Genomic DNA, 60,948 nt, shown 5'->3' with positions numbered 1-60,948 from the left:
TGTTCCCAAACACAAATATCTCAATTGATTTCTTCATCTTTTCTAATCTGAGTGAAGATTGAGATGTAGGGAGTGGATGGGCCCGGGGGACAGACAGAGGGACAGCGGGGTATTAGGGGTCTGGATTGGAGGACGTTGGGTGGGGGTATCATCTTACATCTCCCCCAGGGAAAGCCACATGACCCTGCAGAACGGGAAAGGGAGGAAAAAAGATATTGGGCTACGGTCTGAGCACTCAATAAGAACCACATGTAGCAGAGAGGAAGAGGAGGAGGAGAGAGGGAGAGAGGAGGAGGGTGAGGGGGGCAGTGACTAAAGTCTGTCTCTGTGAGAGGAAAGAGAGTGCTGCTCTGAGCTTTCCTCACATTTTCAACAGGCTACGTGGGGGCCAGCATCTAAGAGACGAGGGAGCCCTGGGAGTGTGTGTCTGTGTGGCTAGGTCAGAGAGTGTGTGTGCCTTCTCGTCTGAGGGACAAAAGAGGAGTACAGAGATCTGTCCTATAGAAACCTCATCACTGGCCGTTGGGCTCAGGACTGGAAGAGACAGAGAGGTTCTGTCATTCTGTTGGAGGAAGAGGAGCTACACTTGTGATATTTTGATTCTGATAAAGAGGGTCAGAAGAGGAGAAAGGAGACATGTCACATGCTATCCTGAGACGAAACTCCAGCAAGCAAGGTTTGCAGAACCTCCTGAAGTGAGTAAAAACATGAAAACAGTTTTAAGGAGTACATATAGTTTGAATAGAGAAAGATAGTTAAGTATGCTGTTTTTCAGGTATGCTCGAGAAAAAAAGGTGCTCAACTCTAGTAAATTGAGTCACAGCACTATGTTGGTAGCCTGCTAGAGTACAATGCACAAGGCAGCACTCAAGTTAATGTTTATTGTGACTGTGAGACACAAGTACTGTGACAACACAACACACATGAAAAAGGGGCAATTTGGCCCAAAATACTGTATCTAATCTATGAATGGTCATCAATCACAGCTCAGTTGGTGGTTCACGTCTGGACGTGAGTCGGAGCCTGTCCTCATTTAACTCAGAACAACCTTCCTTGGCTCAGGAAATCTGCTGCTTCAATTTCTCTAAAACCCATGTTTCATCAAGAAATACAACCGCTCAGAGTATGTTTTGCACTGATCTGTTATATCTAATGCATAACATTATCCCTACAGTGGTTCCTCAACTGAACGTTATTAAGTTATGCCGTGGCCCATTGAGGTCCATTGCGGTATAGTGCCGTACCATAGCACGGCATACCTTACACTATACCGTGGTATGATGCAACTTTTAATTGAGGAACCACTGTATGTTAAACCATGCTAAACCATGTATCCATATATCCCCAGTTCTGGCTAGCCAGCCTCTCTTTAGTGAACATGTTGGTCAGATCGAGCACCAGAGAGATGGATTAGTGTACTGTAGATGTCGGTCAGAGGTAGATCCCACAGTAGCTTCCACAAATCTTCTCAGAGTAGGAGTGCTGATCTAGGATCACAGTTTTGCCTTCTAAATCTTAATGACTAAGAGGGGGGACCTGATCCTAAATCAGCACTCCTACTCTTGAGTCGCTTCATGTATACAGACCCTGGGCTTTCTCCTGTTGCTATGATTACAGGAGGGGTAATTCAATGTCCACTGCCCTGGGTCTTATCATTGTTGACAACACAACTTGGACAGGGACTGGGACTGAAGTTAATCAAATACCACTACTGACTGTTTCCTTGTTGAGATTCAATGGCCACATGGGCATTCTGTGGTTGTATTTGATTAACGTTTATAGAAAAAGTATGGATATCAGCAAACAAAGAAAGGCAAGCAACTTCAGAGGACAAACATAGGTACAAGGCGGGCTTTTCCTAATAAAACATTTTTTGAAGTATTGACCTTGGGCAAATCGATGTAGTCAGAGCTAGATTTCACAAAGCCTAGTCTCATCTCCACACCGTTGGTGAAGTTCATCAGAAACTTCCTTCACCATGGAGTGGAGTTTAGTCAGCTAGGACTGAAGCGGTGCCTCTGTCACCACAGACAGACCTTTACATCAGATCTCCTTGGTTGTTTGTTTTTCCTCTCGAAGACTCTGGGGGACAGGGAGAGAGGGAGAAGGAGAGGGAGAGAGAGAGAGAGAGAGAGAGAGAGAGAGAGAGAGAGAGAGAGAGAGAGAAAGAGAGAGAGAGAGAGAGAGGGGGACAGAGATAGGGAATAAGAGAGAGAGAGAAAGAGAGAGAGCAAGAGAGAGAGAGAAGGAGAGAGAAAGAAAGAGAGAGAGAGAGAAAGAAAGAGAGAGAGATTATGAGATTGGTGCCCCAGGCTTTCGCTTCTGACTGAAACTGAGGCAAATTGGGGCTGTGAACTGTGTCAAAGGTGACAGGGGTGACATGGGCCACACCCTTGTGAAAAGGGGCCACTTACGGGTGGCGGCATGTTAGGTATTTCCCTTTATTTTACATTTCCTTTCCCCCAGTGTTGCTCTGAGGGAGAGAGCCAGTAGTGAAAGTAAAGTGTAGGTGGTCTGTAAACCGATAGCCTCCATTTAGTGCAGGTCCAGGAATCACTCAACATTCAGATTCAGAGTGTTTAATAGTCACATGTTCAAGGTTGCAGGTGTGATTGCAGGGCACAGTGAAAATCTTAGGCTTCCAGCTTCAACTCGCAGGACTAGTGAAATAAAATAATGAAAATGGTAATAAAACAATATAAATACAAATATCACTATAACATGAAGGGGGGGGGGGGCAATTACACAATTAAAATACGAGAGACATGAAATAACATAGAGTCAACATCTATCGAGAACCATTTCAGTCTAATTTCCAAACAGCTGATCAGTCGATTCAGAGCCTTCCCTGATTTATCAAACACAGAACACTGTTTGGGAAAGGGACCTTAAGACACTTCAACTGTCACGATTAACAAAAGAATAAGTGAAAGAGACTAAATGAATGCAGCATTCAGTCTTCACTGAGAATTCAAACTTTTGTTTTGATTGTGTATTCAAAGTGTTCCAGTTTTGTCAATGGGAGAAGAAAGACAGGCTTGAGGATTTCCGGTGGAGCAGAGCAGGTGTGGTTTATGAAACAGCTGAGAGTTGAGGCTTAGGCACTTAGGCTGCTCAGAGGGTGTGGAAAGTTAGGAGGTGGGTAGAAGGCCCTTTATCCAATGTTTTTAGGGAACAGTCATAAATACTATACAGCCAGGCCTGGGGGGGGGGGGGGGGGGGGGGTGCATCAGAACTGTGTGCCCACGAGACACTTGGGCAAATCCTCAGTGCAGATGGTCCCACTGGGAAAGTGGAGAGAGATGGATGACATCAGCTTCAGACAGACACTCCTCCATCCCAACCTTAGTGTCTGATAATGCCAAACCTCTCACACGCTTGTCTACATGTTCTGTTGCCTAAGAGTTCTTATAAAGTGAGTCCCATCCCATCATTAGAAAGTATATGACAATGCCAAACCCTTGGAAGTGTTTATTATTTGTTTACTGTAACAAAAATATGGTTTACAGTTTGTTCATGATCCTTCATCCTCTTGATTAAATGTTATGTTGCCTCAGATTTACTATTAAGTGAGTCAGAAATACTGATGCTAGAAGCCGAACAAACTCACATTTTAGTCTTATTATTGGTGAAAAGCACCCTTACACTAAGCAGTGAAACTGTCCCAAACTTCAGCTTCTACCAAGAGGAGGTATTTACAGTAAAACCACATTAAAACCTCCAAGAGCGCTGTGTCGATACCAATAAAAACAAACAGAACAAAAATGGAAACAATCTCAGAAAAATCCGGGGCCTCTAAACATGTTTTATCTGATGTTGTGCCATTCATTTGAATGGGTCAAGGAAAGAATGTGAGGTGGATCTGTTTTGAATGAAGTCAGAGAGAGACATATATAGAGACAGAGAGAGACAGAGAGAAACATGGAGAGAGAAAGAGAGTGAGAGAAAGATGGAGAGAGAAAGAGAGGGTGAGAGAGTGAGAGAGAGAAAGAGAAAGAGAGAGAGCTTTTCTCTTTTCTGTCTTCTTCATCTCTGATCCTCCATCACGCAGAGGTTTGTGATGATGTCATTCACAAGGCATCCAGGGAAGCGTCAAGCAGAGCAAGCCTGTCTGTTTTGTGCACCCTTCTGCTAGCCTGCATTAATGCACACACACTCATACACAGACCCACCCCACCTTGGCCTGTTCACCCCTATGCTAGCCTGCGTCTATATTGTCTATATGTAGACTATGTGTAAATGTATATTTTGTCTATTGCAGGCAGCACCATTTCGCAAAGATAAATTCTGGGTATATTAAAATTTCCTTGATGAATAAAGGCAATTCTGATTCTGATCAATACAGGCACATTAATACTACAGGCCCACCCACCTCAGCCTGTGACCTCGGTGGACCAGGTGTTCTCTGTTTACGATAGGGGGGAGAGATAAGAGACAGAGGAATGTGGTGGGCTTTGACAGTTGACTGAAGGGGCAATGAACTCTGACTATGTCCCAAATGGCACCCTGTTCCCTATATACAGTGAACTATGTTTGACCAGGGTTCTCCGTTGCCCTTGCCCTGGTGTGCCTTACCAAATGTTGTCGGCTTTTGGAGGGCAGCAGGGGAAAGCAAACACCCAGGTGTTTCCCTCTCCAGAGATCACTCTCTTTAGAGCAGGAAGGGAAAGAGGTGATCGACAGACTGGCTTTCTGACAGTTATCTCTCCTGCCTTGGTCAGTTAAGATCCTATAGGATAAGATAGACTTAGTGGTGGATGGATTTTATCTCTATCGGTCTCACCATGGACTTAAAACCATCAAATCCCACACAGTGAGATAAGATGAAGTGCAAATGGATTCACCAGACCTGCTCATTGAACAGCTTTATCAGGGTATTCCATGCTGTTGAGACCAACACCGCATTAACACGCTTTATGTTGGTGTTTGCTTTATTTTGGCAGTTACCTGTGTGTAATGAGCTTTGACTAAAGCCCGTAGGTAAACAAACCAAAAGGGCCCTGGGGTTCCCAGACTGTAGTAAATGAGCTGTGCTCCATTTGGGCTCTGCACGGGGGGCAGTCGAGAGCCATAACATGGCGATTAGTGATTACTGTCTACTCTACTGGCTTACAGGAGGAGCCCAGGCAGGCCTGTGTCCATGACAACCAGAGGAGGCTTGTGGGATGAGCGATAGGAGGACAGGCTCATTGTAATGGTTGGAATGGAATAGATGGAACAGTCAAACATGTGGTTTCCCTATTTGATGTGTTTGATACCGTTCCGTTTATTCCATTCCAGCCAATACAATGAGCCCGTCCTCCTATATCTCCTCTCACCAGCCTCCTCTGATGGCAATGCAGTCAGATTGCCTGGCAGTCACCTCCATGGTCATAGTTCATCCTCCCCAGGTGTGTAAACGTCTACCATAAACATGTTGCATTTCACTGAAAATGACCAGCCATTTTGGATGATGTGGCATTCATAGTAGACTTTCATTCGTTTGAGTAGAGACACATAAGGCTACAGCTGACTTGGTTTTAATCTGTAGTTCAAGTTAGGTCATGGCAGTGTGAATTGGCAAAAGCTCCTCTCAGTTAGTGACTTGTTCACCCGATTCTTGGAAAAGTAATCTCCTCAGTATCGTCAACAACATAGTATTGTGTCTGGCTGATGTAATGGCGTCCACATAGCAACTGTTCAAACTTGTTTCATGACAACCATGACATCATCCTGGACATTTTTCACAGCACCCTCTCTTCAGTGTCTGTCTGCTTGGCTTTTAATAGAGGAAGGAAACCATGTTATTATATAATCATTCAGCGAGTAGCGAAGAGCTAAACAAGTGTTCTAAACCTTTTTAACTTTAAGATAATAATGACTGTGGTTTCCTGTGAAATACTTACTTTCTTACCTAATGCATCTCTAGTCAAGTATTACGTACAACGGTCAAGCAAAGGGTGTGTGGTGTGTGTGTGTGTGTGTGTGTGTGTGTGTGTGTGTGTGTGTGTGTGTGTGTGTGTGTGTGTACATGTAAGTGCTACACAACAGAAGGAATATATGGCTCGGTCATAATTTGGGCTCAGATTTTCACAGTGTGGCAGGAAACCTGCTGTGTCACAGTGAGATGTTAGAGGTCACCTCTCTTCCTGTACTCCATTGATCTTTGTGATCTCCGGGTGGCCAGTCAATCATCTTTAACAGCCAGGTGTCAAACCTAACACGGGAGTCAGAGATGGGGAATGAACTACCAGAGGGGTTCACATTTTGTTCCATAATCATTCCAACCCTCAGTGCATTTGAAGGCTTTATTTCTGGGGTAGCTCATGTCATTAACTTCCAGAGCAAAATTCAGTCAGGCTGCCTGCAACCCACACTATGCTAACCAAATACAGTACATTATCATCAAACATGGTTATTGCTTGTGATCCCCTGACTGCTGTTTAGACCGTCAAACTTCTCCAAATATCTGAACCTCCAGTCTGAAACCCAGGAGTGGCCTTTTTCTGGTAAGTTTGTTGATGGCCTATGCTCTAGGAGGAATAAAATCCCTAAGTAAGTAAGATTTGTTATGGTCCCTCATATCCTCAAGAAGTTCTACAGCTGCACCATCGAGAGCATCTTGACTGGCTGCATCACTGCCTGGTATGGCAACTGCACCGCCCTTGACTACAGAGGGTGGTGGGGATGGCCCAGTACAGAGCCTTCAGAAAGTATTCACACCCTTTGACTTTTTCCACATTATGTTGTGTTACAGCCTGAATTTCAAATGGATTCAATTGAGATTTTGTGTCACTGGCCTACACACAATACCTCCATAATGTCAAAGTGGAATTATGTTTTTAGAAATGTTTACAAATTAATTTAAAAAAAGAATGAAAATGAATGAAAAGCTGAAATGTCTTGAGTCAATAAGTATACAACCCTTTTGTAATGGCAAGCCTAAATAAATGAATACAATTATCTGTAAGGTCCCTCAGTCGAGCAGTGCATTTCAAACTCAGATTCAATCACAAAGACCAGGGAGGTTTTCCAATGCCTCGCAAAGAAGGGGTAAAAGTGAAAAATAAACAGATATTGAATATCCCTTTGAGCATGGCAAAGTGATTAATTACACTTTGGATGGTGTATCAATACACCAAGTCATTACAAAGATACAGGCGCCCTACCTAACTCAGTTGCCGGAGACGAAGGAACTCAGGGATTTCATCATGGTGACTTTAAAACAGTTACAGAGTTTAATGGCTGTGATAGGAGAAAATTGAAGATGGATCAACAATATTGTAGTTACTCCACAATACTAACCTAATTGAAAAGAAGGAAGCTTGTACAGTATATATATTCCAAAATAATAAAGCCCTAAAGTAAAACTGCAAAAAATGTGGCAAAGAAATTAACTTTATGTCCTGATAGAAAGCATTATGTTTATGGCAAATCCAAAACAACACACAACTGAGTACTCCTCTTCATATTTTCAAGCATGGTGGTGGCTGCATCATGCTGTGGTTATGCTTGTCATAAGTTTATTTAGGCGGATAAAAATAAAGCACAGGTAAAATCCTAGAGGAAATTCTGGTTCAGTCTGCTTTCCACCAGACACCGGGAGACAAATTAATCTTTCAGCAGGACAATAACCTAAAACACAAGGCCAAATCTACACTGGAGTGGAGTTGCTTACAAGATGACCTGAATGTTCCTGGCTGACCTTGTTACAGTTTTGACTTAAATTTGCTTGAAAATCTATGGCAAGACTTGAAAATGGCTGTCTAGCAATGATCAACAACCAATTTGACAGAGCTTGAAGAATTTTTGCAAATATTGTACAATTCAGGTGTGCAAAGCTCTCAGAAACTTTCCCAGAAAAACTCACAGCTGTAATCACTGCCAAATGTGACTGTAATCTATTGCTTACTTATCTAATGAATATATATTCATGTTTATTTTTCATGAATTTTATACAAATGTTAGAATTTTTCTTCCACTTTGACAATACATAGTATTTTGTGTAGATCAGTGACAAAAAAATTGCAATCAATTTTAATCCCACTTTGTTAAAACAATTTTGGGGGGTTGGGGGGTATGAATACTTCTTGAAGGCACTGTACATATCTACCTCAAATACCTCATACCCCTGCACATTGATATGGTATTGGTACTCCTTGTATATAGCTTCATTCTTGTGTGGTATATTTCCTCATGTGTTTTTCATTTTCTTATTTAACTCTGCATTATTGGGAAAGAGCTTGTAAGTAAACATTTCACTGTATTCGGTGCATGTGATATATAAAATGTGATTTCATAAGTAAATAAGTCGGTCAGAAAGGTGAAGCCTCTGGCAGTTCCCACTCCAAGAACTCTGCTAATCACACTCCCCTGTGACACACAACACCGACCCATCTGGTCTGGAGAGGCAGTTGTCTGTTTGTTTTCAGTTTTGTGTGGAGACAACAGTGGCATGCTCAGGCTTGCTCTAGTGTGAATTTACAAAGGGGCAAAACAACCCCAAATAAATCCTCTTAACAGTCTAACTGTCGGAATCTGGCTCTTTGGCCCTGCGGCTTTTGAACATTATTTAGAGGAAGTCGAGATTAGATGTTGTTACAATTGTCAGGAAAGGCAACATAAGCCCCAATGTAAACCAGATTCTTTGGCGTGTCTTTCCTCACGGCTATTCCCCCCCCACCTCCCACGGTTGCAGATCCACGGGGTGAGAAAATGGGTCTCTTAGATTAGGTTTAAACAAGGACAGATTTAGACTGAGTGAAAGAGGATGACAAAGAAAGAAAGGCCATCTATAATCCAGTCACCAACAGATTAATGACATCATCATCTGAGTCAGACGTTTGACTGGTGCCAAGAATGAGATAATCCCATAATGCAAATTAAAGGAAAAAGAATGATTGGGTAAGAAGATATTAAGTCCAACTGCCACGTCCTCTAATACCATACCAACTGGGATGGTGTGCCTGCGTTCTTGTCTCCACAATGGTTGTGTTGTGTCAACATTTCTGAGGAGACAAAGTCAAAAATTGTCCTTCGTGTCACAATTGACATATCAAATGTGTTATACATCAGTTTTTCAACCCGTTCGTGAAGTCGCCTTTGTGAAACCATGACAATACTTCCTGGTTCATCCATCACTCAGTGGTGTTGGGCACTTGGTTATCAGCTCATTTTCCCCTGGCCACCAGTTCTGATTGTGAAGGAAACCAACATTGAAAATAGTGGAACGTATCTGGGTAACCTAGATCCAGCTGTGCTCTGACCCTTTCACCCCCCCCCCCCTCCCTTTCACACCACCCCATATAAAGGTCCATGTAAGTGGGATGGTCTGTAAAACCCTGTGATTAGCGGTGGGGGTGTGGGGGGTGATTTTACGGACCATCCCACCTACATGGACCTTTATATGGGGTGTTGTGAAAGGGAGAGTCACTGAAGCAGATGGCCTCAGATGGTGGTAACACACACGGCCCGGGGCCTGGGACACATTAGCCCTAATTAGTGACCTGAGACTGCCTTAATTGACCCAGAAGCCAAATGGATGTGAGTGTTGTCATTTGACACCCTGACACACAGATGGAACCTATTGACCAGGCAGTTCTCCTGCATTCACCCTTATAGGCTCATACCATGGCCCTCGCTAGCTACACAGCAGAGACGTACAGCAGACAAGTCAGTAAGTGCTGTAAACTATCTGCTCATTACATTGAAAAATAGATGTCTTGAACTTCCTACATTTAGGCTGAGGCTACAAAACAGAGAAACAGTACAGCTGACAAGGCCATAAGTGCTGGGGAATCTGCTCTTCATAAATACAGAAAAATAGATGTCATGCACTTCCAGGAAACATTTAAATGTCTATATTAGTGAGGATGCACTTTGAACCCTTTTTGAATCCCAAGGGGAGTTTGGTTTAGTCTGCCGCGGAGGAAGTGGTTTACACAGTTGTGATAAATGTGTTGTTGCAGTAAAATGCAAACATGAGTAGAACCACATGCGTGTGTATGTTTACTAGTGAGATAAACACAGGGGGATGCCGTAGACTTTCCGATGTTCTGTTGGGATGTCATCGCTTATCCGTGACGAGCTGAATGTTAGGAGGTCTGAGGCAGATGTTCTCCTGGCATTCTCTCCCAGAACTCTCCCTTCTCCAGGAATTAACAGGCCATTGTTTTTGAAACATCTTCTTGGGAGAGCCCAGGACGATGACTCATGGGATCCAACCATGTCGGGCACAAAAAACTCAAAGACACATGGGGGTGAAAACCATTTCTCATTAAGGTTCTAAAGCTATCGCCTGGGATTTTGAAAGCTGTTCAATGGTCATTACAATTCTTAGTATATTTCTTCCTTAGCCTCATCTCTCAAGTGGAGGCGACCCATTTTGTTATTTTACAAATCACAGACTGTAGCTTTAAACAATATATCTTCACTCCGTCTCTCTCCCCACAGAATAACCGCCCAGAGGAGCGTCGAGGATGCAGAGGAGGTGGAGCGAGAGCGTCGGCGGAGGGCCCGGGAGTCCTTCCGCAGTATGGGCAGCAGCAGTACCTTGGGCCCTGGAGGCCCCTCACTGGACAATGGGGCCTTGGCGGAGGACGGCCTGTAAGTACCCAAGTACTATACTATGACTCATCAAGCATGATAATGGGGTTATTCAACCTTGTAGATCAGGCATGACTCATTTCCTATCATCCCTGTCCCACAACCAAACATTACTCACTGAGCCACCAGGGTTGGGCTCAATTCGAATTGAAGACAGTCAATTCAGGAAACAAACTAAAATTACAATTCAATTATCAAAGAAATTGCATTTATTTTCAATGTCTTCTCAATAAACTGAAAATTAGAAACTATTTATTTCAAAAGTATTTACATTTCTGAATGTTAAATTCAAATCACTTCCTAAATTGACTGCCTTCAATTTGAATGGAGCCCAACCTTGTGACCCACTCATTCAGGTCACATCTCCCACATCCAAACTACAGTTTCTCTATTATGTTTTGTCTTGCGCTGAAGCAGCTGATATAATGATTTATATGAAGGGCTGTTTGTCAGATTTCCTGGCTGTGGAGCCAGGTAGCGTAGTGGTTAAGAGTGTTGGGCCAGTAATTGAAAGGTCAGTGGTTCAAATCCTGAGCTGACTAGGTGAAGAATCTGTCAATGTTCCCCTTGAGCAAGGCTCTTAACCCTAAATGCTTATGTAAGTTGCTCTGGATAAGAGTATCTGCTAAATTACTAAAATGCAATAATACCATGGGTGTTCTACTGGGATAGTTACTTCCCCTTGTTTGCTATACATTCAGTTGTTTATGGGTTGGCTCCACTATCCTGAGGATGTGTGGTTACAAAAACGAAATATTTCCTTAAGGAAAAGCCACTAATCTCCACATGCCTCCCTTTCTCTCTCTCTTTCTCTCCCTCACACATTCATTCTCTCACTCTATTCTCTCTCTCTACCTTACTGGTTGATTCACTCTCCATGCGAAGAAGAACACACAGCTGCATTTCTCATTACAGCACCTCAGAAGAATGTTTACAACAGAGCATCTTGGGAAACTACTACTATCATGGCCCTTAGCATAACTGCCACACTTTCTCCAAGGGGGAGCAGAAAGAACAAAAACAGCCCTAGATCATGACAATGCCTCCACGTTTTTAAACCGTAATGAGTGACTTGACATGAGATATAGTCACAACACTCAGTGTAGTCTGTAATTTTGGATTGATCATAAAACAGGCATAGTAACATTTCCAAACTGTTTCAAGGACTCACTGTTTCCTCTTTATCCCTAAGGGGGATAAATTATAGATGATACAGTGGAATAATAGTTCAGAAGACCAAACGTCAAAACAATTTTGAACACTGGTTTGGGGTTTGCTGTTATTTGATCTCTCTGTCGTTGACTGCGTACTGCTCTCTCAACAATGTAATTGCCAGCCGAGATTCAGACCAGGTTCCTTCCTCTTCGTTTTCAAAGTCATTACAGTAACATGACATATCAGAGCCATTACACAAATATTCCTTTCCAACAGGTGCCTGTGGTTTGTTACCAGAGCGCTTTTGGTGTCAGAACTAACCACTTCATAACAACATCTGCATGACTAAACACCTGAAGAATCCAACCACCACAATTACTGCTCAGTATTCCTAATTGTCCAATATATATATATATATATATATATATATATATATATATATATATATATATATATATATATATATATATATATATATATATTGGACAATTAGGAATAATGAGCAGTAATTGTGGTGGTTGTTATGAAGTATATATATAAACTACCATCTGGAAACACCAATTTACTTTAGTAGCTAACCTACTTAATCAGAATTGGAATGCCTGGAGGGAGCATTCCGTTCAGCCAGCTCCTGCGAAGATGAAACAGACTTTCATTTCAGGACTGTTTTAATGAATGGGGGGGTAGAGAAAATAGAGGTGTAGAGAGAGAGAAAATAGAGGTGTAGAGAGAGAGAGAGAGAGAGAGAGAGAGAGAGAGAGGAGAGAGAGAGAGAGAGAGAGAGAGAGAGAGAGAGAGAGAGAGAGAGAGAAAGAGAGAGAAAGGGAGAGAGCGAGAGAGAGAGAAAGATAGAGAAAGGGAGAGAGAGAGAGAGAAAGAGATAAAGGGAGAGAGAGAGAGAAAGAGAGAGAAAGGGAGAGAGAGAGAGAGGTGCGCTGCTAATCTGTTCATCGTTAAAGATAGAATTCTTTACTCTACCTGGTAATTGATAGAAGGTTCATGGATTTGTTCAGCCAGGTGCAGATGTTCGGACTAACCTGTGAAGTTTAAACAGTGAAATACTCTGTGGTAAGCAAGTAAATGTCCTGTGATCGTGTTGTATGAAAGCATGTTTTATGCGGTGTTGTATGCGACACTGGGTAAGTCTAGAGGCAGGTGTTGTGCGATGACTACGGTTATGTTGTATGAAAGCACGACACTGTGTAAGTCTAGAGGCAGGTGTTGTGCGATGACTACGGTCATGTGTTTGAAAGCACAACACTGTGTAAGTCTAGAGGCAGGTGTTGTGGTGAGGACAGAAAGGCTGTGTGGTGATGAATGGGCACTTGACATGTCTTCTGTTCTGTATAGACCACAGCCATGTCAATATTGACCAACTTGAGGGAACGGGAGGACAGTGGTCGCTGCTGCACTTTCAATAATGTGGTCATCAAAATGTAGGTAGAACAAGAGACTTTTTCAGCTATTTCCACTAGCAAATTACTTCAAAACGTGGTAATGGCATAGTAATCCTTGCCCTGTAAGGGTAGAAAACCAAAGTGTCCTATGGTAGGGTAAGAAAATAATTTCTGTGAATGTTGACTTGATGCCAGGTGATAAAATGTGTGTTAGTCACTGCACACATAAACTAGACTGGTTTGAAATGGCCAACAAATCTAAAAAAAATGAAAAAATGAAGACAGTAAGTACTGAACACAATCCCAGAATTAGGTTGTTTGAAATGGCTTGTTTTCCCAGTGGAGTAGACGTAGATTTGGAGGGAATGTTTGCATTGTTACTTGTCACATACATACTGTATACTTACATATATGTCACCCTTTTGTCAACTTGTCCGCTAAAAACATTCCAACTAGAAAATATAAACACAGGAGAGGAGAGCTGTTAGTGGACACATTGTTTACTCAGCATAGGGCTTTACCACTCAGTAATGTGACTGAGTCTGTAATACAGTACCTACATGTTTCAAGCAGACCGCCATAATCCCTGTGCCCAAGAACGCCAAAGTAACCTGCCTAAATGACTACCGCCCCGTAGCACTCACATCTGTAGCCATGAAGTGCTTTGAAAGGCTGGTGATGGCTCACATCAACACCATCATCCCAGAAACCCTAGACCCACTAGACTTTGCATACCGCATCAACAGATGACGCAATCTCTATTGCACTCCACACTGCCCTTTCCCACCTGGACAAAAGGAACACCTACGTGAGAATGCTGTTAGTTGACTACAGCTCAGCATTCAACACCATAGTGCCCTCAAAGCTCATCACTAAGCAAAGGACTATACACCTCCCTCTGCAAATGGATCCTGGACTTCCTGACGGGCTGCCCCCAGGTGGTAAGGGTAGGCAACACCACATCTGCCACGCTGATCCTCAACATGGGGCCCCTCAGGGGAGCCTGCTTAACCCTCTCCTGTACTCCCTTTTCACCCATGACTGCGTGGCTACACATGACTCCAACACCATCATTAAGTTTCCTGACGACACAATGGTGGTAGGCCTGATCACTGACAATGATGAGACAGCCTACAGGGAGGAGGTCAGAGACCTGGCAGAGTGGTGCCAGGACAACAACCTCTACCTCAATGTGAGCAAGACAAAGGAGCTGATCATGGACAACAGGAAAAGGAGAGCTGAGCACGCCCCCATTCACATCGACGGGGCTGTAGTGGAGCGGGTCGAGAGCTTCAAGTTCCTTTGTGTCCATATCGCCAAACAAACTGTGATGGTCCAAACACCCCAAGAAAGTTGTGAAAAGGGCATGACAACACCTATTCCCCCTCAGGAGACTGAAAACATCTGGCATGGGTCCTCAAATCTTCCAAATGATCAATAGCTGCACCATCAAGAGCATCCTAACCTGTTGCATCACTGCTTTGTATGGCAACTGCTCGGCATCCGACCACAACGCGCTACAGAGGGTAATGCGTATGGCCCAGTACATCACTGGCGCCAAGCTTCCTGCCATCCAGGACCTCTATACCAGGCGGTGTCAGAGGAAGGCCCTAAAAAGACTCCATCTAAGTCATAGACTGTTCCCTTTGCTACTGCACGGCAAGCAGTACTGGAGTACCAAATCTGGGACCAAAAGGCTCCTTAACAGGTTCTACCTCCAAGCCATAAGACTGCTGAACAGTTTATCAAATGGCTACCTGGACTATTTGCATTGATCTCCTTGCATAGTCACTTTACACTTACCTACATGTATATGTAATACCCTTGTTAGAACCAAGTATTGAGTTTATTTGCTATAATTAATTGGTATTAGATTTAAAAGGTGATTGAATTGCTCCCGTACTGTAATGTTGTTAATGCATTTCTTCTGAAGAAATATTTCTTTAATGTATAAGTGAATAGGTTGGTTTACGTTTAAGTTTAAGTTTTGACCAATAAGGTCGCTTGTAAAGCTGTGGCCAATTGGAGAGTTGACCTGGTTAACTGGAGGCCTGGGAAAAAAAGAGAGGGAGAGAGACGTTGAGAAAAGGATGGACGTTACATTATGACCGTTGGTGAAGAAGAATTATAAAAGAAGATGATAAAAATAGAACAAAACCCATACCTACCGAGTTTTGAAGGGAAATACAGATTGTATTTTATAAGAGAGTTGTTATAATTTTGTTAAGAATGACTTAGTAAAGACTGAAGCTACCGTCTCGTCGTGGAGGTATTGGACAGCCTTGAGGGTAGCCTAGCATCGTGTGAAACCGAGAGAATTGCTTGGGAAAGATTAACGAGTTCATGTTCCCATGGGATATCGGTTACTGCTAAAGAGTACTGTCTGCATTGATAGCTGTGCTTGCTGTGGATCTTGTGAGGAAACCTGCAGAGAACTGCCATACTTCACTGAGGGAATATTCACGAGTAGTGAGTAACCACAACGGTGGGGTGCTTCTGGACTATATGTGTGTTTGTTTTTTTTAGCTCCAATGCGCGCCTACAGATTAAGCAAGCTTGAAATCATTTGGACATGGGTTGTGCACGACTCATTGGGGTTTATTATTTTTATTTCTTTTGATGTGGTGCTTTGAAAATGTAATAATACACATCTTGAACCTTATGTATGTTGCCTTGGTGGAGTCATTTACTGTTTCAATTTAATTTAATGCATGGGAAAGCATATCCTTATACAATAACAAAAATCTATCATAATTCCATCTGAAGTTAATACCCTATTTGTCATCACCTTAGATAGTTTACAATAGGGATTCTTATTGGAGATGTCCTTCTCACCTAACATCCCATGCTGTTGAGATACTCTACGTAAGTTAATATCGTGAGAGTCAAATTCGAGCCTGGTGAGAGGGTTACATACATATTACCTCAATTACCTCGATTAACCTGTACCCCCACACGTTGACTCGGTACCGGTACCCCCTGTATATTGCCTCGTTATTGTTATTTTATTGTGTTACTTTGTATTTTATATATTATATTGTATTTGTTTTATTTAAATTTGTTTTGTATATATTTTCTTACTTACAAAAAAAAATGCATTGTTGGTTAATTAAGGGCTTGTCAGTAAACATTTCACAGTAAGGTCTTTACCTTCACAATAACATTTGATTTGATTTGAATTTGGTACACTGTCCAAAAATGGCACCCTATCCCCTATAAAGTGTACTACTTTGACCACAGCGCTACGAGTGCACATTGTAGGGACAAGGTTCAATTTAAGACGCAGCCTTGGTCTCACAGCATTTCTCTACATGCCTCAGATGTTGAGTTATAGAATTAGGGAGAGGAGATGACTGTATCCACAGTTATCCACTTATTTTAACCAAATAGGATTCCTACAATGGTCCTCACATTACTGTCTACCATGGTCCCCAGATTACTGTCTACCATGTTCCTCACAATACTGTCTACCATGGTCCCCAGATTACTGTCTACCATGGTCCCCAGATTACTGTCTACCATGGTCCCCAGATTACTGTCTACCATGTTCCTCACAATACTGTCTACCGTGGACCCCAGATTACTGTCTACCATGGTCCCCAGATTACTTTCTACCATGGTCCCCAGATTACTTTCTACCATGGTCCCCACATTACTGCCTAGCATGGTCCCCAGATTACTTTCTACCATGGTCCCCACATTACTGCCTAGCATGGTCCCCAGATTACTTTCTACCATGGTCCCCACATTACTGCCTAGCATGGTCCCCAGATTACTGTCTACCATGGTCCCCACATTACTGTGTAACATGTTCCTCACATTACTGTCTACCATGGTCCCCACATTACTGTCTACCATGGTCCCCACATTACTGTCTACCATGGTCTCCACATTACTGTCTACCATGGTCCCCACATTACTGTCTACCATGTTCCTCGCAATACTGTCTACCATGGTCCCCACATTACTGTCTACCATGGTCCCCACATTACTGTCTACCATGTTCCTCACAATACTGTCTACCATGGTCCCCACATTACTGTCTACCATGTTCCTCACAATACTGTCTACCATGGTCCCCACATTACTGTCTACCATGGTCCCCACATTACTGTGTAACATGTTCCTCACATTACTGTCTACCATGGTCCCCACATTACTGTCTACCATGGTCCCCACATTACTGTCTACCATGGTCCCCACATTACTGTGTAACATGTTCCTCACATTACTGTCTACCATGGTCCCCACATTACTGTCTACCATGGTCCCCACATTACTGTCTACCATGGTCCCCACATTACTCTCTACCATGGTCCCCGCATTACTGTCTACCATGTTCCTAGCAATACTGTCTACCATGTTCCTCACATTACTGTCTACCATGGTCCCCACATTACTGTCTACCATGGTCCCCACATTACTGTCTACCATGGTCCCCACATTACTGTATACCATGGTCCCCACATTACTGTCTACCATGTTCCTCGCAATACTGTCTACCATGGTCCCCACATTACTGTCTACCATGGTCCCCACATTACTGTCTACCATGGTCCCCACATTACTGTCTACCATGTTCCTCACAATACTGTCTACCATGGTCCCCACATTACAGTCTACCATGGTCCCCACATTACTGTCTACCATGTTCCTCACAATACCGTCTACCATGGTCCCCACATTACTGTCTACCATGTTCCTCACAATACTGTCTACCATGGTCCCCACATTACTGTCTACCATGGTCCCCACAATACTGTCTACCATGGTCCCCACATTACTGTCTACCATGGTCCCCACATTACTGTCTACCATGGTCCCCACATTACTGTCTACCATGGTCCCCACATTACTGTCTACCATGGTCCCCACATTACTGTCTACCATGTTCCTCACAATACTGTCTACCATGGTCCCCACATTAGGCTCCACCTCCTTCCCTGCAGTTAGTCACCGGCTCTTAAGCATTCGTTACAGAAATCACTTAATGCCGGTTGACGGAAGCTAGTTGCTCTCGACTCCCAGGTGCCAGTTAATTTGTCTGTGTTGTCTCTGGTTATCTGGGTCTCTGTAAGCCCTGTTGTCCTCGTAAGCCCCCTGTCTGTCTGTCTCTCTCTCCCCTGGTATCACTGTGTATCTTTTATGCTAAAAGAACCCAGGGCTGATTCTGTGTTCCTGCCAGCTCTAATCTCAGTTAATGTTGTTCTTACTTCAGCCCACAGTTCCTCACCACTCCTCTCCCAACCCAAGTGTTTATTTGTTGAAATCAGGTGTCAACCGCCTACCATCTCACCGCGCGCACGCGCACACACACACACACACACACACACTTGCAGCAGTGGCTGTAGAGGAGAAACAACAACACCAGAGCCAGTCTACAAGCTGTTCCAGCTGTTTCCCTGTGTTGTGTGCTTTGATCTGTGCCTGATGATGTTCATAGACAGGCTCAGCAGCAGCTCCTGTCCTCATCTACACCTCTCCTTCTGTTACCCACCTCCCCTCCACTTGCTGGGCTGCTGGGAGATGGCTTTGTTAGCTGTGTGTGGGCCACGTCCGTTCTCACCGACACTGTAGTTGACATATACTGTAGCCTTTACTATAGAACCCATGTTTTACACATGTAATAAAACCCATGTTAGCATTTAGTTGGACAGTGTACATGTAACCGATGTGAAATGGCTAGTTAGTTAGCGGTGGTGCGCGCTAATAGCGTTTCAATCAGTGACGTCACTCGCTCTGAGACTTGAAGTAGGGTTTCCCCTTGCGTTGCAAGGGCCGCGCCTTTTGTGGCGCGATGGGTAACGATGCTTCGTGGGGTGTCAGTTGTTGATGTGTGCAAGGGTCCCTGGTTCGAGCCCAGGTTGGGGCGAAGAGAGGGACGGAACCTACACTGTTACATATACCATGTGTATCCTGTACATAATAATACAACTAATAAAACTAATGTTTGACACATACTATAGAACCAACATTGACCCATACTATAGAACCCATAATGACCCATACTATAGAACCAACATTGACCCATACTGTAGAACCAACATTGACCCATACTATAGAACCGATGTTGACCCATACTTTAGAACCCATAATGACCCATACTATAGAACCCATGTTGACCCATTCTATAGAACCCATGTTGACCCATACTATAGAACCCATGTTGACCCATACTATAGAACCAACGTTGACCCATACTATAGAACCCATGTTGACCCATACTAAAGAACCCATGTTGACCCATACTAAAGAAACCATGTTGACCCATACTATAGAGCCCATGTTGACCCATACTATAGAACCAACATTGACCCATACCATAGAACCCATGTTGACCCATACTATGGAACCCATGTTGACCTGTACTATAGAACCCATGTTGACCTGTACTATAGAACCCATGTTGTCCCATACCATAGAACCAACATTGACCCATACTATAGAACCCATGTTGACCCATACTATAGAACCCATGTTGACCCATACTATAGAACCCATAATGACCCATACTATAGAACCCATGTTGACCCATACTATAGAACCCATGTTGACCCATACTATAGAACCCATGTTGACCCATGCTGTAGAACCATTGTTTGGCACTTTGGGATGTTTCACACCAACCAAAACACCTCTTTGGTGGTCATATTAGGAAACTGTAGTCCTCTCTCTACCATCTGACTCAGTTTAGCTTTAAAAGATTGTAGACCTCCACAAGTCTGGTTCATCCTGGGGAGCAATTTCCAAATGCCTGAAGGTACCACGTTCATCTGTACAAACAATAGTACGCAAGTATAAACACCATGGGACCAGGCAGCCGTCATACCGCTCAGGAAGGAGATGCGTTCTGTCTCCTAGAGATGAACGTACTTTGGTGCGAAAATCATTCCCAGAACAACATCAAAGGACCTTGTGAAGATGCTGGAGGAAACAGGTAGAAAGGTATCCATATCCACAGCAAAACAAGTCCTACATCGACATAACCTGAAAGACCACTCAGCAAGGAAGAAGCCACTGCTCCAAAACCGCCATAAAAAAGCCAGACTACGGTTTGCAACTGCACATGGGGACAAAGATCGTACTTTTTGGAGAAATGTCCTCTGGTCTGATGAAACAAAAATGTAACCGTTTGGCCATAATGACCATCGTTGTGTTTGGAGGAAAAAGGGGGATGCTTGCAAGCTGAAGAACACCCTCCCAACTGTGAAGCACGGGGGTGGCAGCATCATGTTGTGGGGGTGCTTTGCTGCAGGAGGGACTGGTGCACTTCACAAAATAGATGGCATCATGAGGCAGGAAAGGTCAAGGTATTGGAGTGGCCATCACAAAGCCCTGACCTCAATCCCATAGAACATTTGTGGGCAGAACTGAAAAAGCATGTGTGAGCAAGGAGGGCTACAAACCTGATTCAGTTACACCAGCTCTGTCAGTAGGAATGGGCCAAAATTCACCCAACTTATTGTGGGAAGCTTGTGGAAGGCTACCCGAAACGTTTGACCCAAGTTAAACAATTTCAAGGCAATGCTACCAAATACTAATTGAGTGTATGTAAACTTCTGACCCACTGGGAATGTGATGAAAGAAATAAAAGCTGAAATAAATCATTCTCTCTGCTATTATTCTGACATTTCACATTCTTAAAATAAAGTGGGGATCCTAACTGACCTAAGACAGGGAATTCTTCCTAGGATTAAATGTCAGGATTTGTGAAAAACTGAGTCTAAATGTATTTGGCTAAGGTGTATTTAAACTTCCGACTTCAACCGTATCTTATTGAGCTATTTATAACTTGTCAGAAATGTCCAGATCTACTAGCTTATGTCAGCTAACGTTTTTTATTAAGGTTTTTAGCCCATATTGTTGTAATTTTTTTGTCACTTAAATATCACATGAATACACATTAGACATGGCAAAATGGATAGAATTGCAAGAAAATTAGCTTCAAATGGGAAAATATTCTTTGCACCCCATGACAAAATGTATAGAATTGTAGGAAATAAACTTTAAACCTGGAACATATTCTCTCCACCAACAAGAGGGGTGTGAAAAGTTTGTTTCATTAACAGTGCTTGTGCCCATAGAAATAGACGTGGCGCGTGCACACGCAGAGGGGTGGCGCGGGATGTTTCCCAATGCTGGAAGGGGGTCCCCGAGTGAAAGTTTGGGAACCCCTTGGTTAAGCAATCCTTGCATTCACATACCCCTATAGTTCTTTCATGTTATAAACTGAAGCTAGCAAAGTCTACTTCCCTCTCAGACTAGCGGTGAGTTTCCAAAACATTGGTAGTACTAAGATCCCATTTCATCCATTGCCTAACAATGGACTTAAGATGGTCTTAGTGCTACAAAGGTTTTGGAAACTCAACCAAGATTAGCTCATGATGCTCATCTGAATGGTGACCTAACCTGTTCTATCTCTCCATGCTCCTCTTTGTGTCCCAGGTATGATAGGGATTTGAAGCCCAGCAGCAGCTCTCCCTCTATGGAGGAGGATGAGGGCTTCAGTGACTGGACCCAGCGGCTGGAGAGACGCAGGCAGCAGGCCCAGCGCATGGAGGAGCTCAGTCAGGCCACAGAGGAGCAGGACCAGAGGCCCCTGAACGGTGCCGCAAAGCCCTCCACACCACATACCCTCTTTGGCTCAGCCACCCCCACCACATCCACCTCTCGCCAGCAGAGTCACAAGGCAGAAGTGGAGGATGAAGAGGAGAAGAAGTGGGGAAGAAAGGAAAGTGAGAGGAAAGGGAGGGAGCGAGAGGAGGAGGTGGTTAGAGAAGAGAGGGAGAGAGAAGAGGAGGCAGAGAAACAGAGGCAGGAGCAGATGAGAGTGCTGAAGAAGAGAGAGGAGGACCAAAGACTTGATGCTGGGGAGAAGGTACTCTTTAGCATTACTGATTTAAAAATATATATATATTATAGGCAAATATGTGATTAACTAAGAAAATTAAAATTATGAATATGATTATTCAAAAATGTATGTCGTTGAAATAGTCAACTTTGGAGATGTTAAATGTTCTTTGCAACTCCAGGTGAAAGAGAAGAGCAAAGAGGTGAAGGTCTCGTACACATCCAAAGTCATCCTGCATACAGAGGCAAAGCATGGCAACGGAGACACAGCTGGGGAGAAAGTGACATCATACATGGTCAAAACCAAACTAAGGGCTCCCAGGTAAATAATGGCGTATTATGGTATATGGATATGTCTCACCAGACCTGCTTCCAAATTCAGTTACATGGCAAGCAAATCACATCGCAATTCACATTGTAACTCCCTAGATGTTTCACATTCTAAACCATCAGGATGGTGAAAACTCTCTTCACATCCTCCTCCTCTATATATCCACCTTTGTTCCTCCATGCAGTCATCCTCCATCTCTCCCTCCATCTCTCCCAGGGCTGTGGTACGAATGGCAGCGGCAGAGGTTGAGGAGGAGGCCATCTTGGAGACAGAGGCCAAGCTGGAGAAGATCCGACGGAGCCATGCGGAGAAGGAAAACCAGGAGCTTGAGCAGCTCAAACACAAGCAGGCTGAGGCCGAGCAGGAGCTAGAGGAGCTGAAGAGGAGGAGGGAGGAGAGACGCCAGGTCAGGAAGGAGGAGGAGCGCAGGAGCAGAGAGGAGGAGCAACAGCGTCTAGCCAAGGAGGAGGTGATGGTCAAATACTTTGTAGACATATTATGATGCCCACGACCTTAAGATACACACACAGAAATAGATTAAATGGTGATGGGCATTCCGAGTCTTTTCATTGAGCCGGATCATTTGGCTCAGTTCACCTAAAAGAGCCCTTCATTTAGCTCCCAAATGGCTCTTTGTTCAGTAGTGCTTAAAAATGTACTTAGAAGCATGAAAAAGTAGTCCAACTCGAAATTCCTCTGCTCCTTCCTCTGCTGCTTGGTCCTGGAATGGTGGGTGATTCTGTCACACACTTCTTTGTCTTCTGACGATATTGCGAAATCGTCGTCGGAAAAGGTAGACCAATACGCAGCAGGTATGCGGTTGTTCATTTTGAACATTTAATTAAATCAAAAACAACAAACAAGAAAACGAACGATCTACTGACAGTCTGCAAGGCACAAGGCTAACACAGAACAATCACCCACAAATAACAAACACAAACACACCCTAATATATGGGACTCTCAATCAAAGGCAGATAGACAACACCTGCCTTCAACTGAGAGTCCCAACCCCAATTAACCAAACATAGAAACAGACATACTAGACTAAACATAGAATACCTGAAAACCAAACAGTGCCCAAAAACCCCGGAATACTTAAACCAAATGCCCCTTCAACAAAACACACCACCCCGAACTACATAAAACGAATTCCCTCTGCCACGTCCTGACCAAACTACAATACCAATTAACCTTATACTGGCCAGGACGTGACAGTACCCCCCCTTAAAGGTGCTAACCCCGGAAGCACCTTAACAAAAATAACCCAGAGCAACACCAAAAAGAAAAATTCCCCCTTACTAAAGGGAGGGAAGAGAGGGTGGCTGCCGTCAACGACGGCACTGTGCTACACCCCCCCTCCCCAACCCACCTATTTCTGGAGGTGGCTCCGGCTCAGGCCGTTCCAGGCTGTCGGGGCAGTCTGGGCAGTCTGGCAACTCGGGACAGTCTGGGCAGTCTGGCAACTCGGAACAGTCTGGGCAGTCTGGCAACTCGGGATAGTCTGGGCAGTCTGGCAACTCGGGACAGTCTGGGCAGTCTGGCAACCTGGGACAGTCTGGGCAGTCTGGCAACTCGGGACAGTCTGGGCAGTCTGGCAACTCGGGACAGTCTGGGCAGTCTGGGCAGTCTGGCCACTCCGGCAGTTCAGCGCAGTCTGGCCACTCCGGCAGTTCAGCGCAGTCTGGCCACTCCGGCAGTTCAGCGCAGTCTGGCCACTCCGGCAGTTCAGCGCAGTCTGGCCACTCCGGCAGTTCAGCGCAGTCTGGCCACTCCGGCAGTTCAGCGCAGTCTGGCCACTCCGACGACTGTTGACTGGCGGGCAGCTCTGATGACGACTGTTGACTGGCGGGCAGCTCTGATGACGACTGTTGACTGGCGGGCAGCTCTGATGACGACTGTTGACTGGCGGGCAGCTCTGATGACGACTGTTGACTGGCGGGCAGCTCCGGTGACTGTTGACTGGCGTGGCTGGGTTTACGCACTTGAAGGCTAGTGCGGGGAGCGGGAACAGGACGAGTCGGACTGGGTTGACGCACTTCCGGGTCCGCACGAGAGACAGGAGCTGGAAATCCAGGGCTATGGAGGCGCACAGTCGGTCTTGATCTTACCTCCTGCACAACCCGTCTTGGCTGGATGGAACTAGTAGCCCTGTACGAGCGGGGTGCTGGTACAGGGCAGACTGGGCTGTGCAGGGGCCTGATGGTAGCCGTGCGTAGAGCGGGAGTTGGGTAGCCTGGTCCTCGGAGGCGTACCGGCGACCAGATGCGCTGCGCGGGCATCCTCCTACCAGGCTGGATGCCCGCTCTAGCACGGCACCTGCGAGGGGCTGGAACAACGCGCACCGGACTGTGCGTGCGTATGGGTGAGATGTTTCGCTGAGGAGCGCACTATGGCGCTCTCCACCCCATACGCTCCTCCATATAACCACGGGTAGCTGGCTTCCGGCTCTTCCTATGCCTAGCCAAACTACCCGTGTGCCCCCCCAAAAAAAATTCTTGGGGGTGCCTCTCGTGCTTCACCCTCAGCGCGTCCATGGCCTCGTACCTCCGCCTCTCTGCCTTGGCTGCCTCAATTTCCCACTGCGGGCGGCGATAATCCCCAGCCTGGTGCCAAGGTCCGGCCCCGTCCAGCACTTCCTCCCAGGTACACTTCTACCGCCAGTCCAACTCGAAATTCCTCTGCTCCTTCCTCTGCTGCTTGGTCCTGGAATGGTGGGTGATTCTGTCACACACTTCTTTGTCTTCTGACGATATTGCGAAATCGTCGTCGGAAAAGGTAGACCAATACGCAGCAGGTATGCGGTTGTTCATTTTGAACATTTAATTAAATCAAAAACAACAAACAAGAAAACGAACGATCTACTGACAGTCTGCAAGGCACAAGGCTAACACAGAACAATCACCCACAAATAACAAACACAAACACACCCTAATATATGGGACTCTCAATCAAAGGCAGATAGACAACACCTGCCTTCAACTGAGAGTCCCAACCCCAATTAACCAAACATAGAAACAGACATACTAGACTAAACATAGAATACCTGAAAACCAAACAGTGCCCAAAAACCCCGGAATACTTAAACCAAATGCCCCTTCAACAAAACACACCACCCCGAACCACATAAAACGAATACCCTCTGCCACGTCCTGACCAAACTACAATACCAATTAACCTTATACTGGCCAGGACGTGACAGAAATTGTGAATGTAAACCGTAAAATCTGCCTTCTATTATGTCCGATCGTGAAATGTGAGTTCATATACATTTTTACCTGACCAAATTATTAGATCGCCTGCCAATAAAATGACAATAATTTTTTTAAGCACTGCAAAAATGTGCATGGACCTGAATGAGGTGCTCTCCCACTATCTATTGTTCCTGTAGTGAGAATGTCCTTCAGGGAATATTTTTTACAAGTTATCTGCAGATAATCATTGTCTGGCTCTTTCACCGATTTAATTTCCACCAAAAAGATCTGTTTAAAAAGAGTTGTTCATTCACAAATGACCCATCACTATGTTAAACACATACATCACACATGCAAAAGGAGCTTTAAATCAGCTAAGCAGCTATTATTATCTTATGTGTTATTTTTTATTGAACCTTTAATTAACTAGGCAAGTCAGTTAAGAACAAATTCTTATTTACAATGGCCTACCAAAAGGCAAAAGGCCTCCTGCGGGGATGGGGGCTGGGATTTAAAATTTAAATAAATTGTAAAGCCTAAGGCCATAAGATATACAACAGCTGAATGTAGCACTCACTAAATGAGCCACCCCTTTGCCTTATAAGCTCTCCAACAGGAGCCTATTATACATTATAATGTAGCTATTATCACATGTGGTACACTCTTAGAAAAAAATGTGCTATCTAGAACCTAAAAGGGTTTTCAGGCTGTCCCCGTAGGAGAACCCTTTGAATAACCCTGATTGGTTCCTTGTAGAACCCTTTTAGTTCCAGGTAAAACCCTTTCAGGTTCTATTGGGAAACCTTTCCACAGAAGGTTCTACACTGAACACAAAAGGGGTACCTGAAACCATAAAGGGTTCTACCTGGAACCAAACAATCTTCTCCTATGTGGACAGCCAAAGAAACCCTTTTGGAACCCTTTTAACTAAGTGCAGACAATTGTCTTCTCATCTTGGGCAATACTGAACCATTGTGTCTTCATGTACAGGAGGAGAAGAGGAGGATGAAGGAGGACATAGAGAGGAGGAGGATGGAGGCAGCAGAGCGGATGAAGAGCCTCAGTACCTCCAGCGTGGACGGAGAGGAGATGTTTAGCCCGCTCAGTCCCAAAGGCTCCATCTACAAGGTAGCTAACGTGTCTGTTTCCTCTGTCTATGTAGCCATGGTTTGTCGTCATTGACCATGGTCATATACGACAAGTACTGTTCTTATGATATGATAATGATACCTTTGTTTTCAGTATTTTTCCCCCAAAATAAATTGCTCAAAAAGACTAAAATGTGATTTTATACCATCTTTACAGCCATTGTGTTCAGTTTTAAGCCTGTAAGTTGCATGTGTGTGTTTTAAATGTCAGAATTTGCCACAGTCTCCACCACAATGCTTGTAGTGTGATCAGGTCACACACATTTACAAATGGGTTTGCGATCTGTGTTGGCGTTTGTGTGTGTGTGTGTGTGTGTGAGACGTGCAGCTTTGAAGTCGATCAGTATTCACTGTTTTGTGTCAATTACCACCAGGTCTATGTCTGTGTGATGTTAATTTGCTCTGACAGCATGTCTCTACATACATACTGTACCTCCATTCCAATGAATGACAAAGGCAGAGACCATACTATGTCATAGTTTTTCAGCCCATGGACAAACGGTCGCTCTGACAGCCTGTGTTTACACTGTTCTGTGTTACTGTCCTTAACTCCTTCCACCTCGCTCTGTAAAAAGTAGGGTAGTAAGTCATTCACTTAGTTAATATACAGATATTCTGTATACAGATACAGATATACTGGCGGCAGGTAGCCTAGTGGTTAGATTGAATCCCCGAGCTGACAAGGTAAAAATCTGTTGTTCTGTCCCTGAATAAGGCAGTTAACCCACTGTTCCCCGGTAGGCTGTCATTGTAAATAAGAATTTGTTCTCAACTGACTTGCCTAGTTAAATAAAAGCTCAATTTTTAAAAATTATAATAATAAAAAATGTGTTTCCATGGGTTGATTTGTGTGGATTTTAGCATTTACACTGCATGGCATGTTGTGAAGTGTTGAGTAGTGTACTGTACTCCTGCTTCTTGTATCATTTCATTAGACTTGTTGCCTGTCAGATACATTCAACAGGATTCATAATCCACTCAGATCCCATTAGGATATGTAGCCTAATCACAGTTACTGGCTTTGTGTTCTGCCAGGAGACTCCAGTAAGGGCCCTAGATAACCTTTTAGAGCTGGATGTCATTTCTAACACCCCAACCCTATGAGCTTGCTTTATGAGCCTGGCTCAACTCTGACTTTAATATATCAGTCAGATCATTGAGATAGCTAATTACATTTTTACAACCAGATGCATATATAATGTAGCTCTCATCTGTCATAAATGCACTCGCTGCATGAAGCATTCAGTCGCCTAATCGTCTCCTTGACAGGCAACAAGTTCAGCTACTAATAATATTATGTTTCCATCCACTATCTCTTTAATATTACGTTTCCATCCACTATCTCTTTAATATTACGTTTCCATCCACTATCTCTTTAATATTAAGTTTCCATCCACTATCTCTTATTTTCACTTTCTAACCCGACTGTACAGGGCTATGTGGTGATGGGGTTGCTGTGGTGGTGTCCTTGGGCCTTCGTCCTTAGTGCTGTCATGAGATTCCCTCTGATTATGTGTGTAATTTTAGAGAGAGAATGAATAGATTTTGACAGGAGAAAATACATGCTCTGTGAGTTGGGGTCAACATGCTGTGCTATTTGATTCAGGTTCAGGGCTGAACAGTGAACAGTAACATAAGGGATCCTTCTGTGTGGGAGGAACCAGAGCTTGGTGCTGGATCCTTTGAACTATGACCTCTTTGGCAAGCAAGGGTAAAGGACAGGACATTATGACCCTGCCTCAAACTAGAACCCCTCTCATACAAATATTAGTGTTTTGATTAATGATTAACCTAAGACTTGTAATCCCAAACACATTTTCTTTACTATGATTCAGTCTGTAATGCAGTAAATACACAGATTCAAGGTAAGGAATGGGTTTTGGGAGCCTTCCCACACCCTGATTTCATTATAACTATGCCTGCAGTAAACCTTGGATTAAGGCAGAGTTAGCTTGAATCTCTCTCTGGTAATATAAACGGACAGATACAGGCAGATGGAGACGGTTGATAAAGACCAGTAGAACATTGCTCTGTTTGACTTGGAAGAGATCTCTACTGCATCAGGCTAAATCCAGGGCTGTGATTAGCATCACATTGATCATGAGAATCCAGTCTGACAATTCTAGAAGTCATGGAACACTTCACTGTTCTATTCTAATTCCAAAACAATCCCCTTCAACATCCTCCTCATCTTTTTCAGATCACAGAGAGAACGGAATCCTTGAACCGATCCCTAAAGAAAAGGTGAGGCATTTTCACAATGACACAAAGCAAACAAACAATTCCACACCCTAAGTTGTTTAAATTGTACTCTCACAGTTTCTTTCTAAATCTTGGTTGCAACTTGAAGTTGACCAAAGTCCCACTGGGTCCCCCTGAGGAAGCCTGGATGGAGAGGTGCTATCTATGGCAGAACAGCAGTTATGCCGGCTAAATGGCTGGTGTGTAAAAGTAAACATAGAAAAAGAGGGCCAGTGGTGACCTCTAAACCTCTCTCAGTGCATCACCTTTGTCAACCTGGGTGATTTATGGCTTGGTTAACTCTGACCAGATGTGGGGGCTGGTGCCTGGGCTGGCTGGGTTCTCTCTGGTGGCTGGTGAGCTATAGCTCTGGACTGTGGGACTGCGGTGTGGCTCCATGCAGTCTGACCACAGTAGTCAGTTATCAGTGGTAAAAAGCTCTGAACAGTTGGAGTAGTAGAGGCCAGGTCCGGGTTAAATGAATATGGAGAGTGTGAATGAAAACAGGGCGTAATAACGACTTTATCATCCAGGTGCAGGTTTGAGATCTGAAGAATTGAGTGTGACATCATGTTTTAATCTAGGACGGGGAAGAGTTTAGTGACAGTCCTTTGATGTGGGTGTTACGCACCCGTGTTGATGTGTGTAAAAACACTATTAGACCAAATCAAAGCATTCTGGAGAAGAAGTTATGGGTGACAGACAGACGCTTCCTTCGCCCTTTTACTTATAACATCCTTCTCTCATGCAGTTAGAAAGCATGACATCATTTAGCCAAGCCAATTTGAACGTCTTTGCAGAGCAAAAGACCCTCCAAATAAAGATTTGTGGGCCGTTTATCATGTTAAAACAATCCTGCCATGCCTAAAGAAGCTATTTAATTTTCAAACTAGCCAGCCCTATCAGGCTAATGGCTCATGCCTTACATGGGAGTTCTCTTACTAATATAAGTAGCTTTGGGGTCCATTTTGAAATGCAGGGAATAAGCTCACCATTTTCAGATGTACCCACCTGATTTGTTTTTGTTATTATTGTATATGTCTGACTTTAGCTCTGTGTAGTGGGTTTTAGGCAGCTGGTGGTGTGTGTGTGTGTGTGTGTGTGTGTGTGTGTGTGTGTGTGTGTGTGTGTGTGTGTGTGTGTGTGTGTGTGTGTGTGTGTGTGTGTGTAGGGGTCCTTCACACAGGTTCCCACTGTGGTCAGCGAACAAGCCTCATATTGGGCCTGATAGACAGTGTTGACAGAAGTCCCTGCAAGAGGCCATGCAATCCCATCCCCTGTCTAATTGCAGTGCAGATTCAAATGGCTCATTTTACCAAGGGGGTGTATCCCCACACTGGGCAAAAACTAGTTGAATCAACTTTGTTTCTACATCATTTCAGCCCAAAGATTATATGTGATGACGTTGAATCAACGTTGAAAACTGACAATTTGAAAAAAGTCATCGACGTAAGAGAATTTTGTCTGTTTTTCACCCAACTTTTATCTTAAATTTAAAAACATGGTGGAATTTTTTGTTGATTTCACATTGAATTCACAGAAGTTGACAACTTAAACAAATGTAAATCAAAACTAGACATTGAACTGACGTCTGTCCCCAGTAGGATATTTCAATAGGGGAGTGAAAGGATGATCCGTGCTCACTTGCAGGCCTGTTGCCAGTCAGATGAGATAGTAAAACGTTATTGTTTTTCTTCCCCCAACCATTTGTCTTCCTGTGTTGTATTTCACGCTCCTCTGACTGAGTGTCTTTATTTTGGATACAGCAACAGCTTCAAGAAGACACAGCCCCCTGTTCTCCTCGCCAAGATCGATGACAGGCTGGAGCAATACACCACCGCCATTGAGGTTAGCTCCCACCTTGTTTCTGCCCCTCCCTCCGTCCCGACAGACAGAGGCCCCATTGGTGGGGGCTGTGATGAAGGATTTCATATGGTGACTATTCAGCCAGACTTCTCTGCCTCTCCATAGGTGACACACTGTGTCAGTCTCACACATACATAGTTATACTATACCTCAGCCTCAGACTCATATCAACCTTAGTAACCATGTTTCCATCCAACCTTTTTATGTGAGTAAAGTACATGTCGGATAAAACATATCATGACAGGCCTGACGGACACAGCAAATTTGTCTGCAAACTTTCCAAATGTCAACCAAACAAAATACGCTAGATAAGGTGGGATCTTTTTGTGTATGTAAAATTAATTATACGAGAAATGGCTATGGAAACGCCTTTATGCGCAAATATTGATATAATAACCATCATATCGAAGTAAACTTGGAGTCACGCGATGATATGTTTTGTGGTTGTCCCACTCTGACTCGTTGGGAAAGCATGCAGTTTTTTGGGGCTGCTGTAGAGTCAGATGAACTTCACAGAGTCATGAAAGTGCACATTGATGAGCTTGATGCTCCTTTCCAATAAATATCGAGAGTCTTATTCTGGGGACATGATGATCAATGATTGACTGTAGGCTATACTCGCACTGTAGACCAGAGCGGGCACATTTGCTACATAATTCAATATTTTCTACCGACAAAACAATTAGTAGAGTTGAACATGCGATGGAAACCCATTTAACTTGTATGTTTTATTCGGTACACGGGAATTAAACTGCTAAAAATATTTGTATGTGCACTATGTCATCACGCTCAGCCTTTTATCTGCAACGTCAGTTTGATAGATACACCCCTCTGGTGGGATTTTAGAATATTTGCGTGAAAATTGGTCAACAACTGTATGGAAACCTGTCAGTGTCAGTGTTCACACATCAAAGTCAGTCACATGGCCTTAGTCAGGCCCAGTCCGTCAAACCATCTGTCTACTCTATAATTTGGGAGAGGATTGATGGGCACTTGAGGCTAGGCTGAGCTTGCTTTCTCATCTCCTGAGTGGTGCCTGAGTCATACTATAAGTACATGGGAGTAGTTGTGTGTGTGAGGCCCTCCTACTGCTCTCCCATGAAGTCCCTATTGCATCATCAGATCACTAGCATGCCATGCTTACTTTGTTTCTAGACTTTGTTACTCATTGTGTCTAGCTATGTTATGCTGTTCTTTATGCAATAGGGTGGGTCTAATCCTGAATACTGATTGGTTAAAACTGCGTTCCAGCCGGTGTCTATTCCACAAGTTACCACCGGCTAACTCCATGACGTTAAAATGCCTATTTACTCTGTTTCATCTGACTGTGCAATCCACTGTCTCATCAGCCCAGCCAAGCAATTTATAAACTTGATCTCCACTATAAAAAGCATCTAGACATTATCTCACATTTCTTTTAGACTTTTTAAGTGAGCAAGCTTAATAAATATGCTTTTTGATCTGGAATTCTGTTATATGCAAATTCCATGCAAATGGACAATAAAGTATATTGTATCGTTCTGTTGTGTAGTACTCCCAGGAGGTCAAGGCAACCAAACAGGGCCTGACGGACATCCCCATGTCGCCTGAGCCAGTGTCCTCCAAGAAGAACTTGTTTGAGGCTGGAGAGGCCTGGAACCAGAGCCCGGCCAAAGGCACACCACCCAAGGCAAGGAAACACACCCATAACGTTACATACACATGAATGAAAAAGTCAAAGAAGTCTAAGTCATTTTGCACCATCGCCAACGACTGAACATTACACCCAACAACATAAATAGAACTTTACGGATACAAAACGTGAATGCTCTTTACATTCAGTAGCTGCCTGGAGTTATACTGTAGACTAGAGACACAGAAATCTACCTAGCTCTCGTTCAAAAGACATTTACACATTATGCAGATGTCTAATTATACCTGTCCCAATGCTACTCTCCATGCTCTTCATGCTTCTTTCCATGATCTCACACCTTTGTCACAGCCCCCTCTCTCCTCTATGTTTTTAATTACTGTATCCCATTCATCGTGTGCAGGCCAGGGTCCTTTGAAATAACCAGAAAGGAATGGCAGCTTGACCCCGGGGTGAGAGGAATAACAAACAGCATGCAAGCCACGGCGGTATAGATCTGAGACCCTTAGGCTGTTGTTTATTTTAACTCTCTACCACAAATGTGTGGTTTCCCCCCATCCCGGGTATTCCATAGCATGTACAGATGTAGGATCCTAATTTGAGCCAGGTTGCTACTGCAGGAAAAAAAATTGCAGCAACAGGAAATGTGAATTATTATGTGGATTAAAACTAATGTACATTATTGTAGGGGCTAATACATTTTTTTCATAAGGGAAAATCATGTCTGAAATTTCAAAGTAGAAATTACAAACTTCAGAAGCCTTTTTAAACCTCAAATATACTACAAGTTTTACATTTCCTGCATTGCTGGAAAGTTATCCTGCAACAGGGCGATCAAATTAAGATCCGACATCTGTAGCAGTAGCTGCTTACCTGCCCCCAGAGATACAGTATGTCTTCCTCTTTCTAGCACCATGCTAACGGCTTTCACCGCAGGAGTAGCCCTAAAGAAAACAAACCTAAAGGCCGATGGACAGAAGTTAGTTTGAAAGAAGTTGAGTGAGAGGACAATGGAGAGTAAATTACAGGGGAGAAGTTTCATGGCAGTCTGGAGGATGCAGCCACAGAGTAGCAGCCTTGAACTACAGATGTAGGATCTTAATTTAAGCCAGTTTGCTACAGCAGGAAAATAATCCTTTAGCGACAGGAAATGTGAATTATTATGTGGATTATAATTAATGGGCATTATTGTAGGGGCTGATTCGTTTTTCGAAATTACAAACTTCAAAAGCCTTTCTAAACCTCAAATACACTGCAAGTTAAACATTTCCTGCATTACAAGAAAGTTCCCCTGCAACAGGGTGATCAAATTAAGATCCTACATCTGTAGCCTAATGGTGTATAACCTGGGAGTCACGCTTATGGATGAAAATAGAGCTGCCTAATCTCTGTACCCAAATCTTGTGTGTGTGTGCTGGACAGCTACATTTATCTGTAACAGTCTGCCACAAGAAAATAAGGAATGCCTAAGGAATGGAACGGTCTTGTTGAGCGCCTGAGTGGAAATATGTGTGCGTGTGTTTGCCAGCAGGATGCTGAGAGTCTGAAGGTGGGCGTGGCAGACATGATCACCCAGTGGGTGAAGGGGAACCCAGATGGCACCAGCAGGAGCTCCCCCTCAAGACCAGCTGTAAGTCTCGCTCAGAACAGTCGTGTACAGTATATAGTGTATATGGGTATACATTTACTGTATGTGGCTCTGCATTTCACCAGTTTCATACATTACCGCCAACCTCACTATTCTCTAGCACTGGCATCGCCTTCACAGAAGTGGCTTCTGGTTCAACAATGTAGTAAGAAGTCACACGGGGTGTCTCATCCCCTTTAGAGAGACTGAATCATCTTCATCAAAATACAGCATCTGTGTATCTACTTCCTTTACTTTCATTCCTCATTCGTGTTATTTCAACTGTCTTCACGTCTTCCCTTCTCAAAGTAACTGCTCTTTTCGCTCTTTCCCTTTCCTCCCATTTTCCTTCTGAACTGTTCTACATGTAAGTGTTTGTAGTACAGCTGTGCACCAGGTATGCAGACTCAGTGATGTGTGCGTGCAGTCAGCCTTATCCAAGGCTGCCATCTAGTGGGACGTAGAGTTCTATTGTGGAGGTTCAGAACAGTGGAGGCTGCTGACGGCTCATAACAATGGCTGGAACGGAGCGAATGGAGTGGCAATTAACCATGTGTTTGACGTATGCTCCAGCCATTACCATGAGCCCGTTCTCCCCAATTAAGGAACCACCAACCTCCTGTGGTTCAGAACCAAAGCCACGAAGGTTGCTTATCTTGCATGGCTCCAAAAAGCATTTTATATAAAACTCCAGAAAGCATTCGAATAGTTGCTGTTTGGTGCTGTTCATTCCCCAGGATGTAAAAGCTGGTGACGTGATGCAGAAAAAGAACATGTGGGAGATCATTGGAGAAACATCCCCTGGGATTTCAGGAGCAGTGGCAAAGGTGAGCGTGCTCACACACACACACACACACGCTCACACACACACACGCTCACACACACACACACACACACACATGCTCACACACACACACATGCATGCACACACACACACACACACGCTCACACACACACACACACACACACACACACACACACACACACACACACACACACACATGCTCACACACACACACACATGCATGCACACACACACACACACACATCAATACAAACGTACAGTATTTGAATATTCTGTTTCAAACTTTGTGTATAATATACTGTGGCAAATTCTCACTGTTCCTAATCAGTCTATGCTTTTCAGGGCAATGCATCTGGAAAAAAGTACAAATTTGTGATGACTGCTCATGGCAAATATGAGAAGATTCCTGTTGATGATGATGAAAATATGGATGAATACACCAATGGAAAAGCAGGTGAGATGACTGGGTTTAGACAACAATTATACATTTTAAAACATTAGTGTAAATACCATAATAGTCCAATAATAACTCGTATTTTCTTAGGCAAAAAAACACCTTTTTATTCTGCTGGTCCTGCGGATAAAAATAAAACATTTAAATCTACAAAATACCAGCTACAATTAAATAGCATGACTTGTATCAAACACCAAAGGGCAATAGCCCTTGATCTGCCCATTATCTTCACTACAGAATGAATTCTCTATTTAATTCTGTAGCTCAAGATGAACTTTCTATGTCAAACATTAACCAACATAAAAAATGTTCTATTCAAACTTTTTATTTTCTGTTTTATCAAAAATATATAGAAAATAACATTTACTGTAAACTTATGCAGCAAAATCTCAGATTCCAAAGCAGTTGAACATCACTCTGTCAATAACATACAATGTTCTTCATCTTTTTAATATAGACATGCATGAAAGAAAAACGTAAAGCACCAACAACAAGCTGAGGAACCTACAGAAACTCAAGGTCAAATGTCACTCTCAGCTCTTGACCCTTCCAGGGCCCTCATTTGAAAGCTGTGTATTTGAAAACTGTGTGTGTGAAACATGATATTTCAGTCTATTTTACTTTCACGTTAATCCTGCATTGATGTCGATGGGAGATTCGTGGATCTCCAGTTAGGATTCGGCCTTAGGGACTTCCTGTATACATTTGTCTTAGCGTCTGTCGTCACTGCCTTCCATATCCCACAACCCCTTCCCCTGACCTCTTATCCACCCACACCAACAGTCAAACACATCCTTCATAGAGCTGACTTGTCCCCCACAGGAGTTAGCAACCCTATTTCTCAAATAACACTCTCACTGACCTGTAGTCCAAAAAAGGGAAGGAGACAAAGCTGGTATAAGCATCTGCAGGCTACTCAAACATTCTAAGAAAAAGTATCACCTGAATATCTAAAGTCTATTTGAAAGACTTATGTAAATAGCACCATTTTGGGAAATATACACTCCTACTTCACTACTACTTTCATCCTCTCCTCTTTTTTTCATCCGTCTTTGGAAACATTTCTCTAAATGCCCTGGAGTCAAGTTTCTTCAGATACCCAAAACCTGCATCAGTACAGTCTATAGGCTCAACACGCATCTGCGATTTCAAGACACGTACTATAACTGAGAGTTTATCGTTTTTAGTAATTGGTGTACCTAAGTAAGTACATTACACTACAGTCTCAGGACCCCTTCTGAAAAAGAAACTCATTATCCTATCAGGGTTCAACAGTGGACAAAAAAATTAACTCAGAGATTTACTTAATCTTTGTACATTTTAATCTCACGAGATGTCCAAATTATTTTAAAACAACAATACATTTTCCCTTATCCTCTGATTGTCAAGGTAATATTTTCATATTATCAGAGAAAGAGACATTCAGACAAATGTGTAACGTAGTCAGACGACAAAACAATCAGTGCTCAAAATGCAACATAGTGCATGTATAAAGTTAAGACCACATTCTCTATGAGACTGTCTTAAATATAGTATCCTGTGTTAAGCCGAGAGACTATTACATGGGACCTGTACATTATGACTACCATTTCTACACCAGTGCACATAAAACATTTAACAATAACATTTTTCAAAACGTTCTTATCGGTTTCATCTTTACCAGTCCAAAGAGACATGGTTTAAGGACAAGTGAACCCTCTAGCTGTTCTGTTAAAGTCTTTTGGTTCCTCGTCTTTATTTTTACGCCCTATGAGACCCATCTCAAACACTGTCGAAATTTTTGTTAGTGGCCTTGACGCAGCCTCTCTTAGCCTTTTGGCATCAAACTTTGGGCTGAAAAGGAGAACAGGCAGACGATGGGCGAAGGATGGGATTTCTTTCCCTGCATCCTTTGGCTGCTCTTTTCTCTCCTCCTCACTTTTGCTGGCTTCAATCACCTGCATAATCTTCTCTTTAGTGGAGAACATATCAAAGAGAAGAGAATCCCACTTCTTTGCTGCCTTGGGAGGATCGTCAGCCGTTACGGCTGCCACCATGTCTTTAAATGACACCTTTTCATCCTTTTTCGCTTCACCTCCTTCCTGCTCAATCACCTTGGTGGTTTCTTTCTTAGGATCTGATTCTGCGAATATAGGTGGTTCTTCTTCCACTACCATATGCTTCTTGAGCCGTGACCAACCACTGAGTTTAGACTTCATCATGCCCTTTGGCTTTTGGATCACTTTAAGAAGAGGTTCAGCTGCTGGGAAAGAGTCTTTACTCTCTTCCTTCTTCTCTGTCAATGGTGTGGTTGGAGCTGATACCGCCTTTTCAGGTTTGGCTTCCTGGTTATTCTTTGGTTTAGCCGGCAACAAAAGCTTCTCAGGAGATGCAGTCTTTGCAAGTGGAGAAGAATTGGTCGGCTTTGCCCATACTGGTTTAGCCTCAGAGGTTGCTTTGGTTGGCGTTTTAGGCTCTGTTGATTCCTTCAACTCTTTCTGTTGCACCACACTGGCTTTAGCCACAAGAGATTCTGTTTTTGAGAAAGGAGGTATCGTCTTGCGTTGGGTTTCTGGGGTGGGTGTCTTGGGTTTTGGGTAAACTCCATAAATTGGTGTCTTCACTTGTGTTTTAACCTCTGGTGTTGGAGATTTAGCCCATGGTCTTGTGTTTGCCACAGTTTTAACCTTTGACATTTCAGCAACAGGAGTTGATATTTTGCTGGTCACAGCTGTGGATACTCTCGTTTCTGAGACCTCTTCAGCTTGTGTAACAACAATGGTTGGAAGCGGAAGCTTAACTACTGTTGTGGATACTATGGCCTCACTTGAAATAGTTTTTTCCAGTTCTTTGGAGGATGCTTCCTGGTTTGACACCTCAGGCAAAAGATGTGATTTTACAAGTAACTCTTGGGTAGGTGTTATAGATGCTTCTAGCTCTTGTGTTGGGGTTTTAGATTCCTCTTGAGTCGGAGTCTTAGACCTGGATATTCCAAATAAAGGTGAAAAACTTTGGATTCCACCATGGGCAACATATGCAGCAGGAGTCAACCCATAATATGTATGGGTTGGTTTAGGATCCACATATGTTGGTGTCTTGGGCCTTTGAAATCCTATAGATGATACCCCAGCTGTGGGAGTCTTTGGTCTTTGATACCCTGCTGGTGGTTGTGGTCTTTGATACTCAATTGTTGGAGTCATAGGTTTATGCCCTTCATTTGTGGGAGTCTTGGGCCTTGGATACCCATCTGAGGGTGCTGTAGGTTTTGATGTTTCTTTTGTTGGCGTCTTGGGTCTTTGGTACCCATATGAGGGTGCAGCAGATTTCAGTGTGACATCTGTTGGAGTCTTAGGCATTTGGTACCCAAATGTGGGTGCAACAATTGTTGGAGTCTTGGGTCTTTGATAGCCTAATAGATCTGTAGGGGTCTTTGGTCTGGCAGACTCAACTACAGGATTTTCGTGTCGAGGAGCCTCTGGTTTTGAAGTGTTCTGAGGAGGTGATTTAGCTGTGGGAGTCTCTTTCGACGTCACTTCCCCATTCAGAGTTCTTGCACCTTGAATAGCTGAAGGTGATTTTGAAGGGTCAGACATAAACTGACTGGCAGCATTAGTACCAGGTGTTGGTGTGTCAGATGTCTGTGCCTCTGTAGTAATGGGTGAGACAGCGAATAAAAGTGGGTTGGTTCTTGATATTTCAAAAACGGGTGTTTTGGCACGGGACACATGAAATGAGGGTGTCTTAGGGCGACCTAAAGGAGTTCTTGGTGTTAAAAAATCATGAGTTGGTGTTTTAGCTCTTTTCACTTCAGATGTAGGCGTTGCACTCCTTTGGAGTCCAGGTGACGGTGTTAAACCTCTTTTTACCCCGGATGTAGGTGTTGCACTTCTTTTGATTTCAGCTGTTGGTGTTGTAGCTCTTCTGATTTCTGATGTGGGTGTTATACTCCGAGATAATGCGTCTGCAGTAGATGTCTTGGATCCAGTATAATCATGGAGGGGGGACATAGATGCAGTATAGACCCTAATTTGAGGGACATCAAACATCGGTTTGGGTGCTTTTAGTGTAGCTTCGGTAGCTTTAAAACGTGGGCTTGGACTTTTGCGGTGTATTACTACTGGGGCTATTCGCAGAGTAGGTTGTGTGGCAGCAGGAGTGACTGTGACAGGAGCAACTGGAGCACTGAGTGGATGAGGTACTGAAGCAGTGACTGGAGGAGCAATTTGAGCAGCAGCTGTCGTTGTCACGTCAGGCACAGAGGACGTTTGCACAGGCGTTTTGGGTGGAAATGCATGCAAGGCTGGCCCTGGAACGGCTGACGGTGGTGTTGGAGTAAATGTGTAGAGTGGGGCCACATACTGGGGGAAGGTGGGGGCTGGAGCAGCATACAGCTGTGGGGCGAACCTTGCTGTTCCACCTAAAGTGGCTCCTCGTTGCTGCGGGTAAGGGGATGCCACATGCCGATAGACTGGCCTGACAGCGAATCTGGGGTGCTGTGTGTAGAAGGATGCCTCTGGAGTTTTGGGAGGGGTTGAGTGGTCACTGTGCTCCAAGTCAGGGCTTGCTTCATTCACAGGAGAGAGGCTTGAGCGGAAAGGGACAGGTGTCTTTGCGGTCTCAGGGGCGGCTTTTTTCTTGATTTTTTTCTCTGTTTTCTTGAGTAGTTTCTGGAGTCTAGCATTTTCCTTGCCAGGCTTGGGCAGTAGAGCTGGAGGGTACTGCTGGAAAAGCAGGCCTGGTTCATTGACATTGCTATAACTGGCAGCCATGAGCAGTTTAACCCCCTGAAAAAAATACAGGACAGTGTGAGGCATATTTATTTGTTTATCAATGATACAGTAGCCTATTGTTTTAAAGGAAGAGGGGCAGTGTTCAATCAATTGAACTTCTCCTTACAGCTGCTCTCCACCCCCACCTCGGCCCATGGTATAGATCAGTGGCTGAACTATTCATTGACCATCAAGAAGATCATCAACACATAATTGGTAAACAAACACATCTGACTACTTTTTTCTTTCTTTTTCAGACCTATACCATGGTGAATATTGAAATACAAATGTTGGTGGCAAAGACTTTCTATTCAAGATGGTATGGACTTCAACAACTCCAGCCACCTTGTCAGCAAACCCTGTGAGGATATCCTGCAGTAGCACTTGTTATGAAAACAATATAATTCACAGTTTATACCTTTCCTTCTGCATTCAGTAGGTAACTTTTGAGAACTTCTTAAATGGTTAGTTGTTGCTTTGTTCTGTGTACTCACTTTGAACAAAGCAATGAGAACTCGCCAGTTCAATTTAATCTTCAGACTTGTATTGGCTTACATGTCAAAAGTATCTTTCACATATGTTTATGTATATATGAATATGTTTTTTTACTTACTTTTACTTTATCTTTTTTTCCTTCATTTTATGCCATTGACAAACATTAGGTGATTGCATTTACCTATACCGCACATGTATGTTGGAAATTATGCAGAAAGTGACATAAAACCAAAACCTAAGCTTTGAATTTGAAATGGTAACTCTTGTAAAATGTTCTGGTTTGGTAAGTTTGATCACTGAGCCCGTTAATTGTAATATCATGTTTATATTTTATTTTTCTTCAGGCTGTTGTTTGAGCCCAGAGATTATCCAAACATCTTCTGAATATGGTGTTAAAGGCACAATGCGGCTATTTTTACATCAATATAAAATCATTTCTGGGTAACAATTAAGTACCTTACTGTGATTGTTGTCAATTAAAATGGTCAAAAATAAATAAATAGCTTCTTAGCAAAGAGCAATATCTCAAGCAAGAATTTACCTAGGACTGTCTGGGAGGGGACTGAGTGGGAGGGAAAAACTGAAAATGAGCTGTTAATTTCAGAGAGGTTTGGAACTCTTTCTTATTGGTATATTAACTCATTTACCACCTAGACAGACCAAAACTCCATCCCACCAAAACAGGCTAAAATTTCAGACTGCCTTTTCAAACCGCTCTTACACTAAAAGGGCATTATCATAATTTTCACAGTATTACTCAAACCTCATAGTGTGGAAATATATACAGTATAAAACACAGGAAAATGTCAAATGTCTTTAAATGCTAGGCTGCACTGGGTGCTGCATATTCTCTAAGCTTTTAAGCGAGTCATCTCTTTTTTTGTGCATTCATAAAATACTGCATTGAAATGCCAAATGATTTTGCGGTAACTGAATCATCTGGTTACAGAACATTGATTGTGTCTGTTGTATTAATAACACTTTATCTCACACATAGTAACATTTCATCCTGCTATTTAACCATGATTCTGTTTTCAGTTCTGCACACTGGAGTTTTCCACCACCCTATTTATGTTACCAATGTAACATTTTATTCTTAAAAGACCCATCATTGTCATTTCTGCTTTTCTTGTTATTAAACTTTCATTTTTTTCTCTTACATTAAATAAAGTATTGTATACAATGATGTTTGTTTTTTTATTAGCGTTTTTATCTGTCAATTTTAAGCAGCCCGACAAACGCTATCTGCAGTGGACAAAGGGGAAAACTTGGAGACGAAGTGAAGTGGAAAGCGAAGGAGGGCAGTCAAATTTAACCCTCCCTGCAATGAAGGCCTCCCAGCTGATACTGGAAGGTTCCTTGGCCTAATTTTAGGCTGAGAGCAGAGAGGAGGGCAGCCAATCACCTGCTCCCTTCTATAAGGCTTGGTTCTGTCCTGTACAGGCAGGGTGCATCACGGTGACAGTAAATCACTGATGAGAAGGTACCTAAGGTGCAGCATATGCATATCATCTAGAATCTGAGCGCATATATGGGTCCAATCACTGTACTGCACATAACAATCTGACACTTGTGCCTGTGGGTATACTGAACATGAGCAGGAATTAAGTGACCTATACAAATCCACCTTTTCAAACTTTTAAACTACAGTGCAGTTAGATACTTTTGCTTTGACACTGTGAGGTCTGACTGGCAGACACACTTGGCCTGCAACCTATAGGTTCAAGCATTAACTAAGAGTGAAAGTGAACATTGAGCATTTGACCCCAGTGATGTCATTGTGATGTGAGGTTTTTTTTATGCACAGTAAACACATTCTATAATTGGAAGATTTTGACTCATATCTATTTAAACCTTGATGGCTGTAAACCTTTAAAAGTTTAAACCTTGATAGTTGTATTTAGATTTTAAAGGAATGTGATAGGCCTACAAATCAGGATATTATAGTTCTCTCACAGCATTCCGTCTTTCACTTAAATGTTTTTTCACTTAATCCCTTTCCACTTATATGGTTTTTCCATGTAGGTTTGTATGTTTTTGGCCTCTACTAGTCAAACTCAAATGCAGTCCACCACTGATCATGTTTTAAAGGGCCCACTGCAACAGTAAGACAGACTGGACCTGCAACATGAGAGGAGGTCATCCTTTTAAGGCTCTTGTAGGTTAGGCATTTGGAGCACCTCCAAGATGCAAGTTCAAAAGAGGAAAGGGTAATAATAGCCTAGCAAAAAAACCATGCATCACACAATGGCTTCTTGGTGTCCACCATCTCCCAACCCCTAAAAAACATGCACATATGAGTTAATCACATAATCAGTAAAAATCTAAAAATATTACATAATTGAGCTTACCAGGTTATGCTTCTTACCGTTGACCAACGCACTCCCGACAGGGGAGTCCCCTTACAATGAGAAAAACAAAAAACATTAAACTTAAAACACTTTGCACAAGCTTGTATTTCAACAGTTAACATGCTAACACCCTGTGTTTTCATAAGTTCATAGGTTAACATATACTTGCAGGAGTATCAGAACATAAACCATTATTGTTTTAAGCATTATGATATCTCGATCCAGTTTTGATACCTGGAACGCAACACCCTAAATATATTAAAAACACATGCAACAGTGTGCATGCCCGTCTCTAAACCCCACTTCCCAATTTGGACGCTTTGACATTACATTGAAAATCCCTTTGGTCAGATAGCTTTAGCCACAATGGCTACAGTATAGAGTACAACCTTCTGGGGGCTGGCTGTAAAAGCTCTAACACACGTCTCAAGACCCCCCCCCCCCCCCCCCCCCCCCCCTTGTCAATAGCATAAATACGTTACTACGAGCTGTCTCGAAAAAAAAAAAATCGTAATTGCAGTATGTTTACCTGTGTGACTGCTACTTGGGGGTCGGCCGGCAGCTGCCTGCTTGTCCCGGCCCAAATTGTCAGAGCGGGAGGCTCATGTTGAGCACAACTATACACCCTTCCTACATATGGAAGGGCCAGTCTCCATGGCAGTCCAAAAATATAACCTGAGCCTTTTGCTCAGAATGTGCTCCGTCGTGACAGTGCGCTAGCTGCGACCGTCAGCCAGGCAGGGGGTGGCCACAGCACTTTAGATATCGCCACCCCTCGCTACCGCGACCAGATGCTTCTCTCTGAAAAATACTATTTCAGAATGGCGCCCCCTGCGGGAGAGCCCGAGCCATCTCAACCAGTACAGGAAGTTTAGCTCTACCAATTCTGATCAAATTGTTTGCCAATTTAAGCTGCTGGGTATAAAAAAAAGGTCCACCTACTTTTTTATTTTATTTAACCTTTATTTAACTAGGCAAGTACTAAACCAGTCCAATCAAGCACCCATTACACAGGAGATGAGGAAAATTCATATTTCTGCAATTCTGTAAGGTGCTGGTGAAGCTAGAAAATTAGAAACATTCTCAGCATGACAGGTAGTTCTTGCCCTGGTGTGAATCTAATTGACCGACAGGTCAGTCAAAAGACTATTTTAAAACTGCTGAAGACCTTGATAGTTGATTCAGCAAATAATGTCAATGTACAGTAACAGTTACACAGACTGTCCACAGATCCTGTCCTCCTTTGATCGGGCCATTGACATACATTATGTTTATGCATCTATCTAAGCTCCCTGTCCCGTGGAAAAGGAACAAGTCCACCATCTGACTGCCTCACTGACGTTCCTGTCTTGTTTAACTTTTAAGTTATTTTTTCTTGCCTAACATGATGGCAAATATAGCAACAGGGTTATCTTAGCTGTCCCTCTCCCAACTTAAGGCCTCCCTCCCTACCCCACAATCCATCCATCTCCTTATTGAGTGCCGGGTCTAAGACGTCGAGACATCCCCCCGCGGCCTCGCCTCTTACGGCTCCTTGGCCAATAGGGACCCCCCGTGGATCAAGTGTCACTATAACAGAAGGACATAATCAGGGTGGTAATTCTGCAGAACCTTACAGCCAGTCTCGGCCACCAGGGAGCTCATTTCTTCTTTACGCTTTTCTGAGGTAAGAGAGAGAGAGAGAGAGTGAGAGTGAGAGGGGTTGGAAGGAAGAGAGAGAGAGAGTGAGTGAGTGAGTGAGTGAATAGAACAAGAGAAGGAGAGAGTGAGAGAGAGATAGAAAGATTAAGATCAAGTGCAATGTTAAGAGCTCAGGGCCCCCCTAGCTGTCTCCTTTCAAGAACAGCTAAATTGACACGTGCAAAACCACTGCCACTGTGTTAAAACACTCAGGCTTTAAAACAGTCGGCTGCTCCGTGTTGTTGAGGTCAAGGGTGAGAAGGACCCATCCAGGGGGATAGGGACAGGTGAAGGGAACATACAGGTTTCTATAAAAGCTTCTATCTTGACTTGATCAGTAGAGGGTGGGTGTCTCTTTTTGCTTTGACATTTGGAGTTACGGTAGGCTACATTGAATAGGTGGGATTTTCTTAGAACATCATTCTTGAAAGCCACTGGACATGTCGAATGACTTGAGACAAGTGTCAATGTTTTGTGTGATGAAATGCTAGTGTAGGTGTGAAAGTATGTTGTTGTTGTTCTGGTTGTAGTATCTGCTATGTGCTGGTAGCTGTTGATGAATTAAGCGGTAAAAGTGACTTAAGCGGTGAAAGGATCTTGGGTGCTACAAAGTCCCTGGGGTGAGGCCTGGCTCCAACTGGCTATTGTAAGCCTGGGATTTACAAATGGCCCTCTAAGACTTGTAGCTATGTTGTGGAGCTGATCCAACGGTTTCAGTATAGGTAAGGCTAAGATGAGGGAATCTAAAGATATGCTCAAAGCTACCTCAATGTTAGGGTTGGGAACAGAATTGCTAGCACTATACTTGTCTTTTGTGAGATGGTAAACAGATAGCTGGACAGATATCTGGTGAATAGATATGTTTGCTTGAGTGTATGTCGCAGCAAAGTTGGAGACAGTCTCATAGAGAGAAAGGTGTGACATTTGATAGTTTATGTTATCCAGGATCTCCGTGAACTAGGATAACATGGTGGTACATTAAGCCTTCCATACTTAGGATAAACACATAGACACTACTACCATTACAGTGCCCATTAAACTATAGCCTGATTTGTGAAATCAAACCAGAAATGTATAGGTATCAGAATAGGATTGGGATTTCAAGAAACAACCTTTGACTTTCCATCTTTTACATTGTCAAACAGTTTGATGTACTTTCATTATTCCACTTTACCCCATTTTTGTTTTTCATCTATAACAAGTTAATATGTCACCATGGAATCAGAGAAAAGTGGCTGAAATGCCAATGTGAGGGAGGAGCCCGCATAAGGAAATTAAATTAGAATTACTGATACTATTCCAAGAGAAAGAACCTGATCTGTGCTTTGGAAATCGGATCCTGGACATGTTTCTCAGAGACATTTGCAGCTGTCTGTTTGGGAACAGTCATGATGTGCGAGGAGGCCTCCAGGGTGGCCTTAACAGTTATAGGAGGATGGTTTACAAATGCAAAGGCTAATGCAATGTAAACATCCTGGTAATGTATGCTAATCAATTCAAAAAGCATACTTTGGGGATTTTTCATCAGATTATGATACATTGTCTGACGAGATAACTGTAAGTTGCAAAACAAAAACTAAATCAGAAGCAAAAGGCCACTGTATACAGACGTCAATTCAACGTCGATTCCACATTGGTTCAACGTAATTTCATTGAAATTGTGTGCCCAGTAGTAGCCAATGGCCTACTAAAATTGGCCTAGAACTGACAGCATGCCTTTAAAATGTTGATAAAGAGCTAGGGCATCATGTTTCTAAAGATAGGCGTTTCCTAGCACCTATGTTGAGGCATGGAATTTGACCAAGAGATTAAGTTAACTTGAGGGCCAGGGGAGAGGGAGGGGAGGAAGGAGGCATAAATATGTGTATGGGGGTCCCATTTATCGTCTGAGAAGCAGAATTGTGAGTGTGTTGAATTTCAGTCTTTTCCCATTTCCTAACACTAATTATAAAACAGTTATAAAAAGGTTGTGATTCAAAAGCATTCCCTTTATAAATCCTGCACATTTTTCCTGTAACACAATTATTTTTTTTAAATGTTGGTGAAATGTTATTCCATTAGGGTTGGGTTCTGGTAAGGGGAGAATACATTTTAGAGCCTGGGACCATAACCCCATGCTGTAAATACTGCTAGTGACTTGAGCGTGGCCTCCTTGGCGTCTTAGTGAAAGTGTCTCTCTTTCTTCCCTTGTACCTCAGGTGCAAAGTCCACTGTCAACATGTCTGACACAGAGGAAGTGTAAGTATTGGTAACATTTGTTTTCATCCTCAAGATTACCTCATCCAGATTTCCCATGCATCATGTTGTTTTGACTGCCTGAATAAAAGTGCAATATCTTTTTCTATCCTTTCACAGCGAAGGTAAGTAACATTATTACTTTATTATTGCTAGGTATCATTATTGTCTCTTGTCATTATCATAGTCATTTTAAATCAGTAATTGTTCAATCGTATGCTGAATCATTCTGTATGTTTTTGAAACAATGCCTTACTGATTTCAGTCCTCTATGCAGAATAGTTCAACGCAATGGACAAACTTGGCTTCCCTCCTTGGAGTTCAAGTTGTGTCCAATACTGCCCTCTACAGCACAACAGCATATATTGGCTTTGTTTATGATACTGTGAATGTGGAGAAAGCCATGACTTAGGGATCTTTTCAATCTGTAAAGCTGAACTTCCAGTTTCAGGATGGTTTCAGAAGCCAGTGTTGATAACAGGCCATGCGGTAAATTAATAATATACATCAAAAATTAGAATGAATTAAAGCATACCTTTAAATTATTTTCGAAATGTCAGACCACATACATCTATTAGTCTGTTAGCAACGGGTCCCTGCAACTCTGTAGACCTTTCCCAGTAATACTGTCCTCCTAGTCTGTCCATATTCTGTCTGAATACAAATACATAATGTGTCTCCTCATTATGGAGGTAGATGAATCAAGCCTATTATACTACCAGGCCATGAAATGTTTTGTCTGCTCAAAAGTCTGTGAACTTGGTACCATTTGATTAGCTATGGAGGACAGTATTGTGTACGCATACAACGGATCCCTACTGTACCCATATTTACAGTATATTATATATACTAAATATTATAAACTGATATATTGGGTACAGCCGGGTTCTTTTGGTAACACTATTGTTTTACTGCTTTCTTTCTCCGAAAAAACCAAAACTCTCCATGGAGGCGAGGGAGAAGGTAAAAAAACAATGATGCTCAGACTACGAAGACGGTCATGTCATCTATACTAATTTGTCATTGTTTCGCTCTTGATCTTCAGTGTGTTTGAGAATGTGCGTTCAACTCATTGGATCTTCATGTAGCTCGTAGCATGTTGGATAACGCTAATGCTACCTCACTTCATCAGAATAATGCTACCTCCTCATTCAAACGCCTCACTTAATCAGACTAATGCTATCTCCTCATTCAAACGTCTCACTTCATCAGACTAATGCTACCTCACTTCATCAGAATAATGCAACCTCCTCATTCAAACGTCTCACTTCATCAGAATAATTTTACCTCCTCATTCAAACGCCTCACTTCATCAGACTAATGCTACCTCACTTCATCAGACTAATGCTACCTCACTTCATCAGAATAATGCTACCTCCTCATTCATGCGTCTCACTTCATCAGACTAATGCTACCTCAAATCATCAGAATAATGCTACCTCCTCATTCAAACGTCTCACTTCATCAGACTAATGCTACCTCACTTCATCAGAATAATGCAACCTCCTCATTCAAACGCCTCACTTCATCAGAATAATGCTTCCTCCTCATTCAAACGCCTCACTTCATCAGAATAATGCTACCTCACTTCATCAGAATAATGCTACCTCATTTAAATGCCTCACTTCATCAGACTAATGCTACCTCACTTCATCAGACTAATGCTACCTCCTCATTCAAATGCCTCACTTCATCAGACTAATGCTACCTCACTTCATCAGACTAATGCTTCCTCCTCATTCAAACGCCTCACTTCATCAGAATAATGCTACCTCACTTCATCAGACTAATTCTACCTCCTCATTCAAATGACTCACTTCATCAGACTAATGCTACCTCACTTGCTCAGACTAATGTTACCTCATTCAAACGCCTCACCTCATCAGGTCCCTGTTCATAAGATTATGTTTTTATTGTCACATACACCAGATGGGTGCAGTGAAATGTGTTGTTTTACAGGGTCAGCCATAGTAGTACGGCGCCACTGGAGCAAATTAGTGTTAAGTGCCTTGCTCAAGGGCACATCGGGAGATTTTTCACCTTGTCAGCGCGGGTATTCGAACCAGCGACCTTTCGGTTACTGGCCCAATGCTATGCTACCTGCCACCCTAAGAAGAGGGATACGAGGCTATGATATGTCTAGTATTGCCTCTGCAGATCTAGTCATTGACAACTTAACTCTTTCTCCTGCTTGCTTTTGTCTCTGCCTCATGCAGCGCCACCTGGTGGTCACGACCATGAACTACTTTCCTCTTTCTCTAAAGAACACACCCTCTTTCTCATGCTTCCATTTATTAACCTATCCACCCCCCTTCCTCTCCCTGGTTACTCAAGGCATGTTGTGTAGCCGTAGCAGAGGACGTAGTTGAAGAGGTAGTTGAAAAGGTAGTTGAAGATGTAGTTGAAGAGGTAGTTGAAGAGGTAGTTGAAGAGGTATTTGAAGAAGAAGTGATAGAGGAAGAGGTAGAAGTGGCGCCAGAGCCAGAGGAAGCCTCAGAGCCAGAGGCAGAGGAAGGTATGTTGGCATGGGGTATTCTATCATCCTTTTAGATGCAGCAGTGCGCTCCACCTGTTACAGACAGACAGACAGACAGACAGACAGACAGACAGACAGACAGACAGACAGACAGACAGACAGACAGACAGACAGACAGACAGACAGACAGACAGACAGACAGACAGACAGACAGACAGACAGACAGACAGCGGGCTGTGTTTCTAGTGCAAACTGCTTCCTCATGGCTATAGCAATAATGTTTTTTTATTTTTATAAATAGATGCTTTAGACTTCTAACCCTATCATATGATCCTTAATGTTACAAATATAAAAAAATAGTAATAATACATGTTATACATTCAAAGAGGCAGTCACACCATTGCTGATTAATTAAATATATGGCAATTGGTTGGATGTGAAAAATGTCACTTGGGCTAACTTTTGAAACTTTTGATACCTGATGTAAGTCATTATCAGTATTTATGCCCATTTCTCTAAGATGAGAAAACTTACCCCTGTGCTTCTACTATGACCCTGAAAGGCATAATCTCTATTATATATGCACATGTGTTTGTTGTGACAGTTACTTGTTATCTGAATGATACTTTGAGGTGCTATTGTGTGAGATACATTAACAAATCCATAACTGTTGTTCCACAAACTGTTGAAGTGTTAAGCTAAAGTAATTCATAGCGCTTAGCCCGACAAAGTATAATTTATATTTCAAATATGAAAGAGAGACGACATAAATGCTTGAGCTTAGGCAGACTATATTACAGTACGCAGCCTATAGTCTCATTAGTCAGCCGTTCCTGCCGTTTAGTCAGCTTCTATTTTCATTGCTTGCTGCATGCAGAGGTCATTGAAGAGGGAGGTACGTTGATTAAAGATGACTTATCTGTGTCACTCTGGTCGGTATACAGAACTGCCTTTATATTGTCCATGTCCCAGGTCTGAGGTCTCGCTGTATTGGGGGAATGTCTGTTATGTCATGCCTGTCTGTCAGATCAAGGAGCGCTGCGAAATTGGCCGACTCTAAACAAAATTAAAATGAACAACTGATAGGATTAAAAAATCCATTATAAATGGTATAGTTTGGGGGGGAGGGATTAAGAAAAAGGATGAAAGAATATGAAATGCTAACATTTGCTTAACCCTGCAGTGACCCCACTGTTCAACCCTCCTTGCTATAATCACTCGATATTAGCATGGTATGTACCAAACACATAACAAGAGAAATAACAAGTCGATAACTTCAAAGTCCATCTTCTAACAATGACATATGTGTTGCCTTGCTTGTGGAAATTGTGTGGGGGTCAAGCCATCAACATCACACAGTTAAACCATTTCTCTTTTAAAGTAAAACACTTTGCCTGTCTTTAAGGAGTAATATTTTCAGTTTAATATTGTCATTAAATATACAAGTGGACTTTCCTTATTCTAAAACAAGACCACACTTTAGAATGAAATCCTGCACATATAAAACAAGTTTACATTCTCTAACTGTGTGTGCACAGTGTTTTATGTTAAGTATATACACGAGATTTAGATTTGTGTCAGTTTGTGGTTATTTCGATTGTCAAATCACTAACAAACATTGACTACCTCAAATTAAAAGCCAGGCTACCATTAGGAATATCTACCTGCAGACCCATTATTTTCCATTTCATGTAAAAACATCAAAGTAATGCCTGAATCTTTTTTTGCCTGAGAGTTACTCATCTGCTTTATATGCTGCTGTGTGCATTTCTAACCCAATAACATGTACTTGTCCTCTTCATTTCTTAATATACAGCCCACAGGCCACAGTTCAAGTAAGTCGTCTTTTCATGTAACCCCTCATTTCATTGTACACATTTATATCTAGAAATATATGATTACTGCATAGAAAGACTGCATTCCTATTCCCAATTCCATTTCAATCTCTCGTTGAAAAATACTATATTCTTAACTGTGATAGTCAAAACATTCAGCTGTCTTATTTTACATAGGCCTAGCGCACCAGAAATGTATTTATTGAGATATATCTTCTTCTTATTATTATTATTATTTAATTGTCCTTGTTTTAGGTCAACATCATATCAAATTATAAATATGTGCATATATTTGAATACAAACAAGAAAAAACATTACATAAAACCTAACATAAGCAACAGAAAACAAACTAGTGGTAGTAAACAAAAACAAATATATATATATATATATATATATATATATATATATATATATATATATATATATATATATATATATATATATATAAATATATATATATATATATATTTAGAAATTCCCTTTCAGTTCTCTGCTCTCTTACAATGTTGCATTACCCCTAACATTATTACATTATATAACCTTTTTAATAAATCATATTATTACATATTATTATTTATTTTTATGCTTTACATTTTCCATAGATTCACTGTATTTTTATATTGACACTTCTCAGGGCACCAAAGATTCCTGATGGCGAGAAAGTTGACTTTGATGTAAGTAGCTATAGTCCTTCATACATCATGACCATCTGGAGACAGCTAGCTGGATAAATACCAGGGCTAATGTCAGAGAGGATGACATTTTATTTACAAAACGCTATATCCACCAATTTTTCACATTTGTGGGGTTTTTTCTCATAAAAATGTTTGCTTATGGATACCTTCATGTGTATGTAAAATATTACTGTTCTCAGATTTATGTGTTTTTATGCAAATCGCTATATATCCATTGTTTAGCTGGAATGGAATGTTCGTATCCTATATATTTAACTGTAATATGTGGTTGTCTCACATAGCTATCTTTAGATGAATGCACTTACAGTAAGTCACTCTGGATAAGAGCATCTGCTAAATGACTAAAATGTCAAATGTAAATGTTTTACATAGAGTTCTGTATTCAATTATTATCTTTAAAAAAATGTCATATTGATGTGACAATAGTATAATTTGTAAATTTCATACAAAATGTAGTTATTTGTTACATTTGACTGAGTAAAACCTAGCAGTACTACTTATTTCTCTGACATTGAGGCGCATATATAGCATTTGACAAAAAAACATGATTATTTGTCTCTGAAATGAATCCATCAAGTGATAGATTTTAAACAAATACATATGTCATTGAACAACCCTATGCCATGATTAGACAGTGAAAAAACACACCAATCTCTTTCATAATTTCTTTAAACAATAAAAGCTGATTTATCAACATTTCTGAAAATGGATATATAGCGTTTTGGAATTAAAGATGCACTATGCAGAAATCGCTCCGCCATTTCCTTGTTGCTAAAATTCTAATAGGTCACCTAATTTCAGTGTACGTGACAAAACAAGCAAGTATAGTGTAAAGAATCATTGTACCATCTAAACTGCTGTGCAATATATTTTCCAAATCAAAAACATTGTATTTTCAGCTGTTTGAAGCTGGTGTACAAAACCGAAAGTAAAAAACGAAACTTAAGATCGGGAAGCATAGAAATAGCACACACAGAACAGATCCATCGCTTCTTAGACTTGCTTTCAATGAGAATGACAGATCTAAAACACATATTCCTATGTGAATTTGGTCAGGTCGCCCAAAAAAGTTACATATTGCAGCTTTGAACTCTTCATGTACTTAACAAGTGGATCTATTTTCCAACCTTACAGGACATTCAGAAGAAACGTCAGAACAAGGATCTTGTTGAGCTGCAGGGCCTGATCGATGCGCACTTTGAGCATAGAAAGAAGGAGGAGGAGGAGCTCATCGCCCTCAAAGAAAGAATTGTGAGTGAGAATTAGTAAATTACATCACTCTGCATACACATAGGTCGTATTTGAAAATATAAACAAGGTCGTAAATTAAAACAAGGTTTTCTTTTTGGACAAGTTCCGGTAGTCCATCCCTGTTTGCTTACATTTAGTTCCTAGTCAATACAACCATGACAAAACGATAAGATGTTGCAGTGCCCACTGGTGGCCAAAGGTATAACAACCAACCGTGTGTGTGTGTGTGTGTGTGTGTGTGTGTGTGTGTGTGTGTGTGTGTGCGCGTGTGTGTGCGCGTGTGCGTGTGTGTGTGTGTGTGTGTGTGTGTGTGTGTGTGTGTGTGTGTGTGTGCGCGTGTGCGCGCGTGTGTGTGCGTGTGTGTGTGTGTGTGTGTGCACGTGTGTGTGTGTGTGCGCGTGTGTGTGTGTGTGTGTGTGTCTGCAGGAGAAGCGCAGGGCTGAGAGGGCCGAGCAGAACAGGATCCGTAGCGAGAAGGAAAAGGAGCGCGCGGCGAGACGTGAGGTTTGTGTCCTCCACCAGTACCACTACTTACCCCTCTGGGTTGTCCTCAACTATCAGCGTTCTGTCAATATGGGACATCCTTACAACACACATCCTGACATTGTGCTGTAATCTCTAAAACAGGAGGAGAGGCTGAAGAGGGAGGAGGCAGATGCCAAGAAGAAGGCTGATGAGGATGCGAAGAAGAAGTCTGCCCTGTCCAGCATGGGCTCCAACTACAGCAGCCATCTGCAGAAGGTGACCAGTGACCAACCGGTCTTCACAGGACCATACATGATGAATTTATAAAATATAATTTACTAGTATATAACATATAATTTGTGTACATGTCGGATCGATCTTGTAACCGCTGCCATTCATTTGTAACAGGCTGACTCAAAGAGAGGTGGGAAGAAGGAAACTGAGAGAGAGAAGAAGAAGAAGATCCTGGCAAGCAGACGCAAGGTCCTGAACATCGACCATCTGAATGAAGAAAAACTGAAGTAAGAGACTGGGAAATTCCCAGTACAAGTAACAGATTTGGGCTTTACTTTATGTACAATACCTTGTGTTTAGTGTGTTGTTTTGGCGAGGCGAAATGGGCCTACAGTGGGTATAGCCAAGCTGTACAAAACTTTCGCAACTGTCCCGTTATCTGAAATGAATGCACACTCTAGGAACACCCTTCAGCCAATCAGAATTAAGTATTCAACCACAGGTATGAATATGGACTCTCCTCAGAGAATTTGTACATTAACTCACCAAGTCATCCTGCTTGCTCTGCTCTAGGGAGAAGGCAAAGGAGCTGCACGAATGGATGAAGACGCTGGAGTCTGAGAAGTTTGATAACATGGAGAGGCTGAAGAGGCAGAAGTATGAGGTATGTATCCGATGTCCTGGTTAAAGAAAATAGAAATATACTGTACATTATCCCAGTGATACCACATACAGGACAATGCACATCTGAAAGAATTATGGGCTGTTTATGTTAAGTCTACTCAAGAGCTGAGTTGGTAATATGACGGGCTCTGTTCTTAGAGCAGATACGTCTGGACATGACACATTACACTGTGGCACTATGGGTGGTACTGGTATCAGCCATGACCTCATAAAAGGTCTAGCTCAGTCAAAATATGACCAGTTTTTCCTTACACTCTTAGAAACAAATATGCTATGTAGAACCTAAAAACGTTATTTTGCTGTCTCCATTGCAAGCCTTTTTTCTAAGAGTGTAGGTTTTTACAGACATTGCTAATGTAAGACACCCTGTTATATATTATAATTGTAAGATACTCTGGAAAATTCCAAGTCTTACCTGAATAAAATCAGGGATGAGATTGGTCCTCTGAGTCTGTCCATCCGCCTGGTGGCCTCAGATATGAACACAGCTCTGCTTTGATATCTCCTCCAGGTCACAACCCTGCGTAAGAGAGTGGAAGAGCTGAGTAAATTGTAAGTAGAGCTGGACAGTTGTCACAGCTCAGGGGGCTCTCCTGGCCCACTGTGGTGCATGGTCTGAAACTTTTGTGAGAAAGTTGCACATTCACACAGGAGGTGATGGAAACAGAGCAAAAGGTTCAATGATGGATCGAGGAGACGACAAAACACACCATGGAAGACACAAAATGAAATCTTATTGAGTATTGATTGTATCTCACTCATTCAGGTTGAAGAGAACATTCTTTGCTATAGACAGGATAATACACCTGGTATACTGACACCAACATGTCATTTTTAAAAGAGTTGCAGAGCGATATAAAGGTGCTGTCTATAGAATAGGACACCCGACTGACGCTCAATCATTGAGTTACAGAAAATGTATGTCCTAAAAGCCAGTTCACTAATCAAGTCTTTAGAAATGTTGTGTTTCCACAGGTAAGTTATTCTGTCTAGAGTTCATTCTCACTGAAAGAAGTGACAGAAACTTGCTAACTATAGTCTATTGTCTCCAACATGTCCTCGTCTCCTAAACTCCCTATCCTTGGCAGTTGGGGAGTCAATACTGACACATACACAGCTCACAGACAGTTAGTCGAACTATTCCCAATCTCTCATAGTCCTCTTTTATTAATACAAAATATTTTCCCCCTCTTTGGTAAAAAAAATGATACTAGAAAAAGAATAAAACATGTAGATAAGAAACCCTACACAAAAGATGAATGTTCTCACACAGCAGCTGCATGGTGTGCCATAAAGGATAAGCATGAAAAGTCCATGATTTGTTTTGAGTGGTCTGATGGAATTGTATGTGATCTGGTTGATGGGTGTCAGTTAGACCAATATCATATTAACAATGGAACAGCATGACTTGCACATTTGTTTCCACTTTTATGTAAAGTAATTTAGATTCAAGTGAATTTAGTAAACTAAAGTCAACATAAGTCTTTATTTGTAGATAAAAATGGGCATCGATAGTCTCTTCATTGGATGTCTTACACTGTTTCTCTCTCTTTCTGGTGTATTACAGCTCTAAGAAGGGTAAAACCGTCCGCAGAAAGTAAACGGTCCCGTTCTGCTGCTTGGAGCCCAGACTGCCACTGTACTACCGGACACAGGCCTAATGCAGCAAAAACACACACTTACGCTAAAGTCATTGCTCAGGCAACTAAGTTTTACTGTTTGCTTATTCACCCAAGACGTGCCTCAGTCTACAGCACGGAGCCATTAGCTGCTGTTGTAGGTACTATCCCTCTTACTTTCTCGCCCTGGACTGTTTGGTTCTCAGTATTTTTGTAAATAAAGTGTGACTCTTCAACTTTGTCTGTAGATGTGTTATTAACCAAACCCTCAATAAAAAAACAATATTTTTTGCCATGTAACTTTAAAGTAATTTGTTCATATTGAAAAATATTTCCACTCTAATAAAAGGCAGAATATTGTTGTGTTTGCAAGAGTAGACCTAGATTAACTTGTGGAAAGTGTTAGCCCTACGTTAGAAGAAATATTGCATTATAATGAAGGTTTCTTCAATATCCCATCCCACCATTCTGAGGGAAAATGCAAACATTTGAATTGACATCACAATTAGATTGAATTAGATTGTAACCTAGATTGAAAGTAGCAAACAATGTTCTGGTATGTAACTATGGAGGGTGGAGAGTGCCAGTTTGAAAAAGCAATGCCCTAAATAGGAATGTGAAAATGTTAAATGCATTTTTATTATAGTATCAGTGCGCATTAAATAGGCCACAATTACATTGAAAAGTTTAAATGAAAATAGAAAATGGTTGGAAATTGTAAAAATAAATTCTAAATAAAAATGGTAAATGGTAAACAGAAAAAGCCAAATGGTAAACAAAGAATAGTAAATGCAATGTGCAGAGTGGAATTTCAAGGGTCTGTTTTAATTTCCCAACTACCCAATTGAGCATTTTCACTTTTCAATTTTCGTTTTAATTGTATGCAAATTGCTTCTTGAAGGTGTGAAGCAGGAGCGCAACTCCGCACCCCCATGTAGTAGTACATCCTAGCCATGTCGGCTCTCTTTGCATTGATTTTAGACTAGTGAAACCAACACACAGGATGCGAACCAACCCATGTCTCCTGCGCACCGGAAAAGCATAGACCTGCTAAGCTGAAGCCTCGGGGAGCCAATGCAACTCTTCAGGTCTCAGGCAAGGTTAGGTCTACTCATCATGCATGTGTGGTAACTGAATCACCTCAGTTACAATTCACCATTCTTTGACCTTCTCCTCACAGAGACCCATCTGAGCCATGGCACAAATATAACTGGTAGGGTTAGAATAAGGGTGTTCTGCACATCAGAAGAGCAGGTTAGTCCGCTAAAAGCCTATAGCCATTGCAACTTTTCAGGTATGAGGCAAGGTTACTCATCATGCAAACAACTAACCAGGAAGAAGTGGTTCTGTGACCATGCACATGTAATGAGGGCAATTACAAGGTAGCAGAATGATTTTGAGACATTTTTATTTTTTTACAAACCATAAAGAAATTAAAATTGTACAAAAACAGATTTACTTGAAGAACAGAGTAGATGTAAAGTTTGGTAACATAATGATGGTCTGTGGTGTTTGTGCCATAATTCTGTTACCAAACTTTGTATCTGTACTGTTCTTCAAGTAAATATGTTTTTGTAAGTTTAACTTAAAATGAAAAATCTGAGTCTCAGCATCATTTTGTTACCGTGGAATTGCCCATGAGTAACTTTCCCTAGTGTTCATTTTCTGTTAACCATTTGCCATTTTCTGTTGACCATTTACTATTTTATTTAAAATTTCTGATGACCGTTTCAACAATTTTAATGAACCATTTTCAATATTCGCATTTCAATAGCAGAGGTGCATAAATATGGCAGCCCCAATGCACTTACCACAAATGCCTTGTTTGCTAAATTCTCTGTATTGTACATTGCTCTCCTTTTTTGTGTCTTCATTAGCACAGTATAGATAATCCCAGTTCTAGCTCCATGATGACGGCCATTTTAAAAACCGAAAAAGTATAATCTTCTTATTTGTTGACGTGTTGAACCATGTCGCACGCCGTAGTTTAAAAACTGTATCAAGGGATGATAGAGGCTTTTCCCAATGACACAAAACATGTAAAACAAAAATGTGAGGAAGATCTGGTAGAAGCTATTGATGATGTCATCATCATCAATAGCTTCTACCAGATCTTCCTCACATTTTTGGATGGATACAGATATGTTTCAATGCCCAGTTGTCACGTCCTGACCAGCAAAGGGTGTTGTTGTGTAGTTTTGGTCAGGACGTGGCAGAGTATGTCTGTGTATGTGTGTTCTGGGTGTTGTATTTCTATGTGGGTCTGTGTGGCTCCCGATCAGGGACAGCTGGTGATCGTTGTTCCTGATTGGGAGTCATATAATTAGGAGTATGTTTGTCACTTGGGGTTTGTGGGTGGTTGAGTTAACACTGCTGTTTGTAAGTAGCCTGTCGTGAGTGTTTATTGTTTTTCTGTGTATACTATACATACATACATACATACATACATACATACATACATACATACATACATACATACATACATACATACATACATACATACATACATACATACATACATACATACATACATACATACATACATACATACATACATACATACATACATATATATATTAAAGATGAGTATCTGCATGCAGTTTGGTCTCTTCAACATTTATGACACCAGTCATGTTCAAATCTTCTCAGATATAAATTACTGCAGTTTAAGGCCATACATAGAACATAGTGACACTGAAATACATGCACTCAGAAATGTCATTCCTCTGCTGGAGTTGTAAAACACAGAAGGGGACATATTTGCATATGTTATGGTCTTGTGAAGGCTTGTTGAATTCTAGCAAAGAGTATGTACTTTTATCTCAGCATGTCTAAAGGTTCTCCCTTCTCCCTGTTTTTGTTTGCTTGGAATTGTTGATACTGGAGACTGCTATCTGAAGAAACTGTGCAACCAAGCATTTATAGTGGCTAAGAAATGCATTGGCATTAATTGGAAGGTTGGTTACCCTCCCACAATGTGAAGTTATGTATCACTAGATTTGATTTATTACCAGATTAAGGGTATACTGGGAAACTTTCATAAGATCTGGATGCCTTACATGGAATGCAGTACAACTAAAGGAGTTTGTATTGAAAGCATGCCCACGTCAGAGGAGATACAGTGCCTTGCAAAAGTATTCACCCCCATTGGCATTTTTTGTATTTTGTTGCATTACAACCTGTAATTAAAAAAGATTTTTATTTGGATTTCATGTAATGGACATACACAAAATAGTCCAAATTGAAGTGAAATTTTAAAAAATAACTTGTTTCAAAACATTCTAAAAAATCAACACGGAAAAGTGGTGCGTGCATATGTATTCACCCCCTTTGCTAGGAAGCCACTAAATAAGATCTGGTGCAACCAATTACCTTCAGAAGTCACATAATTAGGTAAATAAAGTCCACCTGTGTGCAATCTAAGTGTCACATGATCTGTCACATGATCTCATTATATATGTACCTGTTCTGAAAGGCCCCAGAGTCTGCAACATCCCTAAGCAAGCAAGTGGCACCATGAAGACCAAGGAGCTCTCCAAACAGGTCAGGGACAAAGTTGTGGAGAAGTACAGATCAGGGTTGGGTTATGAAAGAATATTCAAAACTTTGAACATCCCACGGAGCACCGTTAAATCCATTATAAAAAAATGGAAAGAATATGGCACCACAACCAACGTGCCAAGAGAGGGCCCCCCACCAAATCTCACAGACCAGGCAAGGAGGGCATTAATCAGAGAGGCAACAAAGAGACCAAAGATAACCCTGAAGGAGCTGCAAAGCTCCACAGCGGAGATTGGAGTATCTGTGCATAGGACAACTTTAAGCCGAACACTCCACAGAGCTGGGCTTTACGGAAGTTTGGCCAGAAAAAAAGCCATTGCTTAGAGAAAACAATAAGCAGGGAAACCTGTTTCAGTCTTCAAGAGATTTGAGACTGGGACAGAGGTTCACCTTCCAGCAGGACAATGACCCTAAGCATACTGCTAAAGCAACACTCGAGTGGTTTAAGAGGAAACGTTTATGTGTCTTGGAATGGCCTAGTCAAAGCCCAGGTCTCAATCCAATTGAGAATTCGTGGTATGACTTAAAGATTGCTGTACACCAGCGGAACCCATCCAACTTGAAGGAGCTGGAGCAGTTTTGCCTTGAAGAACAGGTAAAAATCTCAGTGGCTGGATGTGCCAAGCTTATAGAGACATACCCAAAGAGACTTGCAGCTGTAATTGCTGTAAAAGGTGGCTCTATGAAGTATTGACTTTGGGGGGGTGAATAGTTATGCACGCTCAAGTTTTCAGTTTTTAAAAAAATCTTATTTCTTGTTTGTTTCACAAAAAAAATGGCATCTTCAAAGGGGTAGGCATGTTGTGTAAATCAAATGATACAAAAAATATATATAATTCCAGGTTGTAAGGCAACAAAAGAGGAAAAATGCCAAGGGGGTGAATACTTTCGCAAGCCAACGTACCTATTTAGGCAATCCCTAGCTGCTGAGTCCTGGCCTTTGGGGTCTGCTGTCCTGTGGGTTGTCACTCTGGCCTTGGCCTAACACGCGAAACCAATAACGAATGTTTCACTAAGATCCTATAGCTGAGTGTGGTGTGTTGGGTTGGGGTGCTGCAGGGTGGTGGACTCCTAAGGACAGGATGGGGCGACCCAGCTAAATTGTGTGCAAGTAAAAAGAGCTCTACAGTACTATTAGGACTATTAATTATAATTAATTATATGGAGGATTTTCTGTGATTTGCAGTTTTAATGTATATTTAAGTTGGGAACTGGGACGGAAATTGTGTTGGGAGAGAGTTGAGTTATTGACTAGACTGGTGGGGGTCGGGCATGCAGGCGGCTCGGCCTGGCTGGTCAGTCAGGCTGAAATTTGATATAGAGGATGTCTTAATAAA

The 60,948-nt window shown here is 42.3% G+C and overlaps 3 protein-coding genes across 6 annotated transcripts; all 3 read left to right on the top strand.

Moving 5' to 3' along the window:
- Positions 1-311: 311 nt before the first annotated feature.
- Positions 312-41,710, top strand: LOC106584524 (uncharacterized). Of its 3 annotated transcripts, XM_082968094.1 has the most exons (14): positions 312-695; positions 10,432-10,584; positions 21,582-22,014; positions 22,169-22,308; positions 22,534-22,786; positions 26,501-26,638; positions 28,859-28,902; positions 30,666-30,834; positions 32,297-32,434; positions 33,927-34,025; positions 34,760-34,849; positions 35,170-35,281; positions 35,739-35,800; positions 40,287-41,710. In XM_082968094.1, the coding sequence occupies exons 1-13, from the start codon at positions 637-639 to the stop codon at positions 35,759-35,761; spliced, it is 1,851 nt and encodes a 616-aa protein (XP_082824220.1). In that variant the 5' UTR covers positions 312-636; the 3' UTR covers positions 35,762-35,800; positions 40,287-41,710. The 3 variants fall into 3 exon arrangements, with proteins under 3 accessions (XP_082824220.1, XP_014025401.2, XP_045562292.1); XM_014169926.3 differs by lacking the exon at positions 35,739-35,800 and having other exon boundaries at positions 313-695; XM_045706336.2 differs by lacking the exon at positions 35,739-35,800 and having other exon boundaries at positions 315-695; positions 30,666-30,747.
- LOC123729864 (uncharacterized) lies at positions 35,759-38,749 on the top strand. Its single transcript, XM_045706337.2, has one exon. The coding sequence runs from the start codon at positions 37,031-37,033 to the stop codon at positions 37,859-37,861; it is 831 nt and encodes a 276-aa protein (XP_045562293.2). The 5' UTR covers positions 35,759-37,030; the 3' UTR covers positions 37,862-38,749.
- Positions 41,711-44,479: 2,769 nt separating the features above from the next.
- On the top strand, positions 44,480-56,286 carry tnnt3a (troponin T type 3a (skeletal, fast)). Of its 2 annotated transcripts, NM_001123530.2 has the most exons (12): positions 44,480-44,541; positions 46,754-46,793; positions 46,911-46,915; positions 51,083-51,101; positions 51,737-51,776; positions 52,932-53,048; positions 53,475-53,552; positions 53,676-53,789; positions 53,922-54,034; positions 54,321-54,411; positions 54,943-54,983; positions 55,999-56,284. In NM_001123530.2, exons 2-12 carry the CDS (start codon positions 46,774-46,776, stop codon positions 56,030-56,032), a joined length of 672 nt encoding a protein of 223 aa, NP_001117002.2. In that variant the 5' UTR covers positions 44,480-44,541; positions 46,754-46,773; the 3' UTR covers positions 56,033-56,284. The 2 variants fall into 2 exon arrangements, with proteins under 2 accessions (NP_001117002.2, XP_082823946.1); XM_082967820.1 differs by lacking the exons at positions 44,480-44,541; positions 46,754-46,793; positions 46,911-46,915 and adding an exon at positions 46,941-47,753 and having other exon boundaries at positions 55,999-56,286.
- The last annotated feature ends 4,662 nt before the right edge of the window (positions 56,287-60,948 follow it).

Source organism: Salmo salar, chromosome 23, assembly GCF_965601325.2.
Source record: "Salmo salar chromosome 23, fSalSal1, whole genome shotgun sequence".
NCBI lineage: Eukaryota > Metazoa > Chordata > Actinopteri > Salmoniformes > Salmonidae > Salmo > Salmo salar.
This window is presented reverse-complemented; position numbering and strand designations above follow the sequence as displayed.

What these genes read in the sequence shown, in the direction of transcription:
- LOC123729864 (XM_045706337.2), top strand. Translation starts at nt 37,031, where the DNA reads ATGAGACCCATCTCAAACACTGTCGAAATTTTTGTTAGTGGCCTTGAC.
- LOC106584524 (XM_082968094.1), top strand. Translation starts at nt 637, where the DNA reads ATGTCACATGCTATCCTGAGACGAAACTCCAGCAAGCAAGGTTTGCAG. An exon ending in CCAAAGGCACACCACCCAAG is followed by an intron (nt 32,435 to 33,926) that starts GCAAGGAAACAC and finishes GTTTGCCAGCAG; the next exon opens with GATGCTGAGAGTCTGAAGGT. An exon ending in ATACACCAATGGAAAAGCAG is followed by an intron (nt 35,282 to 35,738) that starts GTGAGATGACTG and finishes TTTTTAATATAG; the next exon opens with ACATGCATGAAAGAAAAACG.
- tnnt3a (XM_082967820.1), top strand. Translation starts at nt 47,570, where the DNA reads ATGGAGGACAGTATTGTGTACGCATACAACGGATCCCTACTGTACCCA. An exon ending in ACAGCAGCCATCTGCAGAAG is followed by an intron (nt 53,790 to 53,921) that starts GTGACCAGTGAC and finishes CATTTGTAACAG; the next exon opens with GCTGACTCAAAGAGAGGTGG. An exon ending in TGAAGAGGCAGAAGTATGAG is followed by an intron (nt 54,412 to 54,942) that starts GTATGTATCCGA and finishes TATCTCCTCCAG; the next exon opens with GTCACAACCCTGCGTAAGAG.